We start from the raw sequence: 72089 nt of genomic DNA, 5'->3' as shown, positions 1-72089 counted from the left end.
GCACGTTGGATCACATAGGAGAGACTAAAAGGGATAAAAGGAATTATACCGCCACCTTGAATTGATGCTCTAAATGGAGTGAAATCACTTATTTATCCTCCAAAATAAAAAAAAATGGTCAAGGTACCAATTTATTTGAAGAGATTAAAGAAAATAGGCAAACAAGCTCAATTGATCATACAACCTTTAAAATTGTGACTTAAGTGCAATTTAAGCAAAGCATGGTAGCTAATTAAAGCAAACAAGTAATGAAGTTGTAAAAATTAAAACTATCAAGGACCAAATTGATGAAATTATTCAATTGATTGGGTCCTAGTGGCATAAGGGAAAACTTGAGGGGGTTGAGAGGCAATTTTCGAAAGTTATTTCATGCAATTCATGCAAGCTACGAAGAACTTCACTTCTGCAATTTTCATATGCTCTAGCAACCGAAACAAGAAATCTGCTGCACATTTCCCTCAAGACCAGATTTCTTGAGCACAACTTTGATTAGATATTTCCAAACCAACATCACAAATTCAGACTAGACAACCCACTTCATAGTCACCATCATTCAAACAAGCAGGAAACTTAGCAAGATCTAGTGCAAAAATCTGGAAAAAAAAAACATACAAAAATGGCTCGGCAAAACTGATTGTTTATTTTCCAGCCAAGGTTTTCTTCCCATTTCAATATGCAAATACGTTCACCACATGCCAAAATTCTGATTATCAATCATCAACTAAACATGTAAATTCATTGAAATGAGAAAACGGAGCTGATCATCAAGGCTAAAAGAAACTTAAACAGCAAAAGAAGGAGGAAGATTGCTGCAATATTCATCCAGAATTTTTTGCAACTTCAAGCTTTCAAATGCAGGTTTCAAGTAAACTTCAAACAAAACCAGCAAAGACTATCACTTGACCTCATTTAACATCTGGACACTTTGATTAACACAACAAAACTGAATATGCAACAAAAAGAGCAGCAAACAAATCCAGTGTTTCAAACAAAGCCAAAGCTACGGCCAGCTAAGGAAAAAGAAAGCTACTCGCGCATGTTGCTTCAACAAGACCAAAGCTTTAAGCTCGTTGCAGCAGGCTTCATGCGCAGGTTTCTACAACTAACCAGCTACAATCTCTCCCATTTTTATCATGCAAACAAAATCAATAAGAAACCAGAAAATTAGACAGACCAGAAATTCATAGGATCAAGCCATTCGATGCAGCTTTTGCAATTATTTTCATTGCAAATTTCATAAGCATGATTTTTGTTCTTGCAGATGCTAACAGTAGCGAGGAAAAAAAACGAAATCCCAGATTCGAAATGAAACCCAACATTCGGAACAGAGGTAGACAAATTCAAAGACAAAAAATGCAAACCCTTTTTCTGTATAACTTATCCAGAATTTCGGCAAAAGCAGGCCCCGTAAATACCCTTCCCTTTTAAAACTAGCATCTTGACATTACAACCTATGAATCAAAACTGGACGTGCAAGATGACAGCAAACAAAAAGATGACAGCTTTAATGCAGAATGTAAAGCGTGGGGCTCCAATCATACATATACAGGTTTGGAAATTTTAAGGGATTAGCATCTGAAAAGACAGAGTTTTCATGAGAGAAATGGCTTACAGTGGCCTTCCTTTGGTTGAAGGATCTGATCTGAAAATAGCAGGAGGCGGTGATAGCAGCTTCTTGCCTCGGTCAACTCTTCCTGGCTTGGCCTCTCGCTTTTCTTTCTGCCGCTGTTTCGCTCTTCCCTCTCTTCAACTCGCTTCTTCCGCAGCTTTTTCACTCAGCCCATCAACACCAAAACTCTCCTTTCTCTCACTCAATCTCCCCCTCAGCCTTTCTTTTCCTCAGTCGTCCAACCCCAGCTTTTCTATCTCGGTTGTATCCTTTTTCCAAATTCAAACCGTCCCCCCTCAATCTCTCTTAGCCGTCTGATTTTTGTTTGTGCGCCGACCTCTCTCTCTCGTTTTGCTCAGTTTTCCCTTAGCCGTCAACTCCTAAAACCTCTCCTTCCTTCTCAAACCTTTTGCCGTCTGTTTTCTATCCTCTCTATCCTCTCTCCCGGTTGCTTAATTTTTCGTTTCGCCGTCCTCTCCCAACTCTCTCTCAGTCACTCCCAACCTAAGCACTCTCTCCCCCTGTTTCCCTTTTCTTCTCCAGTTCTCGGTTTCACTCTCTCTTGGCTTCCCAATTTTTCTTTTCATCAGCTCGTCCCCTCCCTCCGTAGCTCCAACCTCTTTCTTTCTTTTTCCCTCCTGCTCTCTTTTTTTCGACGCTATTTTTCTTTTCCTCATCCGAGAGCCTCTCCTGCGGCTGCTGGCTCTCTTTCTATTTATATGAAAACCTCACAACCCTAAACACTTCTTCTATATTTGCAGCCAGAGGGCTGCTATGAGCCCTTCCTTGCAAGCTGCAAAAACGCAGCTTACAAGTCGCGTATTCTCTCTCTCTTTTTTTTTTTTTTGAACTTAATAATTTAACAAAAATAATAGTAAAACTAAATAATAAAAAAAACAACAATTTTAAGTACAATTACATCAAAATAAACAAACTAAAAACAACAAAGTTACCATTTTCAATCTTTTCTTTCATTTTTCATTTTTCATCATTTTTCTCTTTTTTTCTTTTTTTCAAAATAATTTAATAAAAATAAATAAAATGCCAAAAGAAATAAACATATTTTGTGAACAATTTTCTCTTTTTCCTCTTTTTCCCCTTTTTTTCTTTTTTTCAAGAAATTCTATGCTAGAAACTAGAAACTAAAAATCAAATAAAACTGACATGACAAATAAAAAACTAAAATAAAAAGTAAATGAAATTACACCAAAATTTGGTGTCTACAAGAGCCGTTCCCTCCCCAACATTGTATACAAAGTGCACAAAAGCCTAAGGGATCACAACCAACATTTTAGGGGTCATAGTCTTATAGAACAAGACATTATCAGTGGTTATAAAGCCTGCAATGACTTTCCCCTCCATCAATAAAAGCATCTCACTCGCCCGGGGGTGTGTGTGCGGGCCTACAACTCCTCCTTTGAGGAGCTGTATTTGAATCATGGTTACACCAAGAGTGTTTACCGCCGGGAAAAAGTCAACATGTGCTGCGGCGGCTTTCCATCTATCGATATTGAACGCTGTGGTATCGGTGATGAACCCGTCGTAGAAGAAGTCGTCCACAGTTACATTATTAGGGTTTTTGCAAGGATAACCATTCAAATATATATCTGAACTTAAATCCGCGATACAGTAATCTTGTAATGGAGATGGATCAGCACCATAACAAGGCATTACTAGTGATAGAAGTACTATTATGAAGAACATGAGAAGGTGAAGGTAGGGAAAGGACTTGGCCATGTATACAGCTTATATGTGTCTGGTACTGTTACTCGGCTCTCTTAACTGATGCATGCTATGTTTTCAGAACCGGACCGGATAGCGATTCGGCCGAGGTCAGGGGTCAGGGGTCGATAGGGGTCGAACCGGATGACGTCATAAATAAAAATTATTTAAAAATTAATAATATGTTGATATTAATAAAGGTATATTCATATATATTTGATGTTTCAAATATATTTAATAAGAAAATACAAAGAAATTAGAACAATCAATTAGCAATTCATATTATTTAATAAATATTAATAAGTTTAGAATTAAAATTATGAATTAAATTGAAAAATAACATCAAATTTTAGGACAATATTTATAAAGTATCAAATATTTGAGGTATATCAATAAATTTTAATAATTTAGGGGGTCAAAACATAATATTAAGAAGTTTGAATTTTTTTTTTTTAAAAAACACTGTTGAACCGGAAAAACCGGTTTTTTTCCGGTCAAATCTGATTTTTGACCGACTTTGACCGGGTTTTAAATTCTCGATTTTTTTAGTATGACTCGGACTGACTATCTGGCCGGTTCCCGGTTCGACCGGTCGATCCGGTCCGAGTTTCGAAACAGAGAATGCATGTGCTTAGCCCGCACTCCATATTTATAAGATTGGAAGTTTGAAACTAAAGCCGCCAATCAAAATCGAACCATTGCTCGAACGTGCATGCACGCGCGCACCAATAAAATTTGGTCAAAACTAACGGTCATTCTAGCCTATGTAGGATTCCTGGTCATTGCCACAACGGTCTTCCAAGGCACATTTCAATTTTCAACTTAGCTAAGTTGAAAATATGGAGGATAGAAGTATCTTTCCAGCACTTGGGAAGGACAGGTAACATTATGTAAATATACTAGTTGTTACGACCATGATTCTTGTTATCTAACTGGAAATATTTTAGGGAGTTTTGAGAAAAAGGAGGATGATACCTTACTGGTAAAATTATGTAAATATAATAATAGTGACAACCATGATTCTTGTTGTCTAACGCTATGTACTTTAGAGAGTTCTGAGCATATAAGGATGGAAGTATATCTTAAATCATTCTTTCCTCTCAATATTCACATTGAAAAAGCTAACGTGGAAAAGATATTCATTTCTGGCTGTAGTGCTTATATCCATTGCTTTTTGCTTTTAGTTGCTTATAAACACAGCTGAAAAACACATTATATAAAGCACAAAGTAGTATAGCTTTAAGATATATTAATTTTATGTTCCTGTTTTCTCTACTTTTTGGTCAATATCAGTGAAATCGTGTCTTTTATTTATTTTTTTATTTCCTCAAAACTAAGTCAAATAAAAGGTTTCCAATATTTTAGTACTTTATTTCTTCAAAGTAAAATAGTGTCTTTTATCTATCAAAGATTGATTGCCAATACAAAGTCTTTGTACTGAGAAGAATAGTTGTATATAGAAGTGGCAAAATGGATAAATGGTTGATAAATGGTTTTAGTTAAATGGATAGTGGATCAAATTGATCCAATCCAATTAAAACCATTTAATAAATGGATCTAAATGGATGTCATTTAAATGGATAGTGTAAACCATGATCCATCCATTTATCCATTTACTCTCCCAAATTCTAAATTTAAGATCCAAATGTTTTTTTCCAAAAAATATAGATCCCCAAAGTTCTATGCTTAAATCACCTAAAACCTTTTGGTAATAACAAATGCTTGTTCTACTACTCTATTTCAGTTCTTCATAAAATTAGTTTAGTTCCAAGAAAATATAACTGCTGTGGTCAATTTAACCATTCGTCATTACTTTAAGTATTATTTTGTAAAGTAATGAACAATTAAGAACTTGACTACATTTTTATAACTTTTGAATGAATTGAATACGACTTTACAGTGAAAAGAAGTTTACATTTCTAATTTTTTGCACTCCCGTTCAAGAGTGATGTCTTGAATAAAAGTGGAATTCTAATAAGAAATCTTATGTTATTTGACAAGTAAAATATGTTCATCACATGTGCACGTAGTACCTAAAAATGTATGAAACTCCTTATTATACCATTGATATACAAGCTACCTTATATCACTTAATAAATTAGGTGTCTTTTTTTTTTGGATAGTTGGGTTGGGTGATAAGGGGAGAGGGATTGCAATTATTAGGATTTGGAAAGAAAAAAAAAAGGTGTCATTTACATATCTTAACCAATGTTGTGGGGACACTCGTTAGAAAATTTTTTTTATAAATAAAAGAATTAAAAAAATAAAAAATATTTTGACACTGCATGATGCATTCTCGCTTTTTCTTTACTTAAGAATATAAATGTTTGCAATCATTACTACATGAGAGTTTAATTAAAAAAAACAAGAGTAGAGACTAAAATATAATTTTGAAAAGGATAGAAGAAGTCTAGGAACTAGAAGCAAATAAAATGCAATTAATGTTATTGGCAACTTGGCATGTGAGGAAGTTATGAAGGAAAGAATAGGTGGTCATACAAAATTAATTTGACACATGAGAAAGTTATGAAGAAAAGAGTAGATGGTCCCACAAGATTTTATCTCACATCTTTATAAATATGCTTTCTATTTTTTAAGTTAAATGGATGTATATGGATAAGATGGATAATCCATTTAAATCCACCAATATAATTGAATTTAAATGGTTATCCATTTAAAACCATTGAATTTATATGGATCATCCAAATCCATTTAAGGTTCGTTTATATGGATGGATGGGTGGATATGAATCCATTTTGCCACTTCTAGTTGTATACAATAGGTCAAGGAATTTTGATCTTAAAATTTACAAAGTACTTTAGAATTCTCATCTCTGAAGTTATCACACAATATGGCGTCAAACCATCCAAAGGAAGAACAAAGAACTCCGACCGTTATTCTCCTATCAACACAATCCATGTACTCCTAAAAACTTTTAAGGATGTGTTTGGTTCTATGTACACAAGAAGACTAGCTCTAGCGTGTACCTTGTACCATGTATGGAAATCAAGTAACTTATAGTCATTTTACAGAAAAGACTTGTGCTTAATGTACAAATTATTTCGGCTATTATTAGTGATGTTCGTGGACCGGTTGGGTCTTACAGGGGAATAACTAAAACGAAGGACAACTAGGACCTGGTAATGGCATGGAGTGGGTTATATCTCATAAATGGTTTAAAAGTGGTTGGTTTTTCTATGTTTTCTGTTGATAGATATAAGTAATAGCTAGAAATGGAATTATTCATGTGTTATGTCTAAGTATCCTGCTTGATTTGTACAATCTTAATGGCTATATCAATGAAGAAGATCTTTTTCCCCAAAAGAAAAGTATATTTACTTCCTCTTCCTTGAGAGGATTTACTGGGTCATTTTTTAACATATATTTGCATGAAAATTTGCCTTTTACACTTTCACGTTATTTTTTTTTAATGATTACGATTCTGATGATGAATCTCTTGTTTGTTGCAGGAGTGGTGACTTTGGTTACTTGTTTCTGGAGTTGTAAGAGTGGTTTGTGAGTTATGATATTAATCACAGCATAATACTGAGTTCAGCTAAAATGTCTATATCAGAATTCTTTATTTGGTTGGACTGTAGAAGATATTAAATAACCTTGGTTAGGTACTCAAAATCTAAACTTGTTCAAATGCTCCACATCAGGATTCTACCTTTGCTGAGAACATTTAGTAAAGTTGTGAGGCAGAGAGACAATTCAAAATGGTACGTCCAAAAAAATTCTTTGAATTTGTTTTCATCGGATAATTTTCATCAGATAATTTCGTCATATGGCACATTTTTTGTGTGATCATGCTAGACAGTCGACTCGTTGTGGATTGTTAAAAACCAAGAATTAGACTTTTGACAAATATATTCATTTAGTGATACTTGTTCCTGAGAAATTCACTCGTTGCTTCGCAAGGCTAAAAACAAATTAGCCAGCATGATTTTCTCTTCCACAATCTAGATACTACTATTGAGAATTTTGCATGGTGGAATTTATCGTGCCACGCAAGAATTATCAATCTAGGAATATTTTTTTTATGGAACACTAAGAATTATTAATCTAGAAATATTTTAGTATTTTAGTGGAATTTTCACTGGCCATATACTGTAAATTGAATATTCGACTAAGTTGGCTATCACATATGGGAATTGAATTACTGTTTCTTATACCGTTCCAGTTCATGGAACCAATTGTCCTATGGTATTGTTAAGATAAGATCTTATAATTATACTGAAGTGTTACAATCTTCAGGGCCTGTTCTTACTATCTGATGGTATTGTCACATTAAGATTTTGTTAGGGCCCTCGCAACTATTCTATGGTGGGCTTGCTAAGATTTCTATTTTGCAAGGAGTCGTATCTGAAGAACGTAGAAAAGATTTTTGTTAGTGCCAGTGGATTTTGTTTTTGGTTAGCTTGATTCCTGGCTTCACTTTTAGTTACTCTCATCTCTTGAAAGATGTGGCTACCCAGTCATCATTACCTTGTTTTCTTACCACTTGCATCTAATTGTTATAATAATGCTGCAGTATATTGTGAAAATTTGCAAGTGTCTTGAGTATGAAATCTGGTGGTTACCTTTAGGTGTTGCTTTACTGAGTGGTCTTCTTAGCTGCAATGAAGCAGTGAAACATTTCTCTATAGCTGATGAAATGACTGTTCTCTAATTTTTGTTGTTTTTTCTTTGTGATCTGAAATGTTAGTAGTATCCACGGTTCAAAGTCTCGGCTGAGTCGTCACCGGAACGGACCCTTTTGATACGATACCGGAACGAGATGATTCCAAAATACTTGACTCATCGAGAACTCGGCCGAGATGTCTCCGATACGGAGAATCTCGACCGAGTCGATTCGAATCATCCCGAATCAACTCCCAAATTTACATTTTACAAATTTTCTTTTGCTAATTTTTTTATTATTTTTGTTTAGCATATTTTTAAATATTATTTACAATTTTTAGAATATTAAATATTCAAAATTTACGTATTACCGAAACCATGACCGATATGCTAAAACCAATATGAAATGGTTTGAGGCATGACCGCGACCGCGAACACAACTTTGAACCATGGCAGTATCACATTGTCTACACCAATTCCATGCGCTTCCATTTCAACGTGTAGTATGACTTTGGTGTATTACTTTTGGGCAATGTGCAAATGCTTGCTTAACTACCAACTTATTTGTCTATTGACGGCAATCCTTAGATTCTAACAATTAATCAAACCTTCTTCCTATCCGACTTCATCTTCCAAATTTTCTTTTTCTTGAGATAATTCTACTTTTTATTATTTACTTAAAAAAAGAGAAAGGAACTTGTATAATTTGAAGGGACAAATCATTGGGCTTTAAATAACCTTGGGTAAGTCTCCTCTGCTTTAATAACATATTGAGAAATTTTGGGTTGTATTGCTATATTTTGAGCATCTGGATAAAGCATCATCTTTTGCACTCAAATTTCCCTACCCTTTCGTATTTCTTAAATCATATTCCTTCCTACAGGAAAATTTTAAAGTAATAAGGGAAAATGATCGTCACCTCAGAATCTCCGATAACATGAGTATAGCACAGCAGCATCCCTTGAGTTGTAGAAGTCTTCAATGGATCTCATCATTTCGTCTTGTGATGGCAATTTTCTTTTCCCTGAAAGAAGTTGGGCTTGTAACTCAAAGAAAGGGAAGCCGATGACCTACATAAATTAGTGAGGCCAAGAATCAATAGCAGATTTTTCAGTACAATGGATAATGTTACGCATATATATTCCCCAGGTTTTGAATAACACGAAAGGATCAAACAAAGCGAAGTGTCATTACAATAATTAATACTTTGCAGGACAAGGAACTAGTACAAGAAAAAAACTCTGAAAGAATAATTAAAGGCAAGCGATATTGGCATTTCGACAAAAGCTCTGGGCACTCCACCTTTCTCAAAATTGATAAAAATAAAGCAATCTCCCATAACCTGGACTCTAACAATTTAAATATCAAAATTACCTTGAGGGCATTATTTTTAATGACCACTTTGCATTACTTTCGCGGAAACCCCTACACTGCTGACTATAAAGTGTTAGTTTTTTTTTTTTTTTTTTTGAAAAATAGACCTCCAGTATTGTTGAATGTTGTAATAACCTACCTAAACAATAATCAACAAGCTCCTAACCACTAGACAACTGTCAAAAAAAAAAGATCTTATAGTCCTTTTTTTTTTGTACAAGTAGAAGGGTTCGAATCCAAAATCTCTTACTTATACTTCCCCTCGCCAAACCATCCAACCTATCTCTCCCCCCAAAACCTAATAGTTTACTCAAGTACTACTAAACAATAGATCATCAGTATTAGGAATTTTCTTCACCATTAGTTGTACAACAAATTTTTTTTTTGGTGCATATTTGTATTACAATTTAAGAGTAATCTAACAACAAGGAGAACTAAGTGAATTCAAGAGATAAAGTAGAGAAAGTTACTAATAAATAAATAGAGGGCAATTTTTATATAGAATATTTTTATTGGTTTTTGTATCATTTTATTAAGCAAAAAAGAAGGGTTGGAGTGCTTGCAACTTTTTTTTGGAGTTCGAATTGTTGGATCCTTAATCCAACATTGGATTTATATGTGAATAATTATGTATTGCAAACTGTCAATACAGGTTAAATCCAATTAAAGTGATCAAATATAGTTTGGATTTAATGTATCTAATAGGATGTGGACCCTTAATGTGTAGAGACTTATGGGTTCCTATTTCAATGATGGGCTGAAATAGGGCTCCAAAAGGTAACAGGAATGTTACCTATAAATAGGTTATGGTCCCTAAGTCACAGGTATAATTTTTGTCGTATTTTTCTAGTACCACAATATACATCACTTTCCTGATATCCCATCGTCAGGAAAGATACCAGAGAGAAACTAAAGGGCTCTCTCAAGGATCGGCGAATACGTGTTGACCTGGAAGGCCACCCCAAATTCTCTAAGGATTCATATATATCAGGTTATCGATATGGATTCAGGTACGCTTCCGCTATTTCTACTGTTAATTTATTTCTTAATAATCGCCATATAGATTTTGGGTTTAATAGGTGATGGTTTTCACAAGAAGTTAATTCAAATAACCACCCTAACAAGTGGTATCAGAACCCATATGGTTGATTATTGAAAAATAATTCAGATTCAGTAATTTGTGTATATAGATATATTTTATGTCGTGCAAATTTGGATTTTGGTTATATGGTTATCATCTCTTAAATGTAGTGGCCGATTGTTCAGATTTAGGAGTTGCATGAATTCGGTAGAAACGAATTGTATGGAAACTCATTTATGTTATGTACAATTGAAATATGTGGCTCTGGTCTCGTTCACGTGGCCGCATTAATCATTCTTGTATCAATTATGTTATCTTCATAGCTTTGGTCAACTCAGACCATGAATTCGTGGGTTCCACGAATGTAAAGAACAAGTCTTCATAAGGCTTTCTTGGTCAAATACTATTCGGTCATGATTATTTTCATATGTTAGTGCTCATGGCAGTAGTTCATTCACGAATTGTACCATCTGTTGCTTTGGTTACCATTGAATTCTGCGGTCCCACTTTGGTTTTATTGATTCACCGTTTGGCCTTCCATTGTTTCTTTATGAGATTTTAAGTTGGCCGATTGTCTAATTTGCCTAGTTAATTGTTTATATCGCTGGAATTCAGTTATGGGTATGCTTTTGGTTATAAATTAGAACAATTAACTTGAATTTTTGACTTGCTTTCTTACTTAAGAGCCAATATGTATTTATTTATGTTAAGGATATTAGGGTTTCTCTAATTCAAGTAAACCCTAATAAAGTTAAATAAAATATTTAAACCCAATAAAGTTTATATGTTTGGCCCACTAAATATACAGTTTTTATAAGACTTTATGGACTTCAAAAAAATTGGGTTTGAATGATAAATTGGGTCAAATTATGGGTATGCACCTTTGGTCCAATAAGTCTTGATTCAATTGATCAGATTTGACGACGTTTTGATCAGAATTAACCAAAATTGATTTTGATCAAAATTTTTGTTTAATCTGTATAATTTTAAAATTGAATATTGGTATGATTATATATATTTTGAAATAAATTAATTGAAATAATATGCCACCAAAGTGACCTCTATTATGAAAATTAATTTATTTTAAAATATAAATAGTTGGTTACTAGTAATTTTATGAATATTGATCGGCCCAAAGGAAGGTCAATATTTAATGAAATTACATGTGCACTTGTGGTAATAAACATGTGATAATTATTCGGCTTTTACATGTGAATTATAAATTGGCCCAAAGGAAAATTTATTTTTTGACATGTTATTATTGTCAGTGTTTATTACTGTGCCAAGATATACTTAGAAGTTAATATTTTGTCCAAAGATAAAATATTAATGGAACATCGGTATCTTGAGATGGGGTTAGCAATATTTGAATTTATTATTATTTTGATTTATGTGAGCTTGTTTTAATTATATTATGTTTTCTGTTCAGTTGCGAATGATCTTACAAATATTACTTCCAACATCAATAATATTCATATTCTGAATGGCACAAACTTCAAGTCTTGGAAAGAAAATCTCTTGATAGTACTTGGAGTAATGGATCTCGACCTTGCGTTAAGAATTGATTCACCCCCACTTCTTACAGATCAGAGTACCTCTGATGAAAAGAAAAATAATGAGAGGTGGGAGAGATCAAATCGCTTGTGTCTGATGATCATTAAAAAGGCCGTTCCAGAAGCATTCAGGGGAACAATGTCAGAAACGACTATAACCGCTAAAGAGTTCCTTCAGAACATTGAAAAAAAGATTTGTCAAGAACGAAAAGACTGAAGTTAGTATACTCTTGACACGCTTAGTTTCAATAAAATATAGTGGTAAAGGTAACATCAGAGAGTATATCATGGAGATGTCTCATCTTGCTTCGAAATTAAATACACTTAAGTTGAAACTCTCTGAAGAGTTACTAGTGCATTTGATTTTAATATCTCTTCCTACACAGTTTAGCCAGTTTAAGGTGAGTTATAACTGTCAAAAGGAGACTTAGTCTCTAAATGAACCCATCTCACACTGTGTAGAGGAAGAGGAAAGGTTGAAACAAGAGCAGACAGAAAGTGCCCATCTGGTGTCAACCACTAATAATAAAAGTAAGGGACTTAAAAAAAAAGAAGGAAAAAGGAGCTGCAGGTACAGCGCCATAAAAGAAACAACAAAAGAAATCAAATGATTAGAGAAAGAATAGTTGTTTCTTCTGTGGAGTTGAAGGGCATCAAAAGAAATATTGCACCAACTATCACGCTTGGCGTGCTAAGAAAAGTATGCTTCTTAATTTGGATTGTTCTGAGATTAATTTAACTTCGGTACTTAGACACACATGGTGGTTAGATTCTAGTGCAACAACTCACATCAGTGTGTCTATGTAGGGTTGCATGAATTGCCGAAAGTCTAATGATAATGAAAGATATATTTACGTGGGCGATGGCAAAACAGTTCAAGTTGAGACAATTGGAGTTTTTAGATTATTGTTAAAGACCGAATTTTATTTGGATCTCTATGAGACATCTGTTGTACTGTCTTTTAAACGAAATTTAATTTTTAATTTTGTTTTGGACAAATTTGGTTATTTTTGTTCATTTGAAAATGAAAAATTTGAATTGTTTCATGATTCAAAATTGGTTGGTTCTGGTTCTTTAATGCATTACGATAATCTATATTTAATTGATACGATTGCCTCATTTAATGAATCTCTGCATTTGAGTACTAGAGGAGTAAAAAGAGAAAATTAGCCAATGAGAATTCAGCTGCATTATGGCACAAGAGATTGGGACATATCTCCAAGCGGAGAATGGAAAGACTTGTGTCAGATGAAATTCTCGAACCCTTAAACTTTACAGATTTTGATGATTGCATTAACTGTATAAAGGGGAAACAAACCAATAAAAGGAGATTTGAAACCAATAGGTCCTTAGACGTCTTAGAACTTATACATACAGATATTTGTGGACCATTTCCTACATCTGCTTGGAATGGTCAACAATATTTTATAACGTTCATAGACAATTTTTCAAAATATGGCTACATATATCTTATTTCTGAAAAATCACAGTCATTGTACGTGTTCAAAAATTTTAAGGTTGAAGTTGAGAATCAACTCAACAAAAGAATTAAAAGCGTCAGATCTGACCGTGGGGGTGTGTACTATGGCAGATATGACGGTTCACGTTAACAACGTCCAGAACCATTTGCTAAATATTTAGAGGAATGCGATATCGTCCCACAGTACACTATGCCGGGTTCACCCACTATGAATATTGTAGCTGAAAGACGAAATAGAATGCCTAAAGACATGGTAAGGAGTATGATATGTCATTCTACTTTACTAGATTCACTCTAGAGTGAAGCACTTAAGACTGCAGCATATATCTTTAATAGAGTTCCAACTAAAATAACTATCAAAACCCCTTATGAACTTTGAACGGGAAAAAAATCCAGTTTAAAGCATCTGCATGTTTAGGGGTGTCCAGTTGAGGCAAGGCCTTACAGGCCAAATGAAAAGAAACTGCACTCAAGAACGATTAGTTGTTATTTTATTGGATACTCTGAAAGATCCAGAGATTATAAGTTTTATAATCCCACAACTAAATCAATTTTTGAGACAGAAAATGTCCGGTTCTTTGAGGATGGCGAGTTTGGGGGAGAAAATACAGTAAGGGACATTATCTTTAAAGAGAAATATATTAATATTCCCACAGGTGTTATTGCTCTTGCTCAGGACCCTATTCCTGAATTTGATTATGACATGACAAATCAAGACAATGTCGAAGAACAAACTGTTATAGAAGAACAAACTCTTCCTCTTCAAGAACCAATACCATTTAGAAGATCCACTAGAGAAATGAGAAGTGCAGTGCCAGATGATTACATTGTTTTTCTCCAAGAACATGAGAATGACTCTGGATTGATGGAAGATGATCCAATCAACTTCCGTCAAGTCGTGAAAAGTTTAAATTCTCAAAAGTGGATCGATGTCATGAATGAGGAGATTAAATTCATGAAAGACAATGACGTTTGGGATCTTGCCCCATTGCCAGAAGGAGCGAAACCCATTGGTTGTAAATGGATATTTAAAATCAAGAGGGATTCGAAAGGCAATGTGGAAAGATTCAAAACTCGTTTTGTCGCTAAGGGATTTACACAAAAAGAAGGTATCAACTATAAAGAAACCTTCTCTTCAGTCTTTTCAAAGGATTCTTTTAGAATTATCATGGCATTAGTAGCACATTTCGATCTTGAGTTACATCAGATGGATGTAAAGACAGCGTTTCTCAATGGTAACATTGATGAGACAATTTATATGGTGCAACTAGAAAATTTTGTATCAGGAGATCCAAAAAATATGGTTTACAAACTTAAAAAATTCATCTATGGGCTCAAACAAGCGTCTCGACAATGGTATTTCAAATTCCATCAAATGATCATCTCATTTGGTTTTGAGATAAGTTTAGTGGATGATTGTATATACCATAAGTTTTGTGGGAGCAAGTATATTTTTTTGGTATTGTACGTTGATAATATTTTGCTTGCCAACAACGATATTGGTCTATTGCATGAAACCAAGAAATTTCTAATTAAAAATTTTGAGATGAAAGATCTTGGTGATGCATCTTTTGTGTTAGGCATACAAATATACCGTGATCGTTCTCGGGATATTTTAGAACTATCACAAAAGGACTATATCGAAAAGGTCGTTAAAAGGTATGGCATGCAAAATTGTAAATCAGGTGACACTCCTGTGGCTAAAGGAGACAAATTTAGTCTTGAACAGTGTCCTAAGAATACTTTTGAGGAAAAAAAGTTGCAAAAGATTTCTTATGTCTCAGCAGTAGGGAGTCTAATGTATGCTCAGGTATGTACGAGTCCGGATATTGCGTGCAGTACTGGAATGTTGGATAAATATTTGAGTAATCCTGAATTAGATCATTGGAAAGCAACCAAACGGGTCTTTCAGTATCTACAGAAAACAAAAGACTACATGCTCACGTATCGGAAGTCAGATGAGTTAGAGATCGTTGGGTATACTGATTCCAATTATGCTGGATGTCAAGATACTATGAAGTCAACGTCAGTCTATGTGTACTTGTTGGCTGGAGGTGCCATATCCTGGAAGAGTGTTAAACAGTCCCTCATAGCATCTTCCACTATGGCTACAGAGTTTATAACTTGTTATGAAGCATCCAATCAAGGAATTTGGCTACGAAATTTTGTCACAGGATTACGTGTGGTAGATAGTATTGAAAGACCACTCAAATTATTTTGTGACAACAAATCAGCAGTCATATATTCCAACAATAACAGGAGATCGACGAAATCTAAACATATAGATATCATGTTCCTGACTGTTAAAGAAAGAGTGCGCAGAATGGACAGTTATTGATAGAGCATATCGGGACAAACTCCATGGTTGCGAATTCGCTTACTAAAGGATTGCCACCCAAAATGTTTCATGAGCATACTGCTCGTATGGGTGTCATATTATTAAATGGTGTATAGTTTTAGTGGGAGTTTGTTATTTTGAATGCTCTTATGATGTTTTTGGTTATTAAGGATTTAAGAATATTTTATGCATAAATAAAGTTTGGATTTATTTGCACTTTAACTTTGGTATGGTTTGACCTCATAAAATTTAAGGTGGATCAGTTGGAAATAAGCATGTTTTGATCACATTACATGAAATTTTCATGCTACACATCCACATCAAGATTCATGTCATTCAATTGCATTGATATATGTGACTATTGATAAGTCGAGTTACGAAATTGTAACAAAGGCCGCTTTGATCCTATATTGGTGTAATTGATTGACCGAATTGGTTACAGATATATTGTGATAATGACAGTAAAGTTGAGCTCATACGGTTAATTGCAAAACATAATTATAAGGTTACACATATAGTCCAAGTGGGAGATTGTTGGATCCTTAATCCAACATTGGACTTATATGTAAATAATTATATATTGCAAACTGTCAATTAAGGTTAAACCCAATTAAAGTGGTCAAATATAGTTTGGATTTAATGTATCTAATAGGATGTGGACCCTTAATGTGTAGAGACTTGTGGGCTCCTATTTCAATGATGGGCTGAAATAGGATTCCAAAAGGTAACAGGAATGTTACCTATAAATAGGGTTATGGTCCCCAAGTCACAGGTATCATTTTTGTCGTATTTTTCTAGTACCACAATATACAGTCCTTTCCTGATATCCCATCGTCAGGAAAGTTACCAGAGAGAAACTAAGGAACTCTCTCAAGGATCAGCGAATACGTGTTGACCTGGACGGCCACCCCAAATTCTCTAAGGATTCATATATATCAGGTTATCGATATGGATTCAGGTACGCTTCCGCTATTTCTACTGTTAATTTATTTCTTAATAATCACCATATAGATTTTGGATTTAATAAGTGATGGTTTTCACCAGAAGTTAATTCAGATAACCACCCTAACACGAATATGATCATTTGTTATAATTAATAAATAGTCCTCCAAAATTTTACCTTTCTGAGTATACCAACGAAGGAGAGAGAATGAGCCATTTTGTTTTTGGGGGGGAGGGGGGGAATGTATGCTCATAAAGAGGTCCAACTCTATTATCATCCACTGAAACTGCTCCTTTGGTGTCAAGAAATGGGAACGAATACGAGTGCCTTCACCAATAACGTAAACCACTTGCATCTCTTATATAAGTCCTAATATTAATTATTAGTCATCATTCTGTTATATAGTCTAGAGATGGTGCCTAAACAAATAGGCGTCTCTTGAAGAAAATATTAACCGGAAGTTTGCCCAAATTAATGATATAATAATATGGATTATTGGTTATATGAGACAATTACAAGTTTCTTCTTTTTTTCCACTTGTCTGTTTTCTTGTTTTTTCTTGATGTAGAACTTTTCTTAGATTGTTTTTGTTTTAATAGCTTAGGATGATATCACATGCATTATAATGTTGGGGTGCTGTATATTCCAAAGATGGAATGGGGACCCTTGGGCAATTGTGGCATGCTAATGGTGAATTTAAATTTGGATAAATAGGATTACTTTTGTAAAGAATTTCAAACTTGTAAGAGGCAAAAATTTGAACTTTAGATCTTCAGATGGGGCGACATTACCTCACAAGTCTTCTGGGTCCACCTGGTTGCTTCTTTCTCAATTGTCACTCAGGCAAAAGATCTTAAACCACGCTTTTGTATATTGACTAGGCTACAAGTGGATTGAGCCAGCTCTCGAGCTCAAAACTCGACTTAAGATCTACTCTAGCTCAATCAACTTCATGATCGAGTTAAATTTGAGTTAACTTGGTGAGCCAATCAAGTCATGTCGAGTATACTCGGCTCATGTCATTTGCTTATTGTGCCAACTTGAGTTTATAGATTCTTAATATTTTTATTTTTAATAATAAAATTATATGCATGTCATCAAGATTTAATTATTTATTAAGGTAAAATGCCTATTTTATCTTTTTTAAAAATATAAAAATTAATTTTTTATTTTTGTTTGAGCCCAATTAGGTTCAAACACAAGCTCAACTAGGCTCGAATTTGAATCCAAACTCGAGGCCGAGTTTTACATCGAAAACTTGTTGAGTTCGAGTTTCATGAAAGTGAGTCGAGCCACCAATTAAACTAAAGCTCAACCGACTCAGCTCATTTGCAAGCTTTGACTGTTGAGTACTTCGTTGTCACATTTTGCTTGAACATGTGAATCGCCAGTGAAGCCTTTTATATTTTAATACTTAAATTGTGAAAAAAGTATGCTTCGGTGACCATGATCTCAACAAGAAATAACGAGCACATGAATTCTGCTGTAGGGAGAAAAAAAAAACCTTAGTAATAAGAGGGCAAAAATATGATTAGTTGACAAGAAAGCAACTTCCATGCAATTATTCTCATAGTGATAAAAATAAGAGGGCAAAAATATGATTAGTTAATAAGAAAGAAACTTCCATGCAATGTAAAACTTCTCACAATTTAAATGAGAGCGAGATTTTTACCCCTGTACAATGTATAATTCTGTTGGCAAAGACCAAAGATCCATCTATAAATGAAACTCGCCCTTCTTCGTGCAAGGATTCTATCTGCATTGAACACAATTTTTATCAGATTAGCTGGGAGTTTGTCTAAAACAAATTACTTTAACACTTCTTTAGATAAAGACATACAAGATATAACTATATCACTTAGATAAAAATTAATCTAACTTTTGCTAAGCCCTCAATAATGTTCAAATCTTTGACTAAGACTGTCAATGGGGTCAGGCCAACCCGAACTCGACTCATTCGGTTCGAAAAAGGTTCACTGAGATTAAACTTTAATTGTGTTGGATAGAACTTGAACTTAAATATTAGACCCGGACTAAATATAAGTCGAGATTGGGTCATATTAGACTCAGGCCCGATTAAAGTCCGGCCCATATATGAGTATAATTATGTATATATATAATAATAATATCTATAATTTATAATTATCTATATTATATATAAAGGGAGAGGAAAGGGTTTGGGATAAACAAAAATATATTACTTTATATATTTTCTAAACTACCCTTGATGATGAGGGAGTTTTTGATATAAACCAAAATTTATCTATCTTTGATAACTGCCAACTACTAATATGATTTTTTACCAAGTAATATGTATTTTTTTCATATTCCAATCTTCAACTTATTTAGTAAATCTTAATTTTAATTAGCAACTACCAATTATGTTTATGACTAACTACTAAATAACTATTTTTTATAACTTTTATTTTGGTGAATCTTTTACATATATATTTTCAAAATATAAAACCAATTTTCTTGAAAATGATTTCAATAAATATACTGAAAATATTTCACAAACAATTTTTTATTAGTTGCACACACATTAGTGTACCTTGAATACTAGTACATATTACGATATAAAATGCTAATAATTTATATGTAAATTTGTATTAATTTATAATTATAAAATATATATTATATATAATTGTATTTATTTATAAGTTTGGACCAACCCCAATTTGAGCCCGAATCTTATATCATAGTATGAGTTGAACTTGAATCTTTTTAATATGAGTCCAAAAGTTGAAAGCTAGAAACTTGAAAATCCATGTAACTTATAAGTCGAGTTTGGACTTGCTGAAATTCGACTCAGAAAACCTAATTGACACCCCTATCTTTTACTCTGAAATGGATGTCCTTAGCCACATGTACGAGCAACATTGGTAAATCTTGCCCACTCTCTGAATTTCCAACTACAACCACCACCTGCTAAATAATGGGACTACATTAAACATATTGACACGAAAGAACAAAAGTCAAGTATGCAAAAAACAATGCTAGTTTTTTTTTTTTTCTTGCTAGGAATAACCATACTAAATGGGCTCTTTTATATTTACGAATTATAATACAATTAGGCTTTTCTTTCCATTTCTTTTTCATTAAATTAATTAGTTATTCAATTGTTTAAATACTCATATGATATATCAATAGCTATCAAGTAGTGCGTTTAACCACTTCTTTCAGAATAAACTCCATAGAGATTGCAACTGGTTAAGTTTTACAGCTTGTCAAGTAACTTTTTACTTTCATGAAGAGGATAACAATTAACATCCGCTTATGTGTGTGCATTGTTTTTGCGTAACCAAATGGTCGAGGAAAACTTACAAGTACACCATTGTAATAATAATGCTAAGACTGAAAAGGAAAAAGGTATTCTTTTTTTAAAGATAAAAAGATATAAATCTCAATTAATTAATGAGGTTTCTTTATCTATACATTTTTATCAATTCATAGTGGTTACAATTCGGGGAAAGGGATGCGTTGAAGCACACGGGATCCTCAGTGCCACTATTTTAGTGGTAATTCAGTGTCACTTCTATATTTATGCCAAGTGTTCTATTTATTTAATTTGTCATGTGTTGTTTATTTAAATTTCTTCTACCATCACGTGATAAGTGGGGTTGGCACTGGATTTGGCGCCGAGTAGTAGCATAGAGGACCCCAACTGGTGTTGGAGAGGAGGGAGTATAACTGAGAGGTAACCTCTTACTAACACTAAAAAAAATATTTAAAAAATAAAAAAATAGTGGTTACAATTCACATAACATATTGCTCAAACTCATAGTGTGGTTGAGTATAAAATATTGAATCAAATTAATTCCATTAATTCAAGCCAATGGACTACACCTTCAAGATCAGGTGTGGTGATGGTTGCCAAGATTGTTTTGCAAGATTTACAGCAACAATTTCAACACATCCCCTTAAAAGAAGATATAAATTTGTGTTTGATCAATTTTTTACACTTAAAATTTTGGTATAACAATTTAAATCCGACATGGACATTATTTTTTTGGCTTTATTTTATTGTACTGTTTTAAATATAATGTAAGTACGCTTGCAAGAGCGTTAAGGTTCAATATTGCTGATCCTATATACCCTTTAATCCTAATTGGACAAAGATAATTTGGTTTGCAAAATTTATTCTCACAAATCCCAATCACCTTTTTATCTTCCCAATCACCTTTTTATCTCACATACATTACATCACAAAAAGTACTACAGTAAATATTTCAAATAAATCATCCAAATAAACTCTTATCCAAACAAACTTATGTTTTTACATTATCTCGTTGTGAAATGGTTCTGGAATCCTATAGACATGACTGTGCATTTGCTTCCCTTTCCATGCTTCCAGGCCTTCACGATTGTAAGCACAAAATGAATAGTTATGTACAGATTCTAAGTGCTATTAAACGTTACAAGAAATTTGTAAAAGATAATAATGAGTTAATGACCGTTTATATCTATTATAAAATGGGTGGTAATATTATCACTATGCCATGATATATATTTTCACCAAAGCCACGATATTATTAATTCTTTTCTTTTTTTTCACTTTTTCTGTTGGTTTTTATTTGTTCAATTATGTGGTTTCTACTTTGTTGGTTTTCCTCTTGGTCAAAACTCAGAAGTACCTTTGATGTTAGGCAAGCAAGGCTGAGAATAATGGCCTGAGGCTACAATCACAGCATCAAAACTTCTTCCACCACCACCTTTTGATTATCATCACCAGCCTTCTTCTTCTCTTCTTTTCACTCTCCATTTCAAGCCATGCCCATTACATTCTGAATAATTTAACATTCCAACATAATCGACTCTAGTGTTGAACCTAATCATATCCCTTAGTCCAAACCATTCACAAAATTCTCTCGGGAAAAATCCACTTTTAGTTCTTAAACTTTGAATTAGGGATACATTTCATCCCCAAATGTTTAAACACATCACATTTAGTATATGAATTAATTATTTTGGGCCACATTTAATCTAAAAATGGTAAAATATTCAATTTGGGTGGAGAAGGCTGACGTGGCCGTTGATTTTGACTGAAAAATTTTTTTACTTAATGGCCACGTGCCAAACACGTGACTTTTTCCATCCAAATTAAGCAATTTACCGTTTTTAGACTAAATGTGGCAAAAAATAATTAATTCATGTACTAAATGTGGTGCGTCAAAAAGTTTAGGAACGAAATGTGTTCCTAACTGAAAATTTAGGGACGAAAAGTGGATTTTTTCCAAATTCTCTCAAGCACATGAGAACTTCTTTATGACAATGTTTTGAAAACCGGACTGGCCCGACCGGTTCGTAGTTACAGTTGACTTTGTCAGAAAATCGGTCAAATCTGTCAGAACCGGTGAACCGGATTGAGCGGTGGTTTTCGATTTTTTAACTTTTCTCTTAATATTTTTTAAGTTTTGCAAAACGCAGCGACCAAGTATCAAACTTAGGACCTTTATAATGAAACACCAATGTAATAATCATTGTACCACCACATCCTATGAGTTTTTTTGATAACTCATTTATATAAAACAAACATCCATCTTTCTTTTCTCCCTTTTTTTTACAAAATCTCATCCTCTTATGACTCTCTCTTTCTAGTCTTCAACTCTCTCTCTCCCCTCTTTTCTTTTGTCACTCCATTTTTAATCAAACCTCTTTGATTTTAATTTATTGATGCTTTTTTTCCATCTTTTAATTTTATTTTTGTCCATTAAATTGAAAAAAATTAAAAAAAAGAATTATTTTCTTAAACCCGAAAGACTAATTATTAAATGCCACAACCACTCACTTGTATATCATTTTTGTTTCTTATCAAATTTGCATTTCTATTTTCGATTCTCCTGATTTCCTTTAAACTCCAAATTTCTTTTTTTTTAATTGCAATTTCTAAATCTCAAAAATGTAAATTAAAATTTAAAACTCACAATATCTAAATTTCCATAGACGTGAATTTTGTATAATTCAAAATATTGTGATATATTTTGGATTGAATTTAAGATTATTTTTTGGTAAATACAATTGAGATTGAGATAAAATTTATTTGTTTCAACTTATAATTTAAAAATTTTATTTTTGAAAATCCAATTTATTTGAAAAAATTAAACTTTTTATCATATAAAGTTTTAAATGAGTCCATTGCATGTCTTATTTTGTGCATATATATATAGATATATATATTTATATAAATTATTTTTTAAAAAATCATTGAACAAGAGTTAAACCGGTCTGACCGGTTGAACCTTGACCCGAACACCTCACTGGTTCAATTAATGGTCAGATTTTTAAAACATTGCTTTGTGGCTAGGAAATCTCCTACTATCTCCAGCCTCCGTTACTCTAAATGGAAAATCTGTAAAACCCATGATTTTCCTAGGAGAAAAAATTCGTAAAGATGCATAAATGTTGCTATGGTCTTTTAGGATAGCACCTCTTCCTAAGGGATCCTCATCTTCAACATTTGGATGGCAAAGCCATTGACCTCCAACATCATGATTTTGTTCATGAACCACCACAATATGTCCTTCTTTTCTTAGTTCCCTAGCAGCCACCATGTTAAGTGTGTTTTTGTATCCCACATTGAGAGTTTAACAAAGAAATCTCTCCTTATGATTATTATAAATATAGTGGGTTTAAATTAGTTTAATTGTGCTAAGGGTACTACCAACCTAAGTGCTGTATGCACTAGTACAAGAGAGTTTGTCTAAGAGAGGTTTTGATTAGGTATCAAACCAAACGAGCAAGTTATGGGTATTTGAGCCGTTAAACATTTAGTGTTATTTAGCCTCTTTTACGTTTTAGTTTTAGGTGCCTTTTGGACTTAGGAATTATTTTTTAGGTTTTGTACTCTCTTTTTTTGCACTCTCTTTATGTTATAATAAATCTAATATCCCTTCATTCGTGGATGTAGGTCGATTTGACCAAACCACGTAAATTTCTATGTTTCTTTGTTTGATTTATTTGTTTTGTTGTTGTCACTATTGAATTGTCAAGAACTCCATTATTCTCGTTTATCAATTTTTTGGGACCAAACCTAACAAATTGGCATAAGAATTTCAGATTTTGGGTCATGGTCAAGTTTTGGATTTTTGATGACAACAACAATTTTTAGGTGCTACAGAGAGTGAAGAAAAAAAATTATCGTTGGAGTTCAGTTGAGTTTTGGAGGAGAGCTATTTGGCTCGTTGAATTGTTGAGGGTTTTGCAAAGAAGGTGGAGTAAGATTACTATATTCGTAATTTTTACCGCGTTGGAATCTGTTGAACATTTTTATGAGTTTTGACCCGTTAGGATCTATTGAATCTTTTGTATTCTGGTTTGTTGGGGGCTCGTTGGGGTCTGTTGGGACTTTGGTGGTTTATTGAGATCTGTTGAGACTTGTATAGAGAAGGTGGAGCTTGTTTGCTATTTATCTGCTATTTACCGATGTTGAATACACACCAAGGTGGAGATTTGTTAAGTATGTCTCTGCATTCCACATCAGAAGTTTAACAAAGAAATCTCTCCTTATGGTTGTTATAAATATTGTGGGTTTAAGTTAGTTTTATTGTGCTAAGGGTACCAACCCAAGTGTAGTATGTATCAGTCCAAGAGAGTTTTGGGGGGCTCACACCCCAGTCTAAGAGAGGTTTTTGTTAGGCATCAAACCAAAAGAGCAAGTTATGGGCCTTTGGGCCGTTAAACATTTAGTGCTATTTAAACTCTTTTGCATTTTCAGTTTTAGGTGCCTTTTGGACCTAGGAATTATTTTCTAGGTTTTGTACTCTCTCTTTTGGACTCTCTTTCTGTTATAATAAATCTGCTATCCCTTTATCCGTGGACGTAGGTCAATTTAGCCGAAATACGTAAATTCCTGTGTTTCTCTGTTTGATTTATTTGTTTTGTTATTGTCATTATTGAGTTGTCAAGAACCCTATTATTCTCGTTTATCAATTTCTTGGAACCAAACCTAACACACTAGACTTGATGGACCTGCACCAATAACACACATTTTTAGAAGGATATTTCTCCGAACCATGATTTCTTTGACCACGTCGTGGATCTTTTTGGTTCTTTGATTTAAGTGTTGAAGGGGACTTTATAGTTGATTGTAGTAGTGGACACAAAGGGAAGACAAGCATGATGTAAAACATGAAGAGTTTGTTAACAAGTAGCACGGTGTTATTAGATTTACACCGAACCGCTTGGTCTGATTGTGAATCAGCGTTCAGCTTTAGTCAAAAATCAATTAAAATCATCTAAAATCGGTCAAACTAGGGGCCCAATTTGACTGCTTGACTCAGTTTTTAAAATTTTTATTCTTGTTTTCTCAAAACATAATTTGAGTTACATAAATTATAAAACTTTCATATATTAATAGGAATAAAAAAACGTCACCCACTTAGTGTGTAAATACCAAAATCACTTGTTTTTCTAAATGTTCTCTAAATCAAGAAATTTTCATCTCTATCATCTTATGAATTTTTCATCAGTAATTTCAACTTGAATTATAAAGCCATATTCCCAACAAAAAGATGTCAAATTGGGTATGATTTGTTTTAATTCAAATTTTAAAGTAGTTTTGGAGCATGGACATATTTTAGACATGAATTCACATATTTATATGTAATTTCTAGAGGCATATGTTAGGATCCAAACGCGGAACAAACAACTATTAAAATATCAAGTACTCAATAATTTAATGGTAAACAGGCTACAAGCACAAAGATAAACGATACACAATATTTAACGTGGTTCGACTCTACCATTGAACCTACGTCCATGGAGAGAAATCTGTTCTTTATTATGAGAGAAAAACCCTGCACAAGAATACAATTTGAACCCAAGCCCAACTCTTGTATACCATCTCTCATCTCCCAAAAACCTTCTCTCACCCCATGTATATGGCTACATGTCATTTCTTGTGTGCCATTGTGTGACTTATGTGTAGTATGCCAACCCACCTATTTATAGGGAACATTATTTGGCTAAAACCCAAATAACAATAGGAAACCAATTCTAATTCCTAGACTTGTACAGAATAGGAAATAACTTCTAATCCTAAACTAAATAGAATATTCCTTGACTACTACTTCAAGTAAATAAAACCAATAAGGAAACTAGTTGCTTTCACACAAAATAAGAAATCTATCTAAAAGAAATTAAGTCAATTTCCTAACAGTATATTTGATTACAGACTTAATATTTTTGGAACAATTTTTTCATGGTTAGCCAAACATAATCAAGAATTTAATTCAATATTTCTGAAACTTGTAAAAATAAAAAAACAATTATGACATCATGTTCATGTTAGTCGATTTTTTAGAACTATCCGATTCATCCGATCAGTTAACCCTTGACCTAATAATTTAGCCGAATAACTATTTGGTTTGAATTTAACAACACTGCGAGCAGCGCTAGCCTCTTTGACACATTAGAACTCACGTGTTTACGACAAATTAGAGATCACGTGTTACAAGTAGTTGTAGAATTCATGTGTTAAGTATTGCTGAACAATGCAAATGAAGATTGCGATATCTTTTTTTTATCACAAATTAGGACTGTGAGGTTTATTAGAGACTTGTACAAGTATTTTCTTTTCATTATTTTTAAATGAGATGTACCTTTCTGATCTTCCGAACTATGTTTCCATAAATCATTGTTTGGTGAATTGAAGGAGACAAAAGCAAAGAAGGATATCTCTAATTGGATGCTTAGGGCCACAAACGAGCTGTTTTGGTGGTACATGGCTTGGAATCACTTCAAATCATGTCTCAACAATAATTGGGTAGTCGATCCACATTAATGTTTTTTGGTCAATGATATTCAATTATTTGTACTTCAAATCATTTTCATTTTTCTCTTCCCGCTCAATCTTTCATCGCAGAATTTTTGCATTGCATACAAATTCTGTACAAAAAGAGAAACCTGTAATCCTATAATGCTATATCGAGATATTACATGCAATTTTTTAAGTGGGAGATTTCATTTGGAAGAGGACCATTACGACGTATCGAAGGTTGAAGCAGGGTTGCTTTTGCAGAAGAACAAAACTTTTAATACTTATTTCATCTTATTGATTAATTTGTCTCCTCGTTTTGTTAGGAGCAAACTTTACTAACATCATATGAGAGACTTTATTAACATCGTATGAAGGTCCAAATTTTGAGGAAAATTAACATCATACACTATAAGCAACTTAAACGACATTGAATCAGCTTTCAGAATATTAGGGTAAGAGTGTTTTGCACATTCAAAATGAGATATAAAGTTTCAAATCTTGTCAAAACCATATGTATACTTTGGTACAAAAACAAAGATCCACGTCCTTTCAATAAAAGAAAAAAAAAGGGTCAAACAAAAACTAGCTAGTTTCCGTTGAACGAATTGGCCAAATGAGTTTGGCCGGGATACTTGTCTTAGGAGCCGGACACACGCTAGTAGGCTAGTTCTGGCTGAGCGGGCTAAGTGGTTCAAAATAAAATGATGATGACAGTAATAGCTACAAAATAAAATGACCAAAATTTTGTTAGCATAAGGAAAGATTGAGCTTGGTATTTGATAAAATTTAATTTCTCAATTTTTTCTTGTTCATGTATATTTTTAGAAGGATGTTGTCATTTTTTGTTAGCCAAATTAGTCGAATATTAATTACTTAACCAAAACTCGTAAAAGGGGCTTGCATGTTTTCTTGTTAAACTTCAGGGGGCAAAATAGACATAAAATCATAATTCATGCCTCACGGGTAAAGTAAAAGTTGCTATACTCAGATTTGGATGGGACCATTTAGAATCAAAATTATAAGTTGAGGGACAAAATAAACACTTTAAAAATTTGAGAGACCAAATAGGACATTTAGTGAAAGTTGAGGGAGTGTTGAAGTCATTTACCCTTTTCAAAATTTTTGCAGAGTTTCTTCAAGGTGTTATCTTTCATTTTCAAACTAAAAGAAACTATTTTGGATGAGCTTGTCTTTCTAGGAACAATATCTAAATTTGAATATTTTGAAAACAAAATTATACCCTTATGATTTTTGGCACAATCTTCAACACATCAAATGTTTCAAGTAGCTTTAATGAGATATATAAAAGCAAAGAACAATCTCCCCAAAAGCACTGTCATCCTCATGTTGGGCAAAGTAATTGGACTCTTTGAGGCCACAAAGGAGCTGTTTGGGTTTGAGCAATCTTATATAATCCAGATAGCCCGTTAACTCTAATTGCTTTCTTTATTTGGGTTTAAGCAACCTTATAATCCACCAAAAATAAAAAAGCGTTAACATTATAACATACATAGATTAAATCTTTAAGAATTAATTAAAAGAAATGCAAAGAAAAAAAATTTTCCGCCACCTTCCATCTCTCTCCATAATAATTGCGTCCATCACTTTTTGAAGTTTAAGACAAAAAAAATAGTTACTTACCATTATATCTCTTTTTATCAAACAAATTATTGAAAGTAATTTTGCCGTGTGTTAAAGAAATTGTAACTAAGATTGCAAATAATAATGCATTCTCCTGATACTCCCTTTGCATCCGCCAGTGATTCCGGCAATTTCTCTGTCCACAAACTATTGAAAGCAGACGGCCGAATGACCTATTTATTTTTTATTCATATCACTTGATCCTCTTAAACTATATCACTACTATTAATTTACCTTCTAATGTTATCTTTTAATCATTTCACCTACATAGGTAATTCAATTTAGCATGTTAACAAATTTTAGATAAAAATACCCTTTTATTTTGCAGCATTACTGCATTGTTATTATCACTTTATTCCTTTAAATTATAGTGATACAATCGCTTTACTCCCTAATATTATATTTTAGACATTTTATCCCCTTGTTAACCTAACCAGTATGTTCAAAAATTTTTTAATATATTTACCCTTTTTTTATATAATTAAAAATAAAAAAGTTAATATGGTTATTCTTCTTTTTTCATCACTCTAAGAGTTTCAAAAACATAACATAAATGGATTTTTCAAATTTCCTTTTTTCACACTTACTAATGCTAAGAAAGGAAAACAAATAAGAGAGAAGAAGATAGAAAATTAGACTTTGTAAATAAACAAAATAAGGAAAAATTTAATATTATCTTATTACTTTAACATTGTCGGGATTAGACCTAGAATTGGGTGGTAAACAGAAAAATAAAGTAATTTTAAAATAATAAAAAATATGAAATTCTTTCTTATTTGCATTTAAGAAAAATAATTGAACTCTCTGTCTCTCTCCCTTTCTCTGTCTCTCTTCCCCTTCCTATCTTTCCATTTTTTTCAATATTAATACGATTACCAAGAAGAAAGAGATTAATGTTTTGACTTTTTTTATTGATACTACAAAAAGGAAGAGTCACTCTAATTTTTTTTTTATTATTACACAAAGATGAGGGTACTTTCTCCTAAAGTTGTTTAACTTGCTAAGTTGGTTTAATGGTGGGATAAATTTCTTAAAAAATAACTTTAGAGATAAGTTAATAATAAGGCTATAGCTTATGGAGTTATGGGGATAAAGTGATAATAATTTTAAGGGTTAAACATGTCTTTTCACTTGAATTAACAAACTCTATTAGGTTTGACTGTTGGTTTTGGAGGCAAAGTGACCAAAAAGAAACACTAAGTGAGAAATTGATAGTGGTACCAAACATAAAGGGGTAAAGTGATAATAACCACCCCTGATTAAATCAACATTTCTTAAAAAGTTTTTAGCTTGTTTGGATTGCTTTTTTTTTTCGAGTTTTTATAGAAAATTGTATTGTAATAATTTGATATATGTGAGATAAAAAGATGATTGAATAATATATTTGCGAAAAACGTAAAATGTTTTAGGAAAAAATGGCAATCCAAACAAGATTATTTCACTATAAGTGGGCAACAAAAACTTTCAAGTTCTTATAAAGTAATATTGGGTTAATTCTACTTTGCACCCTTTAGCTATAACTAAATTTGCACTTTGATTCTTAAATTTCAAAGTGAGACACCTTAGTTCTTAAAATATAAAACATGCCCTACTTAAATAAAATTTGTTTTATACTCAAATGTAAAAGTTAGGGACTAAAGTGAGATAAATTTTACTAAAGTGAGACAAATATTACACTTTAGGAACTAAAGTTTTTCGTTTTGAAGTTTAAGGGCCAAAGGAAAAATCTAAATATAGTTAAAGGGTGTAAAGTACATTTAACCCAGCTGGTAAAAGAAAAATTGTGAAGCATTGAAAAATTTTGGTTTGAATTTCCAAAAGCAGTAAACTCAATCGATATGAGGACTAGTTCTTCATATTTATCAAACCATGAGCTTTTGTAGCTAATCGACTCACTATAAATAAACTAGTGGATACAGTCAAGTGACATGAAAGATTGAGGGCCACAGGATAACGTGGCCATAACAAAGCACAATGATAGGTTATATACTGTAGTAACTATTCTTTTATATTCATCTCAATCAATAAATGGGACAGAAGAACTCCAATCAACGAATAACAAGTACAGAGCAAAAGTGAAGTTTCTACTTTCTTCAGGAGATTTCCATCTATCTTGATATCGTGTAACCATTAGCCTTCTGGCAAGTGTCTCCTTAATCTTCTGTATATTTATGCTGCTCCTAGCTACCTCCAGAATCTTCTTTTCCTTCCATCCTGTATTATAAAATGCGACACAAGCATAAATACCTTTCAAGTGGGATCAAAAGTAGATAACATCAAACCAGCATTACTTGTCTAGACAGTTTGGAATCACTTGAATATTGGTCTTTCACAAGTACAGAGCATCTTGTTTGTGTTCTATATTGGCTATGGCTTTGAGATCATCTTCTGTAAGTAAATGTGCTTCAGTTTTTTGTGTAGTTTGTTCTCTTGCTATACTAGCAAATAAGGGAACTGATGATTTGATCCCTTTAGTCTTCTTGTCTATTTTTGTCTGATTAATTTTAGTTTTGATAATGCAGACTCATCTCAAATCTATGGTAGGGCTTTTAAGAGGAAACTCCAATTTTTCAACATCAACCACTCCGAAAATGAAGGCCTTCGTCCCCACAGCTGATTTAGTACTGCCCCAAGACGTCAAAGCAAGGTAACATCTAGCCACCATTTTTTTTTTTTTTTTTGCAATAAAGCAATTCAAAAGATAAATCAATTTAGTTGGTTATGCAAGTAAAGTAATAGAAACACTACATTTTATTAGATTTTTTTTTTAATGATGTTGTTGAGGTTTGAATTTGGTTTCATAATTGAAGAGAAGAATCCTTGGAAAGGCTCTGCTTTAAATATTTGTGAATGTGCCAATATTTAATGGTCTTGATATTTTCAAGAGAAAAAACAAAATAATAGCAATATGTTGGCTTTACACCCCCAGGGCAAAGAAAGGAGATTTTGCACCAATGTTTATGGCTATTGGGATGATTGGACTGTCAACTAGTTTGGGGATGTACATAGCATTGAAAGAGCTTAGGAGAGGACCAAATGTGTACGTGAAGAAATCAAGAAGGGAAACAATTCCGGAGGTGGTGGAGCCTGAGCATGTACTAGAGGAATCCGAAAAATTCATGAAAAGATCTATCTTCCGAAAACTGGCTCATATCAATGATAAAGCTCGTGAACAAGTCATACCTAATCCCATTATAGGAGACATCTCTTCGAGGTACTTTATATTCAGCTATAATGATTTTCTAAATTCCTAAAAAAAAAAAAGATTTTAAGAAAATTACATCAGTCAAGTCTTCCAAAATTCTAAGAAGAGGTGAATTTTGAAGGAATAAAAATTTGGTGTTTTTCTTCTCATGGTCATGCTGATAACAATAATTGTGTTTGAATCGAGTATTATTTGAAATAATTATTGTAGCTTTTTTTTTTTTGAAAAAATATAATAAAACGAGTTAAAAAATATATTTATTATATAAGCAAAATGCTACATGCAAAAATATTATCCTGTTCCTAAGCGAACGCTGCTGCAATGCTAGCATTGTCAAGGAGATTCAAGACTTCTTGAACAATAAAAGCTTTTAACAAATTAAAAAGCTTTTGAGAAAATAGAACAACTTTTTATTTGAGTATTTCTTGTCCATGAGTTACTATCACGAATTTAAGCCAACATAAGAAGATTTTTTTTTTTTTTTTTCAATTTGCAAGTGGAGTTTTCTTTTTGCCCCTATAGCTTTGGCCATATGTTCACTGGATTCCATTAACCAAGAAATTCAGGAAGTAAAGCAATCTTTTGCCTGGACCTTACAAACAAAACAGACCACCATTTCTGAATCCTGTTCACATGTATTTATTTGATGATCAATCAGTATGAATTGAACAATCGAAGCACTTTTTCTTTTTTTTTCTTTTTTTTTTTTTTGTTTTTTTGGGCTGCAGATTCTGTAAAAGAGAAAAGTGGAAAATGATGACAAATTTTTGCTTTGTATTACATTGCAGGCCTCCACGGGCTGAAACACTGAAAGACATGGGAGTGGACCCGATCCCCCACTAGTCATGTTATTTCTACAATTTGCTCCAAATTAACCTTTTCACATTTCTCACAATCAGAACAGAGAATTATTGTATCATTGTACATGTGCCCCGATATTCATTGCATAAAGATATAAAAAAAGAACTCTTCTAGTGCTTTTATCTACAATGTTTTCTCCTTCTCCAACACCATAAATTATTACCTTCTTTTAGTACTTTTGTCTGCAAAGTTGTCTCCTCATCCAACATCATAAATTAATACCTTCAAATTTTATGTGATTTGGACTAGTTAGAAATAAAGGGATGTTTATAGCCCCAAAAAAATTTTGAAATTCCTTTGAAACGAGTGCCTCATGGGCATGAAGATGGCTTCATGTGTTAATTTTTTGAAAAGTGTGAAACTAATTTGGAAAAGTGTATAAATATAGGGGCATAAAAAAAATAAGAATGTGTACATTTATATGTTCGGTATAATTTAAGTATATTAACAATTGTCTCAAGAGCATCCGATTAGAAAAATTCATATAATATATAGGATCCTCAAAGAAGTGTCATGGTCATTAAATAAAAAATTTAAAATAATAGATCATCAAACAAGTCCATACGTCCAACAAAAGGAAACACAAAAAAAAAAAAACACAATATATCTTCGTAATTGGTTAATTCATCCCTTAATCTTATTGGTTAGGTATAGAAATAAAATTTTACATTTTGAATTTGAGCATTATGCCATAGATTTTTTTTTTTAATCAATTACATCCTTTGCTTTGTACGATATATATATTTTTTGGTTAGATACTGTTCTTAAATGCATAACTTTTGCCCACTAAAGTTCAAATCCTGGCTCCGCGATGGGACAACGTTAGAGGGCCAATACTTTCGGATTACAGAGCAAAGCAGCACTTCTAAATCTTCCATCTGACTATATCTTACTATTTGACTGTACCTTAGTATATAGAAAACGGAAGAAAGGATTAATGTTTCTTACACTATCAGCATTGGATGAATGATAATTATGTAAAATTTATATTTAAAATTTAATTTTTACACGTGTCATGGATCTAACGGTGATAGTGTGTGCACTGTTAGTGTATATAAGATTTACTTACTTACTTAATCTATTTTTATTTCTAAAGACAATTATATCGTTTGAACCACTCTTTTCCAAATAACTTTACATTTCCTTAACAAAAATTTATAACTTCGCTAAGATACAAAAATAGTTCAACTCTTTTAAACTATTACTACTTTTGGACAAAAATTAATTCAAATCTTTTTACTATCTTTTTTATTAGTCGCACACATATGAAGTGTCACTAATTCTAAATAGATTGCTTTTGTTGGTAACATGTTTTACTTATTATTAAAATCTATAAAAGTTAAATCTCTAAAATCATTTTCGCTTCGTTGTGCATATATCCAATTCTAGTAGTGTGCACACTAAAATGATTTTACTGAAGGTAACATATATAAAAATATTTATAAGTTTAGAGAAGACACACTACTTGCGGCAAGTATAAAAATTCTTCATAATAGATAAAATAATTTGCAAAGTTAAGCAAATTTGCATTTGCATTTTTCTTTCACAAAATTCTAATAATTAAAATCTTTTTTCTTTAATTGTAAATGGAACCAGAAGCGTTAAGGGTATTTAAGTGTAATTATGAGAAACGTTGAGGGAAAATTATTTCCCTAAAAGAAAAAGTAAAACCCTTTTATAAATTGGCTGAGCTCCCTCTCAGGTCTCAAATTGCCATACATGTTCCCAGAAAAGTCTCAATCTTTACAGGAAGACCCCTGCACTCCCACAAACATGTACTACTTCTCAAGTCAATAATCTTTCTAAAACTTGAAAGAAACTTTTTTGTTACTCCAAGGCTAAAGGGTTCCACTGCCAAATTCAAAGTTAAAATTTCTATCCATAGGAGTATAGGACTAATAGGCGTTAATTTTTATTATCTCCGTTATCAGGGCATTTCTCTTGCTTTATTGATCAATTTCTGTTTTTATTTTGCAGCCAACCATCAACGAAAGCAAACAAATCATTCACCAACGAACAATTTTCTCATTTGCCAGCCTTTACTAGGTAATTACAACTGAATTTCAGACTTCTTGATATCTCTGGAAATATTGATTTTTATGTTGATTGTGCAAACTGATACGTTTAATATAACTAGTACTTTTTCTTTTTTGGTGGTGCTCTTGAGAGAGAGAGAGAGAGAGAGAAGGTTGGAGTGTGGTAATATTCTTGATTCTGTTTCTCTAAACTATGATAAGGGAAGTTCAAGCACAAGTAAATGGTAGTATTGGTATTGTCTTCAAAAGGTTTACATAGATTATGAGGCCTAAACTTACTTCATTGGTATGACATTAAAGATACTTACATGAAGTTATTGAATAAGATGCTATTGTGAAATTTCATAAAGTTACTTCATTGTAATGACATTTCATTTTTATGTAGTGGTAATACAATATATTATCAGCAATGTTACAATGTGTTCAACGAGCTTTGCCTGTTCTGTAGCTTGAACCTTCAGTGAATATTGTATACAACCTCCTGCTGCTCTATGCATTCATTGGAAATTTGATGGTGTATGAGCTAGTGTTTTGATTCTAGTGTGTGTGAGTGAAAGCAAGAGGGAAGTGATGACATATGAGATAGCATCCTTGAAAGAACAGACTAATAAGCAAATTGTACATTGTAAGCTTGATTCTTTAACATTTGAGTCTGCCTTAAGATTTAGTACTGTCAAGTGAAGGGATTTAGAAGAAATAAGTAACCTGCTTATTCTCTGAACCATTGGTCTGCTAGAAAATGGAACTTAAGAGTCAATTACTCTGCAGCCTTTTGTGGCATCTTCTTTGAGTCCTTAGTAGCAACTAATCACAGGTTAAACATTACGTACTACCACAAAATAAAGGTTCATTGCACTTGTTAAATGGAAAGTGCACTGACAAACTACTTAACAAATTCAAATTTCATTTACTTCATAGATGTGTGACCGTGCTGTTTGTAAATTGAGAGGTGCTTCAAATCTGTAGTCTGGATGTTCCTAACATTTCAAAAAATGCAAAGGTTCAAAAGATATAACCAAAATGGTTATCTGATTGGTGCTGTGGATTTATGATAGTTTTTCTGTATATTCGTGATATTTATTGTCCCTGTTGTTTGTTGGGCTTTCAAAAAGTGGTGAGATTAGCAAAATGCATATAAAAGGTACTGGGATGAATTTTTGCCACCACTTTTGGTATTCAGACATTCTGGACACTGAAAAGAATCCAACTTAGATGTTAAGTTTCTCTAAAGGTCTACATACAACTAAGTTTCAGCATCTCAGGCCTACTGAAAGAATCCAACTAACTGGTGATGGCTTGTCGGAGGTGCAAATGTTAAATATTCTATTCCATCTAGCATATCAAGCTTTTAGATCAGGTGGTTATGTCAAGAAATCTAAAATTTGCCTTTTTTTCCCTATCAAGCAGTGGAGTAATAAAACATATTCGAACTCTGGAAGGCTGCTAAAGACTTAAAAGCATAGATAAAATTAAGGCCCTTCAAAACCATTTCTATGTTGTTTCAGTAAAATCTAGTTCCAGTTGAAGATAGGCATATCTATTTGCACTTTCCTATGTAAAATCTTGTCATCTGCCACATTGATTGTATTCATTATCATTTCCCTTATTCAGTTTACGTCTTTCCAGAGAGTGCTGAAGCTTGAGCCACTAGTGATGTTTTTGTTGAGTTTATTTTGGTCCCACTAGACATAATTAAAGGAAGACCTCAAGTTGGTTGATTTTGCAAAATCGGTACTTGCCACCACCTGTTGCTGTTAGCTCAATTTTGTAATACTTTTCTTTGAGTTCGTTGTTCACTAGCAGATACATGATTAAGGATAAGGCTGCAATCTGTCTATTTTGAAAGTCCTTCCAGATTTATTTTCTTCAATGACTGAAAATTCCTTGTCTCTCATTAAAAACCCACATGCTGAAATTGGATGCCTGCATCTGGTTCTGCATGCTTGATACATGTAGTTTGGCTAAGTAGGCTGCAATTTCTCTATTTTGAAATTGCTTCCAGATTTGAGGGGGCTTGCTTGAAAATCCTAAAGGAGAAAAAAGGATAAATATGAACAAGAAAATCCAACATGCTTTGATGTTTCGCTTGACTTGCTTGGAAAACCCATAACTTGCTGGTTCCCTCTCAAGTCTCAACTTTGACACATTTCACCAAAAGGTCTCAATCTTTAAAAGAAAACATATGCTACTCTTTAGTCAGTTATTCCTGGACTCAGAACTCGCCATCACAGTCAGTGGTACTCTTTTGATAACTTGAAACTTTGGAACCTTTTTTAGGACTCTAGGATGAAAGAGCTCTTCAAAATTTAGATTTTTATCATCTGAGGACGGAAGGGAGCTAGTTTTGTTGTCCTCTATGATCAGTATATTGCTCTGATTTTCTGATCCTTCTATACATTTATTTTGCAGCCAGCCTTCAACAAAAGCGAACAATCGCCAATCACAAAACATTTTCTCATTTGGCAGCCTTCACTATGTAGTTGCTCTCAATATTCCTTTCTTCTTGGATTATGTAAAAAACTTAGAATTTAAGGTTGGTTGTGCCAAGTGATACATTTTCCTGTTTACTAGTGCTTTTTTTTGGTTTGCCTGTTGCTTTGAAATTTTAATTATGAGGAGGGGAAGTTTGGGTCCTAGTAAATGTTAGCATTTTTTATTATCTTCAAGAGGTTTAATTATGGTGTAAGCCTAAGTTTTAGTTAATTGTATGACATTACATCTGAATTTTGTAATTGAGAATTTCAAGATTCAAATATGCAAAACTTCATAATTTTTTTATTTTTATTTTTTGGCTGTAGTATGGGGAGCTAGTCATATAGAGTGCAGATATCTGATTATGAAAGAAAATTATGTTTGCTCGCTCAAAATCAGGCTTACAAATTGAACTTGGAGATGTATGTACTAGAAGCCCTGATCTGAATGAAACAACTGCAAAGGAAAAAGGAATAGATTAATGAAATAAAATAAAAAATACAGCAGCTCATGATTGAGAAGGAACAGTGCAAGGATATGAGATTGGGTAAATCTGATAGTTTTATGCTGGTGATGAGTTCATTTGAACAATCTGCAACCTATCATTAATGAATAAGAAGATGATTTGGGCAAATGTGCAGATTTCTAGTTTGATTGTGTCTCAAATGTGCCTAACATGCCACAAACTGTGAGAAGATGAGTTTTTGTGACCTAGACTTCTTAAATTAAGCTGTTAGTTTGTCTTTTAAATCAAAGCATTTTGAACCTTGATTATAGTTGTCAAAGGAGGAAAACCAGAAATTTGTAAATAAATCGATATAACACGATTTAATGTTTCAAGTTAGTTTATAAAATTTTTATCATCAAAAAACTGTGCTGAGTTATAGAAGTGCCACAAATGTAGAGACGTGTTATACTTTTGTCTTAATAAAAATGCAGTTTGTATGAGTTGAGAGAAAGTTCTGTTCACAAAGAATTACCTAGAAATGAGCATAGGTTTTAATGAGCTCCACTTCTTTTACTATCTTCTGAAACTGCACTTGTATCTCCTGAGCTAGATAGGCCATTGTGGCATAAAAAGTAAATGGAGGTTGTGCTGTGTAGATTAAGGGTCTTTAAACAATCAATCAAAGGAATTAGGAATACAACAAATGAGTACTCGTTTGAGGAAGACTAGCGTACAACTTTGATGGTCTTTAGACAACAAATGAATGGAATTAGGAATACTAAACAAGAATCTGAAATGTTGGCTGAGTACTTGATTGAGGAAGACTTGGTGTATAACTATGATTTCCTTTGTTGCTTGACAGCATTCTATTACCTCTAAGGATTTTGCTAGTTATTGACAGCTAGCTACATCTAAAATCCCACTTATTCCTTTTAAACACACAAACCCATTTATACTTCAAGCAATACTCATGAATGTTCACTTATTGTAAAGAGAGAACCCTTTGGGACAAAAGACATGGACATGATATATCCATCCTTCGTTAAATGCAAAAGGAATTGCTTTTTTTTTTTTTCCTTCCTCATCATGTGGTTTTATTGTACTGCAATAAATTAGTAGTATTTAACTCAAGCAGTCCATATGCATTTGAATTGGTAGAAGCCTTTTCATTCGTGTAAGGGGCACTGCATCTCCTATACACTCTACTGTTGATTAACTAGGTGGGTGATGGAAAGGCCTAAGGCTTGGCCTCCTATTTTTGGGAAAATGACTGTTTTTTGTTTCTCCAAGTTCTGTATCTTTCTGGTGGAATGGAATATGTGGAAAATAGTTTAAGATTTATCTGCAGAAAGTAAATGTATCTTCAATAAAAATGTTGTCATTGCAAGTAGAGTGAAGTATTAATCTCGCAATTGCCACGGTAGAACAACAGTTCTTGTACTGTTGTCAGTAAGCTAAGGTTCCAAGTCATGGTTTAACATTTGGCAGTTTGTGGCGAGGAAAGGTAACATTGAAGGGCCTTCACGCAGGATTAGCTCAAAATCTTTCTTGTGTCTTACTGTGAATTTTATATAACCGCAACAGCTGGATGATGCCCTTTTTCCATGCAGTTTCGAACAACATCATGCACTGCATGTCCTGGATTCTATTTCTGCAATGCGTGATATATGTTCTTTTGGCTCAATATGCTGCAATTTACCTAATTTGAAATTCCTTCCAGATTTCAGATTCGTCAGGGACTGAGCATGGCTTGCTCGATTTATTAATACTTTTTCATGCAGCCTTTCTGTTGGATTTTCTGGATGCATTTCCCTAATCATATGGTAAAATGCTTCATACCTCGTAAATTTTAGATGGATTAACTAAATGTTAAATCTATGCATGATTTTCTTGTCCCATTCCATTCTCTGTGAGATAACTGATGGTCATCTTTTATTACTCATCATGAGATAAGTATCATGACCACATTCTAGTTCTATATGGAGAGGTCTAAAGAAGCCCCATCTTTGGCAGGCAGGAGGAGCATGTTGATGTTTTCAGTGCCAGGTCTTCAAATTGGACTTGATGAGAAGGTTTTTACTATATATCTTCATGATTATTTCTGATGATACATGCAATTATAACTGCTCATCGTAGGCTTGAAGAAAAGATGCTAAGTCATGAAATAAATCAAGTTGGTAGCGTTATTGAGTAGATGCCAACAAGAATCTGCTTCTCCTGGGAATTAGATGGTCATAGCATTAGTTCTAACGTAAGTCTGACTGCACATGTGAAGTTTTTCTCTGTATTTTGTCCAAAGCTTCCAATAAGCGTGTTTTCTAAATTTGTTTCTTCATTGGGGATTGTGCCAGTTAAATGGAGATGCATGTGGAGAGTAATTATACATTTTCCAACATCATATTCTTGGAACACCAGAGTGTGATTTTTGCATGTTAAGAAACTGATAAAGATTATAGGACTAAGTGTTCAACCCAGCGTTTGCTTGCAGGGATGTAGTAGGAAGCTAGGTGGATATAAATAATTATCATCATTAGGAGATTTGGGGTCATAGCAGTCCCAAGAGGGATTTCTGTGGTGACTATTTCTGTTCCTAAATAATATTTGTTGTTTCCTGATCCAAAACCTTACAACTTAAGGTTCTTCAAATGATCATTTGGTTCTTTCTGATCCAATTTTGGTAGCGCTTTAGAACTTTATTTGTGATGTTCCCTGCCTAGATCACAATCCTTTTTTCAATTCTTGTTTGCTTGAGAGTAGAAATATTATAGCTTTATGGAGCTACTATCTTAATCACTTCAACAGCTTTGTTTGTTATTTGAGAGTACTGGCAAACTATGCAAGCATTTAACAACATTCTTGTGCTTTGCAGGGCATGACTATTTGTTGGTTTAAGTGAAGTTGTGAACTTACAAAACAAAAGGCAGTGAAGACCTTGCCTGCAAATCTTAGTGCCTTAACCATTTGGTGAGTTGTTGAGCTAAACATACATTATTCTTTACATGTATTTAAATTAAGTATCCATGTTTAACCGTATGGAAAAGAGATACTTGTGGTAACTTGTTTTTTGGGGGCCCGATTGTTGGGGGAGGTGGTGCTGGTGGTGTTTGGGGCAAGAGGGGCTTTGAGGGGATGTTAGTAGTAGTCTAGATTCTGTTTTTTCTAATCTATGAGAAGGGGGTTCATGCCCAAGTAAATGGAAGTATTTCTACTATATTCAAGGTCTTTCATGAGGCCTAAATCTTCATTATGTGAAATTTCTTATATTTAAGTTGTCTAAGAGTTTAAGATCCAATCATGCAAAAATGTATCTTTATTACTGCTGTACTCTGGGAAGCAGTCATGTACCGCAGATTACTGATTGTGTAGAGGAAATATTATTCTGTAGTTTAAAATCAGTAATTTTAAACTTGAAGATGTATGTATTAAAAGATTAAAAGCCCTGGCTTTAATAAAATAAGTGCAGAGGAAAAAGAATAGATAAATTAGACAAAACAAGAAAAAAAAAACCAGCACATTAATCATAAGAACATTGCAAATGAAAGTGATCAGGTATATCTGGTAGTTATATGTTAGTGATTAGTTCACTTAAATAATCTGCAATCAGAAAGTAATAGGAGAAGAACTCCACAAAAATGCAGTTGCATCTCAAATATGCCTAATATGCCTCAAACAGTGAAAAGATCATTTTAGATGTAGACATTATGAGCTAAGCTCTTTGCTATATCATTTGATTCATAGCATTTTGAATCTCATGTACAACCAATTTTGCATGTTATTTTATGCTATTTTTGTTTTGGCATTATATTATACGATGAAAGTGCCACAAATATAAAGACGTGTCATAGTTTTTTTTAAATAAAAGTGCAATTCATATAAATTTGTACAAAGTTCCATTCACAAAGAATTACTCGGATACGAGGATCAGTTAGTTCCACCTCTTTCACTGTATTTTGAAAATTCAATCTTATAATCTAAGCTACAAGGCCTTTGTGGCTTCAAAAGAAAAGGAGGTGTCTGCATAAATTAAGGTGTCTTAAGGCAATCAAAGAAATTTTATTTGCTGAGGACTTGTTCGAGGATCATTTACTGTAGAACTATATTTTCCTTTCTTCCAACAGACACTTACTAGTAACTCAGATGATCTTGCTAACTATTGATAACTAGCCGCATCTGAAACCCCACTAATTCCTATTACATGCAAATCCATTTCTAGTTTATGCAAGAACTACTCATGAATTCTATCTTCACCTAATGCAAAATGGAAGCCCTTGGGATGATAAGCACACACACAATTTATCATGCTATTTTTTTTTTTTTTTGTGATCTTTCTGGTGGAATGAGAGACATGGAAAATGTTATGTCATTTAATTTGGAAATTTACTCTTATCTTCAAAAATATTATCCTCCTAGCATGTAAAGTGTTAGATTGCAGTTGCCAAGGTGGAAGACAATGCCGTCCAACTGTCAGTAGAGAATGCAAGCAAATTTAATTGCCTAGAGTGAGCACTGTAAAGATGAATTGGCTAGGTTATTACAAGTTTTAAAAGCACAGGGGAACATTCAACCGTTGTCTGTAATAAAAACCCCTTAAAAAGCTGTACAATGTTCTAACAGAGCATATGGGTTTCTAGATTTATTAGATGATTTTACCTTTATGGAATCTCAATGCTTTGGTAACACAGTATGTTAATAGCAAAAGATCAGTATGTGTTATTCTGATGAGCTATGCATGTTTCGTAGCTTGGATCTTCTGCATGCATTGTGTACTACATATGAAAGAATAAATGCCTCAAGTAGCAAAACTGTTTCCATTAGCTGTTCATATTCAGTAGGCAATTTGATGGTTTGTGAGCCAGTATTAGTCGTAATTCAATCAAACTTATATTTGACTGCAACCGCAATAACAGACAGAAGTAATGGCATTTGAGATACTGTGCTTGAATGAACAAACAATTAATCAAATTGCATGTTGTATGCTTGCGTGCTCAAATGGATTTGAATAAAGCCTCGAGATTTTGATAATAACTTCCAATTGAAGGAATAGGGTTGATATAGATAACCTGCTAATTCTTTGAATAAGCAAATTGCCCGAAAAGGAAATTTTGAGCTATTCTGGTAAGTTTTGTGTTTGAAAATAATTGAAAGTTCTGAAAGGAGCCTGTTGAGATGTGGTAAGGATCTTTTACAAAAAAAAGTTGGAGTATTGCTGAAGCTTTTGTCTTCCTGCAACATCAAGTTCTTGTGTGTGTTGGTTATTGCTGTTTAGTTTTCTGTGTAACTATAAATTGAGAATTTCAAAATTAAAAGTTGGGGAAGCTAATATTGTGAAAAACATTAACTCCTAGAAAAAACCAAAGAGAAAGTAGAAGAAAAACAGACTTTGACTTCTAATACAATCTAATTCTCTACTTGTTTTTTTTTTTTTTTTTTTTTTTCCCCTTCATTTCTTATTTACTTCTCAAACTCCAGTTTTCATCTATTATTTAGCTGCTGTAATTGTTAATAAGTGAAAATGAAAAATGTTGGGAATTATTTGATAATTTTTTTAATAACATATTTGACTTGACTGAATTAATTGCCCTTTCTAATTTAGTTTGATGTATTGTAAATTCTGTTTATAGCCCCATTTACTTATTACCTCCAGCAAGCTTTCTTTGCAATAGCTCCCGCTCTCCTTTGCTGCATTTTTTATGTATTAACAACTGATTGAACTTTACATGATACTGCAGCATGATAAAAGGTTCGTTGCACTGATTACGTGGAAAGTGAACTGACAAACAACTTGGCAAATCCAACTTTCAGTTACTTTCTAAATGTGTCCTTCTGGTTTGTACACTAATAGCTGCTTCAGTTCTGTGGTCTGAATTCATTCTTTTAGAATCTATGATTTTGGAATTACGAGAAAAGACACAAGAAAATGACAGAGATTTGGAGTTAATAATATACTTCATAAAGAGTGTTTCTTTTAGGGTCTGGATTTACTTCTTTTGGGGTTATGCCCCTAGCAATTCAAAATGTAGAGAAATTCAAAAACGATAGGCAAAATGGGTATCTGCTTATGACAGGGGTTTTGTGTTTATTGTTTTATGTTATATATATTTTATTTACGGACCCTATTACTTGGTTGGGCTTCCACTAAGGTGGTGACTGACCATGGTGATGAAGTAGAAAAGTAGATATTCGGGTATACTCTTGCCCCCACTTATATGTATTCACTCATTCTAAGCCATTGAAAAGGATCCAACTTACATGTCATAGTTTCCCTAAAAGTCTACATTTGACTATGTATTCACTATTCAGTATGTAGTGCTAATGAATAGAATCCAATAACCAATGAAGGCTTGTCAGGTGCAAATATTTTTTTTGCCATTTAGTATATCAAGCATTTAGTGAGTTGTTTATTTGAAAAATGTCAGTACTTGGGTTCTTTCCTTATCAAGCATTGAACTTACATGACACATTTAAACTTTTGAAGGCTGCAAAGACTTGAGAAGCACAAACAGGTCTCATTGGTATGTTGTAGCAGTAAAATAAAGTTTCAGTTAAAGGACAGGCATGTGCATTTTGCACTTTTGGATGCAAAATTTTGTCAGCTATCACATTCAATGTATTCATAACCATTTTGCTTATTTACTTTTAGGGCTTTGCAGAGGGTTCTGTAGATTGACTCACAGCTGGCATTTTTGTCGCGTCTTTTATCCCCACTAGACACATAAAAACAAGACATCAACCAGGTTTGTTTTGCAAAACCAATGTTTGTGACTAGCCAATTTTTGTTTGTCATTTGCAATATGTATTCATGAGCTCTGGAGCGGATATGCATTAACAGATGTATGTTTAAGGATTAACAGATAAAATTTTCACAAGAAGTCCATGGGATTAGATGGGATGAACACCTTTTTTTTCTTTGAGAATTATATACAGAACAAGCTAAGGGAGATTCTGAGTAGCTTTTCATGGTTTCATATGTAGCAGTTCCTGGTGAGGAAGACTTACTTTGAGGGTCTTTACTACGGATTGGCTGGAATTCTTGTTGGTGTCTCAGTTAACTCCCATTAATGGAACTGGTGGGTAACGTTGTTTTTTCATGATGTCTCAACAATATGCATGCCCTGCATCTGGTTTCTGCATGCTTGATGCATGTGGTTTGCTAAGTAAGCTGCAATTTGTCTATGTTAAAATTCCTTCCAGATTTTTCTTTGAGGACTGAAAATGGCTTGTGCATTTCTTTGAGGACTGAAAATTCCTTTCAGCTTTTCTATTGGATTTCTCTGATGCATTTTCCCTAGTTAAATAGTTAAACAAAGCATACCTTGTCGTCTATTAACTGCATGGTAGTTTGAAGCATAATTTTCTTAGTGTATCTATTTTATGTGAGAAAACGAATAGGGCATCTTCTGTGGCTTTTCGTGTGATAAGTATCATGATCATAATCTACTTCTTGTTCAAGAAGAAGAAAGAAGCCAATTTTCAACAGGAGGTAAATGGGATGTTTTACTGCCAGGTCTTCAAGATGGACTTGAAACAAAGACGTCTACTTTATTGTGAATCAATGAAATTGGTGTCTTCACTGACAGGATCCCTTAAGAATCTTCTCCACCTGGGAAAAAGATGGTCATAGCTTAGTTCTAGCCAAATCCTACGGGCATGTTGGAAGTTTATTTCTCGGTATTTTGATCAAGAGCTTCCACGTAATTACATTTCAAATTTCAGTTGCTTCATTGGTGATTCTATTAGTCTACTGGAAATGCATTTTGACAGTATTTTTGCATTTTTATCCAAATTCTTTGTATTCTCGAAACAACAGGGTGCAATTTTTACATGTTGAGAAACTAATAAAGAGTATAGGGCTGTGCTTTCTTGTGAACTCTGCAATTGTCTAAGTAGCATTAGGAGAATCAGTCTCTTTGAATAATGTGAAGCTCTTCTGATGTCTGTTAAACACCAATCGTGCAAACAGGCACATGTTACCTACTCCCATCTTGTGCTTTGATTCCCATGAGATCACTTTTTGAAAGAAATCCAGTAGATTTCATCTCTTGGTAGTTTCTAATATCTGAAGGTTATATATGTGTAAGTATCATTATTAGGAAACATGGTTCTGCAGCAGTCCTTAAATGGATTACTGCGGTGGCTATTTTGATCTGTTGTAAGCTGAACCCAGATCCCAGAATCTTTAAAATTTATTGGGGACCTTCTAATAATAAAATTGATCTTCTTGATCAACTTATGCTAGCATTTCAAAACTTCTACCTGTGATGTTCTCTGAATATTTCTTGTTAACCCTTTCTTTCTTGAAACTGTATTTCTGCTATCAGCATTTTTTTTAGGTATTATCTCTAATGGGAATGACTCGAATATTTGTTGTTGTTTGACATAACCAGAAAAGTGTTGAAGCATTTAACTACAATTTTACCTTTTGAATTTCACAAAACAAAAATTAGTCAAAAGCCTCTTTCCTTGGCGCCTTATCATTTGGTTAGTTTCGAGCTAAGCATATTCTTTACATGTATTAATATCAATGAAGTTCATTTCTAAATGCGTGTTAGTTGGCTGTTCAACTTGTACTCGTTGAGAGAGCTTCGTCCTTATAGAGAGTCAAAATGTGGCTTAAATAATTGCAGCAGCCGAGGTGGGATTTCTAAAGGACTTGAAGGTTCTCTCTTTTTTTTTTCCCAAGGCTGTGAGGACCTGAAAAATTTTCTTATTTTATTGTATATTACTAGTTTATTTAAATATTTATTCATCCGTTTTTTCCGAGTAATTTATTTAACCCTTTTAGAACCATTTACATGGAACTATGACTTGCATATATTCTTAAAATGTCCCGTTAATAAATTTAATTTTCGGAAGTTTGTTTAGTAATATTTAGTGAATACGCGTTTGGAAGCAATAATCGATTTGAGAGTACGGTGACCTTGGAGATTTGAGGACTCGTACGTTAGTCTTAATATAGATATTTTTATGAATAATTACCCTAGTATTAGTTAGTTATATTATCGTTATGAGAATTTTTTAGAAATTTTTTTTATCGCGCACGAGTCGAAAGTTCGCGTTTTACGCGCGCGACTAATAGATGGATTTTAGAAATTTATTTTTGACTACTAAGACTGGATAAATATGGTATTTAAGGAATTACATTTGAAGGTTTAGTACACAAGTGAAACAAATCCAAGAGGAAACGAGTACGAAACGGACGTGTACGCGCACTATTGATAGTTGACTTTCACTAAACTTTGGCCCCAAGCTTTATCAAGCTTCCAAGAGAAGCTTTAGCCATCAGATTTTCACTCTCTCTCTTCTCACTCTTGCTGGCCGAAAACTTAAGGGAGAAGAAGAGCAAAGCTTTATCTCATTTCACCTCATTTCTTCCATTCATTTCACTCCAAAATCACTACACAGACTCACAACAACTTGGAGATTCATTTGGACTAGGAAGAGAGCAACATTCTCACGGTTTTCTTGGAGCTCATAGTGACCGAAAATTCTGCTTTATCATCATCCAAGGAGTGGTAATCGTCTAACCTTCTGAACTTGATTCTAGTGAGTTAGATTTGGCTTGGAAGCTTGTAACTTCATGTAAGTATCTTTATTTGGTTGGAAATCATGTGAGTGGACTTTATGAAATCCCACAATGGACTTGTTGGACTGATATGATGATTTTGGGTGTTGTTTATGTTGATTAAGTGTTAAATAAGTGAGTATAAGTTGAAAAAGTGGAAGGAAACCAAACGGAGGTTGATGCATGAGAAAGAGCCGATTCTGCCCTGTTTGTGCAGAGGCCTTGGTTCGATTTTTTTGTGATCAAATGACCTTGATTTTGTTGTAGATATGTTGTATAGGTTGTGTGGAAAGTTTCCACAAAAAATCACTTGATTTGGTTGGGTAAAAATTGGATTTTCGAAAATTCTTCAAACCTGGAAAACGGGTAACAGAGGTACCCTGGCAGTGAATTTTGAACGATCATAACTCTTTGCTCCAACGTCGAAATCAAGTGCCATTTGTAACATTTGAAACTAGACACTTTCAGTTTTTTAACGGTATAAAATGCATTCGCTGATTCGACTTGAGTGAGCCGTACTAGTTCTTTAAAGTTGCCTGTTCTGTTTTATTGCTGTGCTAGAGAGTCAGTGATGTACTGGGACTTATTGCTTGAATTTGAGATAGCTATGAACTGAATTTCAAAACGATTTCTTCTAATGAAATATAGCCTTAGGAAATTAGTTTCCAACGGTATCAAGTTTTCCAATTTCGGACCTAAGGAGTGCAAGATATGATTTTTGAAAGATTGCTCCTTAAAACTGAAAATTTCGAATTTGAGGAGAAATGAGTTTTTGAAAACTTTTCTCTACCCTCTGATAATGATTAATTGTTTTAAACTCGATTTCATGAAGGAAATCAGTTTTTCTTGTGTTAATAAAACCTCACTTTTGAACCTTTATTTTGAGTGGTTAAAGTTCTTGGTTTGAGATATTGACTAGTCTAAATGAGTGTAACTCCTTTCTTAATTAATACATGATTGTGAGTGAAAAATATTTGTTAATGGTTCAGGCGTTCAAGGAGATTTCAAAGGGAATCTCGGTGTGGACACTTAAAGTTTTGTTTGCTCATTTATTTTGAATTGGTGAGTGTCAAGTGCATGACTTGTTGTGTTTACTTGATTTATTTGCTTATATACGTGAATATCACTTGACGAGACGAGTGTGTAATTTATCGCACTCGCTCTCCTTTACCCAAACCTTACTTGCATTAAACTTGATTTTTAAAGTCGATTGGAGTGAATCTCATCGGCGAAATATACTTGTTTACGTGTGCATGTCGTGTTTTCGTGCGTGTCGTGTTGTCGAGTAGAGTGAACCTCCTTGACTTACGGGGATGCCCAATTCTCTTAGCCAATCTTGCAACTCGAGTCGGCATGGGTTTGGTCGAGAAACTTGATAAACCAAGAGAATAACAAAACACAATTTGATCTTTTGAGATCTTGTTCGGCATACCCATGGAGTATCGCTCTTTTCGTGCGTGTTCTTAAAACAAAACTTGATCTCTTGAGATATTGTTCGGCATACTCGTGTAGTATCGGCTTTTTCGTGCGTGTTTGGTTACGGATCCGAGATGGTGGAAATGTGGATGGTGGAAGTATTAAGTGAAATTTCAACGGACTTAATATCTACCCGGATGACGGAGTGTCATCAAGAGGGGATATCGGATCGAGCCGTGGCAAAGCAAGTGGAAATTAGCTCTTGAGAGCTCCTGTATCCTATTCAAGTGTGTTTAATTGTTAATTGTGAATTACTTGACTTTATCGCTTTATTTATGGTATAAATGTTATTGATACTTGAACTACGTGCTTGCATGATTTTCTTGACCTCACTAAGTATTGGCTCATCTCATTAGTTTTTTTTCCTTAACAGGAACCGAAATGGAAAAAGTTAAGGAAATGCCGACTTGAGGCACTATTGTATTAGTGTTTTAATTGTAATCGACTAAACACTTTTGGATGTTGTATATTTTGGGGAAAGTAATTGTAAGTTTGAAATTGTGATGTAAGATTGAATATTTATGTATGGAAATGACTTCGCACCCTTTATTCCGATTTTCATTGTTAGTATTAGACTTTAAGTTTGAAATGGAATTGTCTCGAGTCTTGGCGAGAGTTGGGCATGCGTCCCGCAGATACCCTTGGGTTCGCCCTTAGGAGAAGTGAGGGCGTCACAAAGGCTGAGATAGAAGAAAATGCCGCTTTTTCTAACAGATTCATGACTTCAAGATTTAGGGTGCATTTGATAAAATAAAAGTTTGAACTCTGAAATATGAATTTATTAAGTTATTAAATTGTTAAGTATTAAATCAAATACATTTGATTGTATATTATATTTAGTGATAAGTGTTATCTTATCACTTATTTTTGAAAACAAATCTTATCTAAAACATTCAGTGGCACTTAATTAATTCAGATGCTGCATTTTTTATTATTAAACACGTTGAACATATTAATATTTGAATCTTTAAAGTTTAAATGCCGTGGTATACATAGCATTTAGCCTAGCCTTGAAGAAGCAAAATTATGGCATCGGAAGCTCTGGCTCTCTGCCTTTATTTGCCAATGGCTTGGGCAGCTGAAGGCACGGACTAAGCGGAAGGAATTCAATCCATGCTGCTTTTAGTTACACATGCAAATATAGGACTTGTCGTTGGTGGGGGCAATTTAAGTGTTTACTTTTTGGCATTTAGTAGATTTTGATATGTGTTTTTTGTCATTTTCTTCTTCTTTCTTGTATCCTTCTGATTGCAGTAGCATTTGAAAGACATCTCAAATTAGAAATCAATGCCACTTGACAAAGTGAAAAAAAAAAGGGTCATTTCATTGATTAAAAAATAGGCAAAACTTCAATGGCTCAGAACAGGAATTAAAAAAAAAATAACAAAGAACCAGCCAAAACATCCTCTAACTAAATAAAGAATCTTTGGTCTAGATTCAATTGCGACTCGAATCCTATTTCTATGGGCTTCTATCCACTCTACAGTTCAGCATACAAGGCTAAATTGCAAGTCCATAATAACTTACTCCACAACCACATTGTAAGGTGAATTCGATTTTTGGAATATCCACTGATTTTTAGCTTCCGAAATACAATAAATGGTCATAGCTAGAGCTAATCTGTACACTATAAGGGTAAAAGTTAATTACAGTGCAATCTCTAGAACTTTCTTAACTAATTTAGCAATTATTAAATTGAGTGTATCCGCCCTCAAAATTCTAGATAATAAGGAACTCCATAGCTTTGTCTTTTTTTTTTTCTCTCGTCTTCTCCCTTCACAAAATGTTTCCACAATCAATGCCCTCCACCTGTGACGACATCACCTCCCCCTAGGACGTACCCAAGGATTCGGTGGACTGTCTGCCCAACTCTCGTCAGGACTCACTCATGTAATCGAAATTTACCAAATATAAACCTTAACAATAAGGGTAATAACAATTACAATCTTAGATATATATATATATATATACAATCATGAGTATCAAATGACCAAACAATCGCTAAATACAATCAAGGAGTTAAACTTACAAAATAAAACCAAACAAATCCGCTAGAGAGTTAAGGAGAGCCTACACGTGTAACTAACAAAATTTAACCAAAGTCTATGTCTTCTCCAATTCCCACTCTCACGTTATTACCCCTGTAAGGAAAACAAAATTCATGGAATGAGTTAGAAATCCAGTGAGGTTCCAAGAAAGCAGGTAAGTACACTATTAGGCATGATACAATTAAGTCAAACTCGAATAGATCAGGACATAATATATAGTAAAGTAGGTAACCAGATAGATCATGCATTAGTATACAGTAAAGAACACATTCTTATTAAAGGATATAATCTGCTCTCAGAAGTTGGTACCACGGTAGCTCCAGGGTCCGTTGACTCTCCGTCAACCATAGAATTATAGTGTTCGTAGATCATCACTAAACGTCAATCTCCGTCCACCAATCATCCCCCTACCGAGCCTGAATGCCAATCAAGGACTCAGGATTCATCAATCTCCTCGACCAAATCCTTACCGACTCGATTCGACCAACTAGCCCTGGGATGGGTTTATAGCCTCAAGTATTCATGATCTGGATCCCAAGTATTCAAGTATTCAAGATCTGGACTTAAAGTCCCAAGTATTTAAGTATTTACGAGTGGAGTCATTGGCTGTGACCCAATGCTTATGCATGTAATGATTGGAGATGTTAGCTGTCATCTAATACTCCATATTCAAGTATGTCACAAGTTCAAGTCATGAATTCAAGTCACGAGTAAACAAGTTAGGAACTTCGTCCTCTACCCAAAGTTGCCCAACTTACCCGACCGCTCTAAAGCTGATCTCAAGTAAGAGGTCCAACGAGAGCTCAGTTCAATCGTTACCGACCTACATTCACGCATACGCATGAGTAGCCAAAGTTCCCACTTAACCGATGTCTCGGATAAGGGTCCAAGAGCCCAGTTCAATTGTGAGAACCGTAAAATTTTCACATTTTCTCAACCTTTTGTTTATTCTCATTCTTTCTTTTGAATTGAAACAAAAATTGCTATCCATTTCTAAGGAGGGGTTTCATTTCACATATATGAATGTGTGATTGCATGTATTAGGTGTAATTGTGTGAATATATATATATATATATATATATGTCTTTGTTGGACAGTGGATGAGCGTGGCTGTTGAACGAGAAAAGAAACGAAAATTGTTCGAAAAGCGAAAGGGCCAAATCCGGCCAGTTCTTGCCTGGATTGCCGGCCGGATTGTTGAGGGGTTTTGAAAAAAAAATGCATTTTGCCACTGCCTTGAATCCGGCCGGATTGTGACGTGGCAGCTCCGGCAGCCAACTTTGACTAGTTGATTTTCTACATATTTATCTTGTTTTGGCTGAGATTTCTTCATTCTTTTGCTCCTTCTTGGCCGGCACTTTGAGAGAGAAAATAAGAGAGAAAGCTCTCCAACTTCTACTTTAATTCCTTGTCCAAAACTTGAGATTTCACCGTTAGTTTTGAGATCTACTCCGTACAAGTGCACACTAAGGGAGTTTAAAGCTATTGGTAGAGTTGTTTTGGGAGGAGGAAGCATTTAGCTACCTATTTTCTTGAGGTTTGAAGGTATTTTGATAATAAATCCTTATCTACTTCAATTGATTGCAAATTGGTGGATTAGCGATGTTATCTATACTATTTTGTGGAAGATTGCATGGGCTAGGGTAAAGCTTAGCCAATTTTGGATTTATTGGTGAATTTTCTGAATTTATAGGATAATTGTGGTTTGGCCATGGATGATGGCTTGAAATGGTTTAAAGTGAAGCTTTGGTGTGTTAATTGTAGTTAATTGCGGAAAATTTACGCTTATGGTATGAATTTCATATTCTAGGGTTTAATTTGGGGGTTTTCTAATGGTTGGCTTTAAGCTTCTAATTGGCTTGATTGATGGGGGAATTGTGGCCTAATTGAATGTATGGTATTGTTTATGAATCATATGTGTGATTGTGGTTGGTAGGGTGCAATTTGGTGATTGTTTGCAGGATGGGAAAAATAAAGAAATCTAGGGGTAATGCCGTTCAATTTTTGAGAGTATGTGATTGTTTTGAATTTGAGTTGGTCTTGATTAATTTTATGGAAATTCTTGTGATTTGGAAGTTGGGATGATTAAGTTCCATATTAGTGATATTTCCGGATTTTATTTAAGTGATTTCACCTTTGATTTGCCATGTATATGTTTAATAGAGACTATTCTAGTGTTAAGATGGAATTACTAGCTCTTAATTACAAGTAGTGATGGTTATTTGCAAAGATTAGTTTTTATGGTATTATTTCTGCTTTCATGTGATAAGTAGTGGTTGATAATAGAATGATAGCTTGATATTGTGATAAATAAAGCTTGATATGCTAGTTTGAGTGCCTAAAGAATTTCAGCTAGAGTACATGAATTTCAGCTTAGGGTTAGTAATCTGCCCTATTTTTGCACTGTACGTTTGACCATGTTAAAGACTGAATCAGCCCTTGTGCAAAACATGAAAATTGTAGATATGTGAGTTAGCTACCTACCTGCAAAATTTCAAATCAATTGGAGCACTGTAGCCTGTGGAATGATCGATAAACCCTTGACTGCCCATAGACTCTATTTTGCGGACCGTTTTCTGTCCTCTCTGAAATTTTGATAGGTGACCATGAAAATGCATGATTTGGTTTTGGAGATCATCCTAAGAAATGTAGATATTTGTTTTGGCTTCGAAACTCCATAAGATTCGTTTCAATCCGTTAAGTGTAGCTTCAGTTGTGTTGATTGTGCCAAAAGGTGTATTTGATAGTCTATGATGTGTATGTTGTTGATTTGAGATGAATGGGTGTTGATTGTAGGATGGAAAAGTAAGCAAATTTAGGGAGATGCTGTCCAATTTTCTAGGCCATTTGGTCCCTTTAAATTTGAGTTGCCTTTTGGGTAGAATTGAAGCGCTTTTGGATCGCTCAAGCCCTAGGTCTTTTCGTTATCTTTTCGTTCTCAAAAATCATGTTTTGCACCCTTGCATTAGTAATTATTTGATGAGGCATACGACTAGTAGTCGGGCCTCACTTGTGCATTTCGTTTACTCGATTTTGAATATGGAACTTTCAATTGTTTTATTTCGGTTATTTTAGGGTTTCTTGGCGATTAAAGCCGCACTGGCGTGAAAACTTTTGAAGTATCTGTACGTGAACCGGTGAGTGTACCACTCCCCTTATTTGTGGTGAAATGTGGCTTCTGCACATGCTATCTATGATATGAATGATTGTACTATCTGTTTATTCTATGTGAGACGAGGGTGTATTTTATCACACTCATTCTCTTGCCTTGTGATCATTTACTGTGTAAATTTGAAACCGTTATCTGTATCTGTAACTGTTCTGGCGTCGTTTGGGGGTTTGTACCCAACGGCTTTTCTGTGATCTCTGAGCTCAAAACCTATGGCTAGTTACTCGAGTCGAGCCGGCATGGGCTAGGTCGATTAGACAACGAACCACAGTGGTCTATTTTGGAATCCTTGGATATTGAAACCTTTGATTCCGGTATACTCTCGTATTACCACTACTGTACTGTTGAGGTGTTCGAACCCGGTAGGGGAAAGTTTGGTGGACAAAATTTGATATAAAGCGGGGTCTACGGACATGGCTATTCTTCATACGTTGACGGAAAGTCAACGGGTTTGGATCAAGTACTGCAACAGGAATTTTGGGCTCCTGAGAGCCACCCATATCCTTTCCATTTAAGATGTTTGTTTATTTCTGCATTGAATATGTCTATGTGAATAATTGAATATGAATTTCTGTGATTCTAAACTGCTATTATATTGGTACCTCATTGAGCGTAAGCTCATCGCGTTCCTGTTAACTTTGTTTCCTTACAGGGAACGTCTCTTGGAAATCATGATTTTGAGTCACGAGTGGGCTAGTTAGATATTTTTTTGTTCTTTTATATAGCTCCTCGATAGTTGGAAACCCTAATGTACCAATCTAAGGTTCTCTTTTGGATTTGTAAACCGAATACCCTATATATAGATGAAAGCATTTTCTCCTATGTATATGGAGTTTTTACTTAAGTGTGTGTACTCGTTAATGTTAGTCAACATTTGCTTGTATTCAATTGTGTAATAGTTGGGTTTGCATAAATGTTTGGATTTGAGTGGATGTATGTGTAGGTTCCACGCTCAGAATTAGATCCGCTTTGCCTATGGAATTTGTAATTCTTGGAGAATTTGATGTATATTTGAGTTTTATATTGTAATTTAATTGAGGACTGTAGTGAACGACTGAGTCCCGGCGAGAGTTGGGCAGGTGGTCCGCCGAACCCTTTGGTTCGCCTTAGGGGGAGGTGGGGCTGTCACATCAATCGCTGCAAGAAGATATACAGCTGGTCTACAATCATGCACATGTACATGCAAGTCTGCACACAAGATCAAGTATTTCAAGTTCAAGGAGGTCGAATGCACATGAGGACACACTCGCCTAGCTATAATCAAGTCACAAGTACGCTCAGCATGTCACGTTTTAAGCATTTCAAATATTCCAAGTCAAGATATGGGTCACATGTAAATCAAGTTACTTGTACATATATGAATGAGATATCAAGTATTTATTCAAGTTAGGTCAAGTGTGATAAAGTACACACTCGCCTATGAAATGACAAATCAAGTGTCTAGCAATTTCTAGCAATAATGAACATGGAACATGCAGTTGGAACACTTATCAATTCAAAACAGAGCAACAATAAACATTCGTCTCCGAGTCATGCTCGTGTTTACCGTCAAACCCTAAGAGCAACAAAGACAAAAATATTATGGTCCACCCATCCAAAATTTAGGTGAACCAATCTCACATTTTAGACTCAACTATGAGCTATACGCATATCAAGTTGGCCTCTAAAAAACATAAAGTTCAAAGACAAATTCGAAGATGCAAATCAAGGAAAATCCAAGTACTTTCTAAAGCAAAGATTCAAGTATAGTTTTGGAGTAAAAAGAGGGCATTTGAACCCAAGAAACATGAGTAATCAAAGAGTTCTTCATTTTAATTCATGGCTGGTAAATTCCAGCAGCAAAACAGTGAAGATAAACAAGGTAGTTCACCTCTTTAAGTTATGATATTCACTCCAATTTAACCCCCCAATTGTAGTTCAAGGTTTTAGCAAATGAAATGAACAAGATTGAGTCCAAAAGATCACCAAACCAATGGACTTTCAGGTCAAATGACAGCAAGGTATAAAGCTGCCCTACCTTCCCAAAATTTTCCAGCAATGAAACAAGCACAATGATGAGGTTCTCATCTATCAAAATGCATGGTTTTTACCTGAGTTCAACACACAAGAATCTTAATAAATGTTTAGAACAAGATTCGAATAAAACTTAGCATGAAAAGGTTGAAAAACAAGGTGAAACATATCACCTTCGATTCGGCCAGCAAGGTATTTTGCAGCTAGAAAAATCAGAAGAAAACACCAATGAAACCTCTTCAATTCGACCAAAATTCAACACACCAGTGGAACTTAGGGTTTTACCAAGTACCCTAGACAAATTTACCACAAATTCACCCCACAATGAAAGCAAAACGAGCTACTTCAAAATTGGCTAGCATTCCTCGTTTTTCCCTAATTTCCTTCAAACTCATAGTGTAACTTCATGTCCAATCCACCACAATTAAAGACCATAAGTTCTAGGTTATAAAAGAAACTAGTTTTAGACCATAAGGCTAGCCAAAATGTACAAATATCCAACCCATATATCATCATACCAAGGCTGGAAAATGCAAACCCTAAGCTGAAATTCATTGTCATAAGTTGAAATTTCTATAATGAACTTGAAAGAACATACAAAGGTTAGATAATCCACATGGTAAAGCTAATAGGTCATAGCAAAATTGAAAGGACCATATCAAAGCTGGAATTTTTCATTTAAAGCTGGAAATTTCAATTTACTACACAAACCATGAAATTTGCCATAGAATCCACCATAATCAAGCCTTAAATATACTAAAATGCAAGTTAAAAGTGAAGAGATGGTTTCTAAACATGATTACCTTTAAACTCTATGAAAAAGAGCAACCAAAAGCTTCCTTTTTCCCCAAATTTCTCCACCAAAGGTCTTTTTCCTTCCTTAAAGTCACTTTTTATGGTTTGGATTGCAAGTTTAGGGTGAAATCTTGAAGATTCAAGCAAGGATTGAAGTTGGAATTTGAGTTTTCTTTCTCTCTTTTCTCTCAAGGAGGTTCGGCCATGAAGGGGGGAAAAGATGAAGGATTTGCTTCAATTTTTCAAGATAAAGCCAAGACTAATCTTGGTCAAAGGATGGTTAGGTGGCCGACAAGTGTCGCCGTAGGGTTTCAAGCTTATCCTCTTGTCTTTCCTTTGTCTCTAATGGCTAATCTATATGATTTTCCTCTAATCCACTCTTAACACTTCTAATCACATAATCCTTCTAGTAAAATATCCATTTTTGTTCGCCAAAGTTATTATGTACCTCACTAGCGGATTCCACTTCCATAATGCACTAGAAACTTAACACGCACTAACTTATAGAAGAAAAATGATTAAAAACCTTAACTCACCTATAAAAATATCTAGGAAATTAAGACAATAAAGGAAAGTAAAGAAAATGTATTCAAAAAAATAAAATAAAATATAAAATAATTTTCGAGTCCTCACGCCTCCAAACTTTCCTTGCAGTCCTATTTGGATTGCTATTTTTAGAAGTTTTTGTAAAAAATATATTGTAATGATTTGATGTATCTGAGGTGAAAAAATTGATTAAAAAATGAACTCAAGAAAAACATAAAAAATTTTCTTTAGAAAACTACAATTCAAACAAGGAGGTCTTAGGCATGAGAAAGAATGTCAGGGATAGCATAACTACTGCAAAGAAACCCATCAACGAGAATGTCCAAAATTAGATTTTGTAGAGCAAGTTGACTGACACTTGATTTGTAATAGACGCCATGAGTAAGCTGATACTTATAAGCCAAAAACCTTTATCCCCCATCAACTTCCTCAATTGAGCAAATTGAGCTATTGAACCATGCCTTGTCAATTGGTAAGTATAGGGAAGCTGACATAGTTTGTGGCAAACATGGTCCCTCCAATAGCAGATTAAGCCTTTTTCAGGTTCTTTTACTTAACTCACATGGTAGTGAAAGAGTATAAATAACATATTTTGCAACAAATGAAAAAGTTAAACATAATGCACTTGGGAATTAAGAGCATGTGAATAGTTATTGATAAAAGAAGAAACTTACAAAGCCAACTTGTGCTAGTAGTGTAATTAAAGAAGAAAAGAGGGCCAATGTCCTTCACCTAGATCTTTTTAGTATAAAATGAGACACTAGTAGTGTAATTAAAGAACCAAAACCCCCAGCCCCAAGTGATGTGATGAGACTAATCCATGAGTTAAGAGGAAACTGATGTCAAAATCAAGGCTCCAAAGTAAAATGGAGCTACTTCTATCAGTGGTAATAATGCTTCTACCGCTCCCTTGATTATTAATGTTGGACAGTTTTGGTTACTCAATAATTCTCGGAATGCAATTTTCTTATCGCTTTTTTGAGTCATAAAATTCGATCTCGATAATGGTCTTTCTTGTATCCTAATATACCTTCTAAACACATCTAGAACAGCTTCCAATCAGTTTTGCTCGATTAAGTACAAAAGACTATCATCTATGCATATCGCTATGGCTAACAACACAAGAGTATGAAAACAAGAAATCCATATGAGACAACTGTATGTAAATAGCATAAGTATATCTCTATTGTATGCATTGCCTTCAGGCCCCAATATCGATAGCTAAGCAAGTAAGCTAGCTATGCTAATATGGATGCACAAAATGGGATAATCGATAAAATGAGAAGAATACAAAATTTACCGAAGAGACTTTGGTTTAGTGGCTAATATTAAGGTCTCAGAACATAGAGGTCTTGAATTCAAATTCTTCCTTATAATCAAACCTCTTGGTTTTCAAGGATATGCATTAAGCACATGTCTTTGATAGAATACCTATAAGAAAGTCTTATGAATCATTTGTTTCAATTTCTAGTCACAAAGAAGAAAAATGAGGCTAAAGGTAATTGTTAGAATGATGCAACTTCTATTGCAACTTTCTCACTTTGGAATAAGTTAATTTGGTCAAATAAGTTAAGTTGTTATCTAGTTGTCTGAATTATTATATTTCTGTAGTCTTTTGACTAGCAAATATCTTTGATTTTTGTTATTATAATTGATACTATTTACGAGATATTTGTATTAAGTTTGTTCATGTATTATAAAAGAAAAAGTTGATGAATGAGAAATAATATGTCGTTTTTGCAGCACTAACTATAAGTGTTGTTTCTTAGTTTATGTTCTAAATTCCAACAAATTGGTATGCAAAACCTAAATTTTAAGGGTCAGTGTCATTTTAAGAGTGATTCCAATTGGTGAGAATCCTTTTTTTTTTTAAGTTCAAAGCTAAAATGATAGGAAAGAACTTTTTGTTTAAGTCTCAACTTTTTAGCGGTGCAAACTAACAAATTTGGAACATGAAAATTTGGACTTAATTAGAAGTTACTGATCTATGGAATGTGGTGGAGACAGATCATATTCCAGCACTACTTCAAAATCCAATAGATACACAAATTTAAAACTATAGAGTTACAATTAACAAAGATCCAAGGTCATGACATGCATTCATGCAGCAATTTCATGTACCATTGTCACAAAAGTAATTACTTGTGCTATTTGTGATCCAATTGAAAAAAATTTGAGGATGAGCTTTTCTCAATCTAAATAAAAGAAAAATATTTCTCTCTGAGTTGGCCAGCATTTGATAATTATGAGATGGAATATTGTGAAAAAAAATTCAATTCCCAAGGCATCATTTGGATTGAAGGAAAGAGAAGGAAAGGAAAGGAGAGAAGTTTAGTGGAAAGGCAAATAAAGGAGAATAGAGGAAACCTAAATCCATCCATCTTGTTTGGACTATGGAGGGAAAGGAAAGTAAACTATCACGAGTTAGTTATGTTTTGTCCATAATTTAGAAGTCTTATTTATAAACATATAAAAGGTTTGCTTAGATTATTCTACAATTTTTATTGATTTAGGTATTCTTTACCTCTATTTTCACCCACTTTTGGATGGAAAGCAAGCTGACAAAAAATAACTAAACCTTATCCCTTCCTTTCCCTCCCTATCATTTCCTTTCCTCCTCAAAAATCAACCTAGACATTAAAAAAATTTATCCTTGCATTACCTTTCCTTTCCCTTCTATTCCCTCAAAACAAATAGAGCCTTATTGACAAGTCAATGAAAGAATGTATCAACCTGATTCTTGACATTTATCAAGAGTGTAATGATGTTATTTTGGAGTTTACAGTTTTTGAAGAATCTTTAAAATAATTTAACTGCATTATCACAATTGAAGAGTCCAAAAATAACGGTTGTGCCAAAGTTTGTGAAGAACCATATAAAAGTTTTAGGAATCATTTTATGTATCCTAGAACAATAATTTTATGTGTTGAAATTTTCTATTGCTATTCCTCTTTAACCTACATATAGGTTATTTGGATATATCAAAGATATCATTGTTTATTTTGGAGTTTGACTAAAGAAATAAAAAGAAATAATTTGTTACAAGGCTAATCATGAGCTTGCATAAGAAGCTAAAAGAAATACAATGCTAATTATTAGCTTGCAAAAAAAGTCAAAAAGAAATTGTTCGTTATAAGGCTAATCATCAACTTACAAAACTTCTTACAAAATCCTTTCAAAATAAGTTTAAAAATATAAGACGACAATTCAAAATCTACAGTAAAGTAGCAAAGTGGGGTGTGGAATGATACAACATTTATTGCAACTTTCTAGCGTTAGAATGGATCGATTTAGTTAAATAAGTTTCGTTAGATTTGTTCCGCCTTTGAAGACTTTTGACTAGTTCAAGTATATTTGATTCACGAGATATTTGTGTATCTCTATAAAAGGGATAGTTGATGACTGAAAAATAATAAGATATTTTTTTTGCAACTAACTAGAATTGTTGTTTCTCAGTTTATTCTCTAGATTCCAATAGCAATCTTTTCAACTAGATTGCATACACAATATGCTTGACAAACAGCAAGTTTATGCTCAAGATTTTGTCAAGTACAATAAGAATCACAAAATAGATATCTCAAAAAGAATGTGCCTGCATGTGAGGATTTGTCTTAGAGTGCAGCAAGATGTAAAATTTTCATCCCTTTAAAAACTCAAGGTTTCAAATTGAAGTAGTAACTCGTAGAATAAATTATATGTTTATCTATTGGAAGGAAACTACAGATTAATCATGCTTGTATCATCTCTAATGCATGACTTATATCCAAAGTTCTTTAACTGAATATATGCATGTCATTTTTTTATAGGATTCGTTGTACTCTATGTCAATCTTCGACCTCTATTTGTATAGTGACATACAAATATAATTTATTTATGCTAGATTATTTTTGTATTATAGCTATCATCATGATGAATATAACTTGCTATTTCATTCTTTCTAATTTTGCTTGCCTTCTTAGTCCAAATTTGCGGTCATTTTTGTTCCTTTTTGCATAATTTTTATAGATTAGAAAATTGTATAGTTTAACTTATCTATTTGATTTTCAAAACTATCTTTTCTCATGGATCAAGTTTGTCTATATTAGATAATACAGAGGTACCATGTTATATAATCATACATTTAATGGGAACAAATTCAACAATCTATAAAGTAATGTCTGTCCACAAATAAAGGAGGTAAACAAACAGCTTTATTACACTTAATGTGTATATGTACTCATATCTTACAAATTAAACTCACTTTCAAAGACACTATCCTTTTAACAGTACACTAATTTGACCTTTGCTATGGAGAATTATTTGCTCTCTATTTCATTAAAACCTCATTATTAATATAATTGCTCAAACTTTCATGGCTGAACTCACTTCTCAAAGCTCATCTCTTAACTAGAGTTATGAGCTCTCCATGGAGAGCACTCAACTTTCTACTCTACCCTTGGCAATCTACCTCACTGAACTTAATGGTACACTAAAACAAATTGGACAATCATTTATTTATAGTTGTTAGTTGCATGACATTCAAACAGAATTTTCACATGTGACTTCCTAATTTTTGCTGGAAAATTTTACTCAATCTGGAGATGAGATTGCATGATTGAGTTTTTCAACTGCTTTGACATTCATTTGCAAGGTAAATAGTACCCACTTACTTATCACAATAAATACATGAAACAAATCCTACCAAATGGTCTTGATAACTTTAGGCTTTTAGATGCCAAAAAGATGGTTTCAAAGCAAAGTCATAAATAAAGCAACAACATTAAAGTTTGACTAAAGAGAATGTTAAATTATTCAATAAAAGAATGTCATAGAAAGAGGAATAAAATTTAAGGGGCCATTTCATGGCTTACTATAACTTTTCTTTCAGTCTTATAATTTGACATTTATTGTATTTATTGTTAGTTTCACCAGTTACTTCTGCAAAAATGATCTTTAGATTCTACCAAGCAAAATTTCTTGTTTAGAGATATAAAAGACTAATGATAGTTACCGAATCAAAAGTGTTCCAATTTCTCTTCAATGGTTGTAGACAATTTTATTTTGTCTTCTCAAACATTTCTGTATGAGTTATGACAATTTAGTGATATTCCACCTAATATTAATTAGCTTTGGTTTGAAGATTTCTTATATCTTAAAACCTATTGTTTCTAGTCTAGTCCTAATGAGCTAATAGGAGTCTTGATCTTGTAGAATAGGCTATATCTTGCATAAGATCAAGATTTATTAAAGTAACTTAATTACACTAGATTAGCTTTTATTCTTAGACCTTTCAATCTTGGACGCCAACAAATTGCCAATAATTTTTTTGGATTGGTGGTTTGATTTGATTGTCTAAACATTACTACTAGTATAATGCATACCGCTCATGTACATGAGATCAATTCTTGTCCTAGAGGATAGCGGGATAACATTTACATTTTTTGTAAAGTTGACACCAATGTTTTGTTGAAATGAACTATAAATCTAACAAATGACATTGCCAAATTGAATTTATAGAAGTAATAGATCATTACTAGGTAGTAATGGAATAAGAAAGTTCATATGTTGTCTTACATATCTACTTAATGGTTGGGAAGCAACTAGAATAATGATAAAATTAGAAAGATCATCTTATATCCTATTTATCTACTTAGTTGTTAGGAATTAACTAGAAAAATAATGAAATAAGAAAGCTCATCTAGTGTCCTATTTATTCTATACTTAATGGTTGGGAAATGGTACCCCTGAAATGAAATGTCAACCAAGTGAAAGTACTCTATCAAGTCTATAATTTGGTATTTGATGAGTAGCTCCTATCATCATCATAAATCTTTAGTTGTTTTAATAAATTTGAATATATCCACTGATCTCCCTGTTGGGCTTGGGTTTTATCCCACCAATAAACAGTTGGTGGGATAAAACCCAAACCCAACACTCCCAATCTCGATACCATGGTTGTAAAGGAATTACAACTGAAACATTTAACATTTTATCATATATTGTGATCCAGACACATGAACTCTTTCATTTGCTAAGAACTCTTCAAGATAAGGAAGTGCAATGGATTGCAAGTGCATACAATTCTTAAGAATTTCATTTCATGACTATCAATCATATACTATTTTCATGACATTAACATGTAATGCCTCTCAAACGTTGGGCTAATTAAAGTATCATAAGCCATATTTATTACTGTATTTTTCGAAATCCATAATGCCAATGAAAGCTTGTGGGCTCTGACAATACCGCTAATGAAAGCATTGAGGGTAATAGATATTGTATATATTAACTTAGTCAAACACTTATTTGCCTCATGATCAAAAACATCATTACAGTCTTCATTCCAATTGGCCGAGGATTCTAAGAAATTACAGAATTTGTAGATTTTTTTGTGAAGTTTTAAGGGAAATAATATAAACAAGAGCACTAAGAAGAGAATGAAATGGGTTGTTTTGATCTCATTTTCTGCTTTTTAGATAACATTTACATTCATATGAAAAATGCATGTGTATAATGTTGTGCCATCTAAGAGTTGAGAAGCAAAGAACAACCAAAATGTTAATCCAATCCTAAGGTTACTATCACAATTAGTCCAAATTTGTACACATGTAGGTAAAACAAATATGAATAGATAATTTTTATATATAAAATTTAACTATATCAAAGAATAGGCCTATAGCCAAATTCAACATGAATTGGTCTACGTAACATATTTGTGTCCTAATACAATTATAGGTCATTGTTCTTTTTGTTTCTATTCTTTTTCTCATCATTTTGTTTTCATTGGGTAGTCAATAGGGAGAGTAAGAATTATCTCAGGGTATATTCACATGTTGTATGCTGTGCTTATCTTAAATATGGAGGGGTAACCAATAACAATTAATGAACTCAAGTTTAAAATTAAGTAATCCTAAAAAAAGTTTTTATATACACACATAATTGCAAAAAAAATCCTAATATATAATATTTTCATGTAAAAATTAGCAAAATTAAACCAACAAGTAATTGAATCAAAAATTAAATTTGAAACTTTAATTGCATCAAAGAATAGGCATGGCTATAGGCATAGGCTAGCCCAATAGTAAATTCAATATTATTTGGTCTGGTTGATATATTCTATATGTTACTCCAATCATCATTTTGAATTATTATTTATTCTTAATTAGAATTTGACAGTTAGTCAACATTTATGCTTAAAATTTCAATTTTAATCTTGATAAAACACAAAGTGCATTATGCGGGATAATTGAAGATATTTCTAAATTAACAAATTGTATTTCTTTCTTCTTTCTTAGTAAATTCAATCAATTTCATTTGGAAACCCTTGAATACTTCTGCTTTTAAATTATAGTATGTTTCAATCTCTTTCTCTGTCTCTGTCTCTGTCTCTGTCTCTCTCCTTCTATTTGTTAATGGAAACTGATATCTCTCCTTCTCAATCTCCGTTCTTATCTTAGACTTACTAATTTAATTATTTACTAATATAGCAACAATTATTTTGAATTTACAGGTATATACAATTTCTACTATAGCAAATTTTCTCAAACTCTATAACAATGTGGGTGAAGTATATACTATATCCTCTAAGGTTCTTTTTTCTATATCACTTTGTTAGGTTAGATATGCTAGTTGCTTTTGTGTTTTTGTTCTAGGTAAAAATTTTGAACTATTATGTGTCCATTCTAATATCTAAAGCCTTATGGGCACCCAAATTCAACACTAATAGTAATAGTCTATTCAAAAGAGTAATTATGTAAAACATTCAAGATGTATCCTACAATGGATCTACCTAATAGTGCTAGCATCTTTATAACTACATCCTTCTTTTGAATATGTCTAATATTTTATAAGAAAATGAGAATATGAATGTATTAGTCAATAATGTAAATTTTTGTACTCACATAAATTTTACTCAAGACATAATGAATCATCTAACAGCTATGGGTGTTGAAATAAGTTTAAGGTTTTGGAATCGACTTATGGTGAGGGAGAACATTGATTTTAGGCCCCACTATACACTCGGACTCTAATATATGTTTGGGTTTTCAAACTTTGGAATCGACTTATAGTGAGGGATACGCCATTGATTTGAAGCCTTATTCTACTCTGGGGTTCATTAACTATTGAATCTCAGGTCTAGTTGGGTGCCATATTATGTACCTAGACTGGTTAACATCTACTTTTTTAGTCTCTTATCTAGTCAAGATTTATTTAACTTCTGTTGTAAAAGAGCAAAAAAAATGTTAGGACTTAATGTTCAAAAAAATGATTTTTTGTTTAACAAAATTGATATAAGATAGGTAGCTCTCCTTTTATATGCAGTCAAACCATTGTTCTCCATTTTATATGAATTGAAAAGACAATTATACATTTATGTATCTTATAGGTTTTAAGAAAAATTTTAAAAAGTTTGATCATGAGATTAACATCCAAGTGTTTATGCGTCGTAAGGATTACTTGATTGCTACTATATGTGCATGTACACGTCTAGCATTGGTCATATCTATACTTACCATTATTGTATTAGATATAATTTGTATCACCTATATAGTTTCGTATTTAAGAGTGGAATGTATTTTTCAGTGACAATATAAGGATAGCCTTAGTTATGGCTCAATACAGTGATATCATGTGATATTGTCCAAGAACCCAAAATTTATTATTTATAGTTTAGTTAAATTTAATAAATAGTCTTATTGTGTCTCTCATAGTTTCTGAACTCAAAAATCTATATTATGATTTTTCAAAATGTATAAATTCTCCTCTGACTATCCAAGTCATTTTTTTGGAAGTCTATGAGATTTGATTTCTTTAGAAAGTAGTAAACTATGCTATTAAGAGATGCATCCCTAATAGCTATTATGATATTTTGAGGGTAGGAAAAGAAGAACATATTGATAATGTTGAATTTATAGATGACATCAACTGCTTAAAAGATATTATTTTTCCTAAATGTGCTAGGGTAACCTACAAATTGGAAGTTATTGCTACAAAATAGATAACTATGTTAATTCCTAAATTTATAGTAAGATCTTTTTTAAGTCAAAAATCAGATATTAGATTTTTAATCTATGATCTAAAACTCATCTAAGGCCTCCGGTACAAATTGATCTCAAAGTTCATCTACGACCTCGATTATGTCTTGAATATCAAAAGTCACCAATAGAATTTAATTAAAAATAAAATACAAGGTTACACTTTTCTTAACTCTATGAGAGAACTTATTCAAAGCTTATTTACTTGCTTACTTATTCAATTTGATCTATAAACTCATCTATGCTATGGATATGAAAAACAATTATTTTGATTATAAGTTCTATTCAAGTATTTCGAAAAATCTGTTAAGAAAAAATGCTGATGACTATCAAAGAAATATGATAAATACAATTCATTTAGTTAGGCGACCGATCTTGTTATTAATTGAATTTTGAAAATTTGACATTAATAATATGCTGCTAACTTGAGTTGATATCTTTATTCATGCATCTTGCTAAGATCCTTCATTAGTGTAGTATAAGAGGAGAACTAATCTATGACTTCAAACTCATCTAAGACGTTCTGTACAAATTGGTCTACAAGCTTATGTACAACATCATCTACATTCTAAATGTCAAAAGTCATAAAAAAGAAATTAATTAAAAAATAAAATATGAAGTTATGCTTTTCTTAACTTTAAGAGAAAATTTATTCATAATCCATTTACTTAATTGCTTATCCAATTTGATAGTTGTTGGTTGAAAACTTTAGTTATTACGACTTATTCTCTTTGAAAATAAAAGAGAGTAGTACCACGATACAAGTTTAGAAATATCTACTTTTCTAAACCTTTTACTAAGATTGATAGGTAATTAGGTTAAAAAATGCAATTACATTTATAAAATTATAAAATAGCACGTTAGTTGTTTTTTTAAAATGGAAAGTCACAGATATATGAATTTTAAAATCAACACACATGCAGTGTATGTGTACATAATTGATACTCTAGAAAACGTTGATAATCATCTAATTTGCAATCAAAATTTAATTATCTAATTAGGTATCACATATAATACATATGATATACAATGCATGTACTCCTACACTAGTATATATTACAACAAAAAATCGCGATGGTTCTCAAACTTTCACTATGGTGCGCTTTTAGTCCTTCGACTAATAAGTGTGTAAAGTTAGTCCTTCAACTAATAAATATATACACTAACAATTCTTCCATCCAATTCAGCTATTAGTGTGTATGGAAAACTCAAAATATGGAGTAAATTAGTCATCACAGTAGATAGACTAACGAAAACACCCAAAATACTTCAGATATGGTCCCAATTTTTACATTGTTCCTCCTCCTCCCTTAGATCATAAAATTTCTCTGAGAAAGAGATTCACGGCTTCCATCATCTAAGACTAGCAAGGCAGCATATCTAGAGGTGCTCACAAGTTGTGGAAATGAGACGAATCAATACTCTAGTTCTTCCAACTTGCTCTTGCAAAAAAAGTGACAAAAATGGTGACTTCATAGACATCTAGAAATCCTTACTTGAGGTATGTTGAATGTGCTGATGGTGGATGCCAGTTCTTGGATTGGATTGACAAAAAAATGTGTCATTGATCAATCGAGGTGATACTTGAACTTGTAAGGAGCATAAACTCAATTGAACTACAAAGGGATGAATTGAAGAATTGGTGATAAAATTAGAGATAAATGCTACAAAAATGAAGGTGAAAGTGAAGAAGATGGAAAAAGAATTGTAGAGGCAAAAGTTGGTTAATAAGTAACTTTTTGGCTACTGGTATTATCTTGGGCTGCAATCCTATTATTGCTGCTTTGTTATTGAGATGAAGGACCTTGTGAAGATTGTGTTTTGTAACCAGGTTTATGAAGTGGAAGCAAAAAATGTATTTTGTAGTCCTGCCATATGGTCTTTTATAGTCGTAACAAGCCAAAAAATGGTAGTTGAATTGTACATCTTATTTTAGTTTAATGGAACTACTATATTGAAATTCACATGAAATTGGCTTTGATTTTGCTTGGCAACCACATGAAGACAGTGCAATGGGAACAAATCAATAGAAATGGAACACAAAACCATGTAACCAATTGGTGTTATATATATTGATACTTGATTCACAATTGGATAAAAAGCTAGTCAAAAGCGTACATTATTAATGTTTGGCCAATTTCTATTTGTAGACAAAAAGTTAATACTTAAACTGTTAGGACCGAAGACAACCTAAGAGAGGGGGGTGAATTAGATTATTTAAAAACTAATCAAGTTGAAGAACACTTTTTGTTCAATGTGAAATTTACCTTCTTTTCTAGGTGATCACTCAATGAAACAATTAGTAAGAGAGAAATATCACTTGGGAGTAGAAGAGATAAGTAATTAAAGTTTACAAGATAGTAAATAAAAAGGGAAGAATAGCGAACCAATTTGACTACCAAGCTCCTCTTGAGGTTGAAGATTATTTTATAGAACAAGTTTCTTCAAGTTGATGAAATACAATCAATCTTTGTAGACAAAAGAAGGCTCACTTCCTCCTTGGCCCAAGTTCCACTTGGTCAAATTAGGAAGTTTTACAATTACTCAGGATAACCCTCACGAAACTACACTATTAAAGTATTTTTCTCACAGAAGAAAAGCTTACAACAATCTTACACCACAAAGAGTACAAATTGTTCCTTCGAAAGTGTTTTCACACTAAAACTATTTTTAATCTTTTGTATTCTCAGTGTGCAAAAGTTCTTTTCAAGTTTTTGACCATGTACTATTTATATGAGACCAAAAAGTGCTTCATTAATGCTTCCAACGGATAGAAGGCAGCTGAAGAGTTAACTAGCCATTGAGAGTATCGGACGTTCGGTACTTCCGAAACTTGCGTCCGATAGCAGATAGAGTTTGAAAAATCTTCTTCAATTCTTTTTGACTACTGGTGCCTCTGATGCTTGCGTTCGAAAGCAGACAGTGAGTTAGAGGGAATATCTCAATTCTTTCGGATGTCCAGTGATGGAGTTTTCGTGCGTCCGAAAGCAGGCAGAGAGTAGAGGAATTATTTCAACTCTTTCAGAAGTCCGGTTAAGATGTTCTGTGTTGATTATCGGACGTCCGGTATTGTTTTTGCGAGCGTCCGACTGCTTTCAACTTTCTTTATCTCTTTCAAATGCCCCTGTTCTTGAATCAAGTTGCTTTAGAGTTGAAAGGATTCTTATTGAAAAGATATTAGTATCATCCAATTGTTTTGTAAACATTGAAAAACATGGACCAAGATTAACATTTTCCCCGTTTTTTATGATGACAAAACAATGGATGAAAAAAAGAGTAAATGAGCATAAGCTCTCCCTCACTCATTGCATCCAAGATCTCTAAATCCCAACTCATAATATCAGAAGAGCTTTCCTCACACATAGCATCCATTTCTCTCCCTTTTTATCATTATAAGATGAGGGAGTAAAGCCCTGCAACAACAATCCATGATATAGTTGTCATAATCACCAAAATTCAGCAACCAATATCAGCCAAAAACAGAGAATTAATACCAAGAGAACTACCAAATAGAGAAATATCAACCAAAATACATCAGCCATTCAACTAGAATCCATCAGTGTAAACCAAAATCAGTCATATCAACTAACATTCATTTCAAAACACCAGATAAATCCATTAGTATAGAGTACTAGAAACATCAAAAGAAAAAAAAATACAAAAGACCAAGTAAATGCATCCTAAATGAAGTGCAAGTACCCTTAGAGTGCCTAAATAGTGATCTTAGATGATCCAGGCCTCCTTCTTGCAAGACGAAACTGAGAGGGATCCAATTCATTTTCAGTTTCTTCATCATCTCTTCACTATCCTGAGTAGTTGGAGCCTTACCTTTGTCTGAAGTCGAGGGATCATAAGGAGTAGGTTGAAAGCTCGAGACATGGATTTCAACAATGGGAGAAGTGGATTTAGTTTGTGGTTCTTTCTCTTGTGTGACAGGAGTTGACTCAGTACGTGGCTCCTTTTGATTTATGTGTTCGTCCTCTTGTGGGACAGGAGGAGTAAGCAGATTTCTTTTATTCAAGAATGTTGCTTGTTGCTTAGGTGTCATGGTAATCATTAGACCATTTTCAAGGAGAAGGACGTGTTGCTTGAGTTCCTTAAATAGGCAAATGACTTCATGATTGGATGATATGGGTTGAGTAGAGGATCTTCGTGGATGAATAAAAAAGGGTGAAGTGACATGAGACTGTTTGGAAAGTCTAGGAGTGACTAAGGCCTCATGACGACTCTTGGTTCTAAACTCCAATACAGATTCTTTATAACACCAGTGACAATTAAGGAACCTAATACTCTTTCTCTCAAAATAAGTTTTGGTGAAAATAGATGATGAAGATTCTTTTGGAGAGACTCCAATGAAAAAAAATTTAAAATGAGCAAAAATTGGAGTTAAAAACTTTCCATGGGAGAGTTTCCTACGGCTGTCAGTGCTTAGTTTTAGCAGAAATTTGCACATGACAAAATCAAAATCAATTCTGATTTTTCCAACAAAGCAATAAAACAAATAGAGTTCTATTTTGTTGGCATTAGTTCTGTATCCATCAGTAGGAACCAACAGATTTGAAATGATTGTGAAAATAATCAGATTTTGATGACTAAAATCCTCCAATTTGGCCTCAGCAGGTGTATTAAAGTGAGTGCGAAAGTAGGCCATCAGTTTTTCAACGTGAAAGTGATGATAAGTAGTTGGAAATTTTTCATATGAAAAGAAATTTGCAATTTTACTGCGACAACCATCTTCAATTTTGATTTTCAGAACTAGATTGACAACATCAGGAGTAAGAAGATTGTTAATGTCATTAACACGAGAGACAATTTCAGTTTGGGAACTATCCTTTCTAAGATTAGCAAATAACTGATAAAGCATTTCAGGGTAATATGTGTTTGGCATAGACAGAATGTGAGATCATTTTTGGAATTCAAAAAGCTTAAGAACTGGATCTAGATCAAGCTTATGGAATTCAGAGGGAAAGATGGTTCTTTGAGTGATGAAACCTTTCTGTGAAATCCATTCAAACTTGTCTCTGACATCATCATCGATGAATCTGAGCAATGTGGTGGGTTGTTGTTCAGTCTGATCAGTGCGTTTTGCAGACTCACAAGTCGATCTCCTTGGTGATGGCACCACAGTTTCTTTATTTCTAAGTCTGGTTATGCGTCCGATGCCTAAAGGTCCTCCTCTCAATCGAACCATGATGAAATGTGGGATGATTTTCTTGCAAAATGTGATGAGAATGCAGATGAGATGGACTAATATGGCTATTTAGACTAGAATGAATGCTCGAATCTGTCAAAAGTGGATGAGTTTTGTGGAGTTAGGGTTTCTGATGAAATTTGGGATCGGTTGAATGGTTGACAGTTAGAAGAGATTGTCAGTGCCAATTAGTTCGTAAAAAAGCTGTGAAACGATTTGTGGAATCAATTTATAGACACTTGTCTTGAAGGGCACGAATTTGAATTTTTTGCAGTTGGTGATAAAGGAAGGGATGCGTTCGAACCAATGGTGTGTTTTGAAGTAAATGGTTTCTTTATAATAGGCTCTTTTTGAGTGTTGGATGGCCGAACCAAGAGAACCATTTGATGCGAAATTTTTCTGGAAAATATCTTAGAACATTGTCGGACATCCGTTCATCTGGTATCGGACGTCCGATAAAGCTTGACCAGAGAAATTTTAAAAATTCATTTTCAAAATGCCCAACTTTGTTCTCAAAATATAAACTGATCCAGAGGTAAGGCTTTTGTAAGAATATTAACAATTTGATCTTTTGAACAGACATATTGTACACAAATTTCACCCTTTGGAACAAGATCACGAATGAAATGATGCTTTATGTCTATGTGCTTTGTCCTAAAATGTTGAATGAGATTCTTTGTCAAATTTATGGCACTTGTGTTAGCATAATACATAGGCACACATTCATACACTAATCCAAAATCATTCAAGGTGCTTTTCATCCATAACAATTGAGCACAACATGCACCGGCGGTAATATATTCCGCTTCGGCCGTAGATAAAGATATAGCATTTTGTTTCTTGCTAAACCATGATATCAAACAATTACCAAGAAAATGACCTGTACTACTAATACTTTTTCTATCTATCCTACATCCACCAAAATCAGTATCCAAAAAATTACATAAGCCAAATTCATGACATTTTGGATATTAAAGACCATAATTCAAGGTTCCCTTCAAATATCTAAAGATTCTTTTAACAACAATTAAGTGAGATTCCTTTGGACAAGATTGGAAATGAGCGCACTAGCAAACAGCAAATAGCAAACATAATATCAGGTCTATTTGAAGTAAACTATCAATCATACCTC

At 33.4% G+C, this 72089-nt stretch overlaps 2 protein-coding genes and 1 pseudogene across 8 annotated transcripts; 1 reads left to right on the top strand and 2 right to left on the bottom strand.

The window, feature by feature from the left end:
• Window positions 1-2878: 2878 nt before the first annotated feature.
• LOC113739218 (germin-like protein 1-1) lies at window positions 2879-3346 on the bottom strand. Its single transcript, XM_027266453.1, has one exon. The coding sequence runs from the start codon at window positions 3344-3346 to the stop codon at window positions 2879-2881; it is 468 nt and encodes a 155-aa protein (XP_027122254.1).
• A 16194-nt stretch (window positions 3347-19540) lies between these two features.
• LOC113739217 (flavin-containing monooxygenase FMO GS-OX-like 8) lies at window positions 19541-24710 on the bottom strand (annotated as a pseudogene).
• A 5546-nt stretch (window positions 24711-30256) lies between these two features.
• LOC113740314 (uncharacterized) lies at window positions 30257-45010 on the top strand. Of its 7 annotated transcripts, XR_011813191.1 has the most exons (12): window positions 30279-30511; window positions 30644-30768; window positions 31051-31335; window positions 34165-34233; window positions 38864-38966; window positions 39157-39215; window positions 40013-40107; window positions 42873-42969; window positions 43619-43655; window positions 43784-43877; window positions 44119-44210; window positions 44648-45010. XR_011813191.1 is itself a non-coding variant. In XM_027267894.2 (7 exons), exons 1-6 carry the CDS (start codon window positions 30491-30493, stop codon window positions 38957-38959), a joined length of 720 nt encoding a protein of 239 aa, XP_027123695.2. In that variant the 5' UTR covers window positions 30257-30490; the 3' UTR covers window positions 38960-38966; window positions 40013-41945. The 7 variants fall into 7 exon arrangements, 2 of the variants coding, with proteins under 2 accessions (XP_027123695.2, XP_071902352.1); XR_011813192.1 differs by lacking the exons at window positions 39157-39215; window positions 42873-42969 and having other exon boundaries at window positions 30278-30511; XR_011813194.1 differs by lacking the exons at window positions 30279-30511; window positions 30644-30768; window positions 31051-31335 and adding an exon at window positions 33846-33962.
• The last annotated feature ends 27079 nt before the right edge of the window (window positions 45011-72089 follow it).

This window comes from Coffea arabica, chromosome 4c (assembly GCF_036785885.1).
Source record: "Coffea arabica cultivar ET-39 chromosome 4c, Coffea Arabica ET-39 HiFi, whole genome shotgun sequence".
Taxonomy (NCBI): domain Eukaryota; kingdom Viridiplantae; phylum Streptophyta; class Magnoliopsida; order Gentianales; family Rubiaceae; genus Coffea; species Coffea arabica.
The sequence above is the reverse complement of the archived record's forward strand: the minus strand, read 5'-3'. Positions and strand labels throughout refer to the sequence as shown.

What these genes read in the sequence shown, in the direction of transcription:
- LOC113740314 (XM_027267894.2), top strand. Translation starts at nt 30,491, where the DNA reads ATGGCTTTGAGATCATCTTCT. An exon ending in CCCCAAGACGTCAAAGCAAG is followed by an intron (nt 30,769 to 31,050) that starts GTAACATCTAGC and finishes TTACACCCCCAG; the next exon opens with GGCAAAGAAAGGAGATTTTG. An exon ending in CATTTGCCAGCCTTTACTAG is followed by an intron (nt 34,234 to 36,632) that starts GTAATTACAACT and finishes TTTATTTTGCAG; the next exon opens with CCAGCCTTCAACAAAAGCGA.
- LOC113739218 (XM_027266453.1), bottom strand. Translation starts at nt 3,346, where the DNA reads ATGGCCAAGTCCTTTCCCTACCTTCACCTTCTCATGTTCTTCATAATA.